The sequence below is a fragment of the Homarus americanus genome, unplaced genomic scaffold (genome assembly GCF_018991925.1).
Source record: "Homarus americanus isolate GMGI-L3 unplaced genomic scaffold, GMGI_Hamer_2.0 scaffold26351, whole genome shotgun sequence".
NCBI lineage: Eukaryota > Metazoa > Arthropoda > Malacostraca > Decapoda > Nephropidae > Homarus > Homarus americanus.
The window spans coordinates 3,422,990-3,495,078 of NW_024724368.1; the positions used below are offsets into that span (position 1 = coordinate 3,422,990).

A 72,089-nucleotide genomic window follows, 5' to 3' on the forward strand; every position below is an offset into this window, starting at 1 on the left:
GACCCCCCCAAAAAAAACAGTGAGATAGCCGACTAATGCGATGCGCCAATATTATTTACCTCGAAAGGTTGTAACAATTCTATCCTCAACATAAATAAAATATACCGGGTTTATAAATGAATCAATCTGCTAATGGCGTCACCCCCTCATAATTTCAGGACAACGCATGATGGTATGAGTCCGCTTTATACATGACAAATATGAATGTGTACAAAATGCCGGAAGTTCACAACTAATATAGACCACTGATGGCTTCATGTGACTCCTCCTGCCACGGCTGACCATAGCCTCTTGAAATATTTATCGATTCAAACTTTAAAATGGAATAAATGATTGTCCCAGGGCGTTTACAAAGGCGGGAGACCGGTAGTTACTGTTCGGTGGTAAACCTGGTCGTTTAGGCAGTAAAAGTTTAACTACAGTGCCGACCAACCACACAACCACACTATAAAACGTATACTTTCTTTTAAATTAACTTATAATTCGTTTACGGGAGAAAATAATATATACTCACTATTTTACGGTATAAACTTCCAACGGCTTTAAACGTCATACGGCCGAACATGATCACTGTCAAAATTTGCCCCGAACTGTCAATATTATTCATCAAAAGACATAAGTGAATACTGTATACTGCCTCACTCATCGCATTCCCTTATTATAATTATTCCAGAAGAAATCAATTAAAATACTGAAGGTTTATATAATGTTATCTCAACTTATCTGTGTATGTGAACATGTAAATTAGCATAACAAGTGGTAGTGTAAATAATGATAACGGCGCCAAGCAGTCACTCACGCGCGCCAAATTTAAAACCCACTTGGGCACTCAACTACGTAAGCTTCCTGGTACATAATGTTTCTGTAATTTTAGACAGAATGGAAGAATATTTTTTAACGTTAAATCGGTGTAGCTAGTTTATGGTATTGGACATTGACAAGGTTTTTTAAATGTTTTAAATCGGTGTAGCTAGTTTATGGTATTGGACATTGACAAGGTTAATGTTTCACTTGATAAACCTCTATGTAAGTTTCTCGATAATGTACTGTACTGTAAGTAGATAATGTTCACACACACACACAGAACAGTCAATAACGATTTAAAGCATAACGATTAGTTCATATGCATATATTAACTGTAGACGGATAATATCAAAACAAACCAACGAAATTTGTCTCACTGATCGATCTATCCTCACTCGTACGGAACCAGCCTAACTGAGAGGGACAAGGGGGGGGGGCGGGTACTCTGTTTTGTTCACTAGGGACGGTCGTTTAGCCTGTAAGACGTTTAAGCCACTACAAGAGCTGCCTAAACAACCATTTTTCGAGGTGTATGGCTGTTTTATACACTTGTCGCAATACCGTGTAGAATGAGAAACGTTCACACAAATAAAGGAATAAAGTATCCTCAACTAACGTAGCTAAAGTCTTCTACTGCCACAAACTTCACCTCACCTTCACACACGTACAGTACCTACCTTGTTGTTTGTTGGGAATGTGTTGGTGGTGGGGAATGGCGGAGGTGTTGGTGACTGCCAGAGCCGCCACCACCACCAGCGCCCACACGTTCATGGTGGTGCTGGTGAAGATCACACACACACACACACACGTCTCTCTGTACAACCAAGCTCACGATTTTCTGTTTAAACTGTCATTTTATTTCAAAGTTCGTAAGTTCGTAATCACCCTCAGAGAATGGTTACGGTATAAAGACTAATTTCCTCCGTAGGTGTTGTCTTCTTTGACCTGTCCCGAAATAACAGTTAGTGATGTTCCGTCTTCAAGTAACATAAATACCAGTTCACTATATCAACAAATTTCTTCCCTTAGTTTACTACACACAGTAAGTTTGTATAAAATGTTCAGTTTTTCTCACAAATTCATCGTAATTTTATTAAAAAACATTTGCTATTCATTTCCCCCCTTGTAAAAGTTTATCGAGTGTCTGTCTTGGTATCCTCCACCATCACCTCACAACAGTTTTAAAACCTTTGAGTCCTATTCACTGTCAGCTCTGAGGACTTGTTGAGTAGCGTCACTCTGGTCTTCTGAGTTACTCCACACACTGACTCGCCCTTGATACTTCTCATGTAATTTTTTCTAGTACCTTACGTCTCTTGATAATTCGCCTTCACGTCTTTTCAAAAACATTCACTAATCAGTTTTTACTACACAATATGTGGTTTAGAAACATGCCTCACTTTAAACTCGTCTTCTCAGGTTCATCACTACAGAGAAAATTTTCAGGTTGGTAAAATTCGGGGAGATGTCAGGTGGCGGCGTGACCCACCTGAGGCCACCAGTGAGCCAGCTGGTGGTTGACTGTTCTTGTCCGTCACGTGTTTACACCAACCCCTACTACCCTCACGTCGCTGTCTAAGTTTAGATCTCTTGTTTGTGCCCCTTTACGAGTTGCACTTTCCTTGAGTGGCTTTTTTCTTTTCGACGAAAAGGGCAAAATTCTAGCTTGTTTTAAATGTATTATTTTTATTTTTGTACTTATCAGTTTCTGATCATTTTTATCAAGAGAGAAACAAGGTTGAAGTTTAAACAGCCTAAGTAAGCGATGCAAACTATCGTTTCATCAATTTCTAAGGGGAAGGGAATTATGCAGCGTGTAAGCTCTCTGTGTTATTCTTAAAGCTTGAGAGCATGTTGGAATATCTTGTAGCATCAGAGGTGGGAGCAAGACAGTGAGGGTGTGGGTGCAGGACAGCGTGTGTTGTGGATGGAACCAAGAGTTCAGTCACGGCGCCTGACCAGCCTCGAAGCAGCGTTCCTTCTACCACCCTCGCCAATGAAACACTGACTCCACCAAAACACCAACTATTACTCACCCTGCTATGGTGGTGCAGAGTGCCAACACCTCACTTCTTCCTACCAGTTTATTTAATCGTATATTCTATCTAACTCTCTCACAATGCTTTATCTCTGTGAGTAATATGAATGTGTCTTATGCATTATGAAATATTCACTAGTTCAATATTGCATCGTTAAGAAAAATATCATTCTTGGGAACAAAATTTCGTCACGCGATTGCGTGCCCAACCACTCGCCAGACAGGAGGGAACCCCAGTCCAAGCAGCGACATCTATGGCCGGCGACCAGCAGCTGTGACGTCACCACAACGCCACGGATGAACAGTTCTCTGAGTGGTTAGTTAGAGAGGCCTCTTAGATGACGTCACAAAATAACAGGTATCACATTGGGTAAGTCGGGAGGCATCTTGGATGACGTACTGAATAACAGAGTTTCTGATTGGATATAAGATGAGGCATTCCTACGTCACAGATCACCCGATAATACAAACTTCCCGTGATCACACGTTAATCTTTATTGTCTGTAGTACACATTGGGGCCATCTTAGTGGTATCTTCCTGTAGTGTTAGTTCAAGTTACTGTCAATATTTATGTCTTCTAAGTTGTCTATATTACAGAAGGTGTTGGTTGAGTCTCGGGTACTCAAATTCGCCTGCCACACGCATTCAGACCATGCCACTGACACGCACCCACGCTGAGATACGCACACACACACTAACATAGGCATCATTAAGCATGAAGGTATCTGGAGATTTCCTTCTTCAAAACCACATTCAATATTCACTGGATAACTGTATATAGGAATGAGTTAATGAATGTGTGTTGACGGAGATAAATAATTAGAAGGCAGAGATGATGATTGAGAAGTGGATGGAGAGGAGAGGGTGTGATGGGGTTTAAGTGGTGAAAGGGTTAGATAGGTAGGTAGATGCTTATTCAGTGAAATTGTCACACAAGTTTTCATTGCTTCGCCATATACACCAGGCAGTGCTGGGTATACGTATAATGAACAGCTATGGTAAAAAAGAATTCGGCAGGCAGAGGTAGGTGGAGAATTGCAACGTAACAGAGAGATGGCGATTAAACGTCTGCGATTTTTCACACCACAAATTTACTGTTTTTAGTTGAATTAGAAGACAGGCGCTTACACCCCCTCTCTACCGAAGTCTTTGTGTCCATAACTGTACATAGATAAATAGACAGTGCTCGTATACAATGCAAACTTGGAAACAAAATTTCGCTCCCTCCCAAAATGAAGTAGTGACCCCAAATGAGATGCAAACCAGACGGTCGCGGCAGCAGGGTAAGTCATTTCAGAGACTCATTCCTGTGACTCACACGGGGGCAAACTTTTGCTCGCGACTAATGGTAAATCAGAATGGGTTGAACAATAAAATAAGATAATAGTTATGTAAGGAACCAGCGACTTGATGTAGACGTGAGGGATGGAGGAGAGGAATATGTGTTAGACTAATAAAGGTAAAGAAGATTTAGGTAAAGTGGAAGTAGAAAGATGGAGAGAGAGAGAGAGAGAGAGAGAGAGAGAGAGAGGGGGGGGGGGAAGACTGGTGTCGATGTGATGAGGGATCTGAAGTACACGTAGTTGAAGGCGAGGGCAGAGTTGAAAGTGTTTTGCCCTGTTCCCCTCTCTCCCCTCGAGGATGTTTACCCTGTGTAGTGCGCTGAAGAAGGGAAAGTACCAGGCAAGAAATTAAACTGCTCACCATCTCTCTCTCTTAATCCACCGTTATGACAGCCAGCCAGCGTTGTTCTCTCTACCTGCCTTTAGTGATATTATGTCTACGTTCCCTATAGCTCTCATGCTTATAGTTAAATATATTGTATTCCAGTGAACTCTTTTTTTCCACTCATCATTAAGATCTTTATAATAATATCATCTTCCCTTTTCGTCGTCTAGTACAGTTATACTATCTTGTTTTATAAGTGAAGCGCAAAATTCGGTATTAAGTTCACACTGATATGCTTCATCACGTTTGCAGTTATATAATGATTAATAAATATTCATCCTATTTGTGGAGTGCTTTCCCAGCCAATCATCTCGAACTACAATTCAATGTAGCACAGCCAGTCGATAACAAGCACATTAGGTATTCATTTCCCCGGCGTAGAACAGCTGCAAATGTATCAGGCGAGCCTCTCACACCGGTGTTTTCTCCGAGTAGTCAAGCGAGCGTCTGACGCCAGCCATCCCTCCAACCACCCTCACCATAAACAAATAGGTAAACAAGCAGAGCGGAAGAGGCTAATAAATACCTTAGCATTAAAAACAAATGATGATGACCTACTTGACCTCTACCTGATCCATGAGAGAGTCTGAGTCACGGGTGAAGGAAATTAGCAGATGGGAATCTTGACGTAAATAATGAAAAGGGTTCTTACCATCAGAATACCACGGAGACAAGGAACCATTGTTTTCTGGTCATATTTCTTGCACATTACTTTTCTTTATATTAGTTTTATATCGTTATCATTTTTTTCTCGTCTTTTCATTCCTTTCTTCTCGGACTTTCTTTGTGGTTACTGCCTGTCTGGCTGTGCACCTTCGTCCAGACACACTTAACAAAACTTCCTTGAATTTGGCCCAGCATCTCATACTGCAATGCCCCTCACACTGTCGCTGACCAATTCCACTTTTCTCAATTAAGCATAAAATACTTCCTTTACTTTCTGTTCCTTCAATTAACACTCTCCTTCTTGAAACATACACCTTCCTTTTCCTGTACACACAATTTATAACAAGTTTCCGATCATCTGATATGTAGTCAATCTGTGTTATTCCACAGAAACATAATAGTGACACGTCTACTGTATACTTAGTGGTCTCGGTAGGTCCTGTGCTTAAGGTCAATATTTACTCCTTCGCTGTTGTAGTTTACACGAAGGACTCAAGAGTTAACCCACATATATAATGTTTATGTGCGAGGGAATGGTGGCGCCAGGGTGGAGTCAGCCCACATTCTCAAAGGTTAGTATTGGTAGGGTAAATTTCACTCAATTGTGGAGACGTGAGAACACACGTAACCGAACTGCCTTAAGCTACGGTATAAAGACGGTAAGTAAAAATATATCCTGACATTAAAACAGTAAAGTAATTATACGCGAATATTTGAGAAACCAAACGGAGACTCCCGCCCAACCCGGCACACCCTAGCTAATTATTTACGCATTTACTGGGTAATAAAAATAATTAGCGTGACAAGAAGTTGCCCACCGTCTAAATTTATGCGTCTGTTTTCCCATCAAGCCAACACGACGTGGCTGGTCTCATATACACACAGTCAGATGAAACACTAAATTTCAGCCTCACACCAGCAAACTTCAGTGAGTAAATATAAATATACGAATTAAAGACGCCGATGTATTAATGACTGGGAGTTGACAGTACTGTATAAAGAGAACAGACCTACCAACTGTACATCCACAGTGACTGGATGTACCGCGCTACGCATCACTCCTGGTGACCCTAAGAGAAATCTCTTGCTATTTCCGTCTCGCGAAGAGTGAGACGACGGGGCCTGGGTGGGCAGACGGGACCAGAGCCATGTCCGGCCGTGACCAACACCACTCCTGTGTAACTCTCCCGTACTAGTGTTATTGTAATATATTCCTATGACTTCAATAAGCTAAGTAAGCTCGATTTTTACGAGCTTATATTTATCTGTCACTCGGAATTGAGACTGACTGGAATGCTAAACATTGATGTGTTTGAAGAGCTGAATGCCAAAGCTGTAACTAAACGTTAATTGTAATACTGAATACTAAATAGCAGTTTATGACACAAGATGTCAACCGAAAATTTGTATGAAAAATTGGACTTACGTTCGCATGAGTATTACAATGACAAAGCACTGCTGTCTGAAGAATTAGGCCCAGTGTTGTGACAAAATCAACTCTAATTTTCAGCAATTTGCTTTTAGCTGTACATTAACAAGGCAATGGATGGCAAAGCAAATATGTACTTAATATTGACTTGGCTTTTTTTGTATTACAGTATTAAAATTTGTACAACGTTCTCCCTGAGTTGCCTTATACAAGAGATCACCGAAGATGACATTAAAATAAACAAAAGGATTAAAGTGTCCTCATTACTCTGTCGATCTCATTACTCGGTGCTCATAGGTTGATCTGGTTACCTCTGGCCTTTACTATTTTGTTGTAGATTTGGAAACGCGAGACTTATAAACCTGTCAAGACGGCGAAATTGAGGAAGCCATGTATACGTATACTCTCGCACTCTGGCTTAGAAAGACTCCTTCAACTCCATCCCTTACCCACTCTCGCCACTCATCACCGATTCAACAAGAATTTCCTGTTGTCGGCATCAGGACAAACTTGCCTTTTACGAAACTTTGCAATTTGTGTTTGAGGAATAAATTTCAGTTAATTAAGTTGGCAGCAGCAGCAATGAGGCGCGGGTGTACCGACTTTGATGGCGCGGGAAACATGGGGTAGCGCTTAATGGGTCTTGGGAGTGGGGATCTCTTCACCGGTTACCAATCTCACCGAGTGATAATTTTTATCAGTGGACCTTTGATGGTCTCAATGTGACTTAATTCATCCAAACGGAAGTTGGTAATCTGGAGCAGAATAGCAGATGGCTAACACCAGAACCCGTTGTTCGATTTCGTTCATTTTTTCTAGTAATAAAAACGATGCACCAATGGACAGAACCTAATACAACATATTGATATTGACCTAACCAACCAAACCTTACTTAACTTCGTAGCCGGGGGCGGACCCCCGCCATATTAAACAGAAAGTACTTACTTTGGTATCTGGTACCAATAAAAGCAGCTTTCTTAAAGCACCGCGGTGTAACTTCACGATTTTTGTGGACGTGAGAGTAAGCTAGGACCGTGTGTAAACAAAGGGCAGACGACATGCGCCATCATGGCAGATTTTAGGCTTTTTTTTTTTAATAATTGCCCCTTTTCACGAACAAAACACGAATAGACATCATTTGTCACCTGATCAGTTTTTCACCGTGTTTTACCCCGCAATATCCCTCATCCTTGATACCATGCCCATTACAAGTGATTTATGATCGTAGATATAGAACTAAAAAAAAAAGTACTTATAATTAAAATTAAAAGTTGTATCGTTTTTATTATTCACTATCATCCAAAGAACACGTGAAAAAAGCGAAATCGACAAATCCTGGTGTTAGACATCTGCTCTAGTACTGTACAGTAATACCCGCAAATTATTTTTTCAGCGTGTATATAATTATCTGATAACGAGTACGCAAAATTAGTATGATAAAAATAATAGAAAACTTTTATACTGGAAGCTCCTCGCTCATATTTACTGGTTAACACAGTTCGAATGACATACGTACTTCAAAGTACATCGGTGACGTAACACTTAATTCATTAATACAGATAATACAGTGTCTTTCCTGGAATGCACAGTAATATTGACGGTGAAATCAAATGCAGGAAAAAGACGAAGTTCCACCCTTTTTTTGCTTCACATTCGCTCCTCGACCACCAAGAAATATGCTAATTAAAGGGGATTTGAAGTCGTGTCTCTATCTAAGTGACGTTCGTGTCTGTATACGCTCTTCATTCTCACCCCATCACTCGTATCACTGTCCCTGTTGCACGTTGTGGCCCTTTAAGTATCCTTTCCTGTAAGATTAAGTATTTCGTAGTCTGTTACTTTAGCTGTGCCCTATATCCTGTTATTGTTAATGTTCCTTGATCTAAAGTTCCTTATAATGTGTGTGACTTTCCTCTGGTCTAATGTCTTGTGAAATCTGAACCATAATAAAGAAAAGATAGTACAGTGAGTACTGTAGCTTCTTCTTGCGAACAAAAAGTGGAATTCACCCCCTCCCATTGCATGAATACTCTTAATAAATGTCATTAAACATTTATAAAAGTTAAGGGAAAATTCTATTTGTCTCTTCCCCCCTGCCCCCTCCCCGTGGGCGTGTTTCCCATGAGCTTCGGGCCTGGAGCAACCCTACAAAGTTGGTTGGTTTTCAAAAGCTCGGGCCAAGTGAAATTTCCAGAGGCAGATTTTTGTGAAAACAAAATTAATGGGGCATTTGCCCCCGACCCAAGATATTGACCGGCCCAAGAATATTGAGTGAATAATTTGTTTTTTATTCACTTTCTTTTTTACAAACGAAAATAGTTGCCGGACATAGAGTGAGGCCATTGGTATCCCCCTAGAAAATGAGATGGTCTTCTTTCCACAATCCTTGATCACAATATGTGCACATTACAAAATTTTAAGTGAACGGTTTGTTCCTTAATGTTCCCACAACAGACACTTGTGGTAAGCCAGTATACAGTACTTTTGACAATTCCTCTGGCAGCTTGGCCTGGCTGGTCAACTCAGGGAAGACCGTCATGATGTTGAAATCACAGAGGAACTGTGTATACCTGGTGATAGGTCATGATAAGTCACAACCACTTGTCATCAAAACTGACTTTGAATTATTTTAGTTAGTTAAATTAGCAATTACCAGAAATACTTCACAGATTATAAGTTCGTTTTTTTTTCGATAACTACCCTGTAGTATAGTATTTTGTTAACAACACAATTTGTCTAGTACAATACAAAACACAATTATAAACACTATGTAATATTTGTTATTATTCATAAATGAAAATACTGTAAGAGCAAAACAATATAGTGGAAACCTCTGAGCTCGGTACCGTAGCGTGGTTCAAATATCTGCTACAGTGAATTCATGTACGTACCTCTATACCAAGCATGTCACTTACAAAACCAAGTTGTGGTAGAAATGTGAGAGAAGATCCAGTGGTTGCTGAATGTAGGATAAAATGGCACAGTTAAATATCTACAACATCGATAATTTTGCTGAGGAGTCTTAGTCTTGGTTTGAAATGCAGACACAGCATCAACATTCCCAGAAAAACACTGCATCTGATGCAATCTTGTCCTTGATGGCTCTTCTAAAGCAGTGTGATATGTTTCCTGCTATTCGAGAAGTCCTACTGATCTCTTTGACAGTTCCAGCCTCCACTTGTGAAGGCCGAGACGTGTCAAGACATGGCTTCGATCAACACTGTCAAGTGAGTGCTTGTCTGGGCTGTGCCTGTTCAGTGTGCATCAACAGGTGTTAAATAGAGTCTTCACTGAATAGTCAAGATATGGAGTCACAAAGATAAGATGAAGATTATAATACTTGTACTGTATATCCTGATTTGTGGTAGCACTAAATAGACGCAATACCTTGGGATCAACATTTTAGTGATTGAACTTAAGATGACAGACTGTTAACTTGTGCTGTTATTACTGCACTTCAACAACTAAGGTCTTAAGAACAAAACAATGCTAATAATTACACTAATCCACCAAAAATTAAAACATCATGAGAGATAGAACTACAGTATCTGGAGTGTGGGTAATTAGTCAACAAAAGTACCAGTACAGTGACTCTCATAGGGCCAGCTGTTGGTTAGTCAAGATATTCCTGGATCTGTGCTTAAATAAAGGGTCCAAGAATCATAAGTACAAAATTAAAGGTGTGACACAGCAGAAACCAGATAAGTATGACATGTTGATGGAACAAGCTCGTGTAAAGATTCACCGTGTGAACTATCATAATTTTGTACTATGCATTCTAAGATCTTGACCTTTCACTAAAAGTATTAGGATTTGTTTGACAGGTCCAGTTGTCTGATATAAGCTGCATTCCAAAATATTGAGGTAAAAAATTGCAAGGATTTACCAGAAGCAAGTACAGTACAGTATTACAATAGTGTACCTCATCCAATCTGAGGGATACAGTATGCCCTCCAATATATTTCTAATAAATATACCTGTACAGGGGGTCCCTGGGTTACGAACGGGTCCGTTCCTGAGGAAGTTTTTAAGTCAGATTTGTACACAAGTCGAAATACATACTAGTATGTGCATACCGTTCTTGCAGAACAATGTTTAAAATCCCACTATATCATGACCTAAGTCCTTATGTACATCTAAAATCACTTGAGCCAAAAGAAGAAATAAAATGACAAAATACAGTAAATAAAAGTAACAAATAAATCTGGTAAATAAAATACTGTAAATTTCAAATTTAACCCATTTCGTATCGGCAGGTGTTCATAATTTTGGGACCCCGTGTTAATATATGCATTATTAAGCCATATTATTACTTTGTGGGAGGGAGGTGGACCCATTGGTGACAGGCCACTTGGGTCTTGCTGTGCACCAAATCTAAAATGGCAGCCATAAGGCATCTCCGGCATAGGTGGGATTGCCTTGTGTTGGATTGAAGTCACAAGTAATTTTGCTGTGAAATTACATAAGGATCAATGACAGGTGTATTGCATACATAAGAAATCATGATCATTGTACAGATATGTAGTTGGATATGGCAAAAACAAGCAATTAACTCCTAAGTGGACAGCCCAGAAGTTTTTAATTAGTACTGAATTTAATGGTATTACAGAGCGACCATTGGAGGCTTGTGGGAATAAGGTACAGTAGTGACAACAATGCTGAAATACTCTCATGATGATCTAATAATTTACAGACTACAGACCCCAAGAAAGGTTCTCACAGTATTGGATTTTCAAACCAGGTAAGTTCATAACACTCCCGATGGTAAATTATACATGCAAGTGTTGAATCCTAGCTTGCTTAGTTTTCACAGATTCAAAATAATACCTACAAATTGTTAAGTTATGCCAGCTAGATACTGAAAATATTTAAGCTATCATATTCTGAATTCGAGTTGCTTTTTCTGCAGTAAAATCGATTAACTAACAGAGCCAAAATTCATCATCGTTGTCAATGTGTTACAGCCATTTCCACGCTTGTGTGCATTAACCTCTATTACCAAATGGCAGCTCTCCACTAGAGGTATTCAATAAACAGTATATACATTATTGTACAGTGCTATAAAACAACCTGTTGTTCTTTAATCAACTTATTTTTCCAGACAGCACAAACCACTTGGCTGCCACACAACTATTAATGCAATAAAGATGGCCGTACAGTCATCACAAAACCTCAAGCATAAATGGAGGAAGGCAGTAACTGTATGGATACCAGGCGTGTGATAATCGTTACTGTCTGTGGCATAAGATAAATTTTTCCTTCCAATTATCAAACAATCTTGGCAAGGATCTGAAGAAGTGCAGAGATTCACCAAGTTTTGACTCTTGGCCTTGTGATTCACTAGTCATTAGATTCCACCACTACACCAGTGAATACCTTTCTCAGGTCAAGTCGTATCTACAGGTGCAGTAAGTGAAAAACTTATTTTAGCAGCAAAAACACTGTTTGGAAGAAAAAATTCTGCCACCATCCTCACACCATTAACGGATGTACTGTACTATCAAGATAGGCTTCGTGTGCTAAAATCATGTGTCCCTCATTGATGGCCTGTAACTATAAATATTATTATGGTAATTGCTGAAGAGTATTAAACACATTAAGTATTTCAAATAAAATAATCTTTAATATAAGGATCAAAATACAAGGAGTTATTCAGTCAAGTAAACCCCAATACAGTACTGTAATGTATCAGGTTGTATGACAACAAAATACAACTACTGTATTGTATCTTGCCATTCATGTCTCAACTGACATAACTGTACAGGTACTGCACTAATTTTGTAAACTGACGAGTGGCTATATGAAAATAACTGCCACTTGTAGGTTCAGAAAAATCTGAAACAAAATACGTTGCTCATTTCAAACCAAATAACAAATACATGAAGTATTACTCACTGTAAAATATCAAACAGTAACCTAAATACTTCAATTCATATCCATAGATAAAAAATTCATACTGATTAAACATCATACGGTAAATTTTATACTGTACAGTATAACTAATTACAGTATACGTAGTCTTATTCGTTTCAAAATTATTTTCCCCTCATGAATTGAATTCCAATAGCCAATAGTCTTATATTAGCATATATTTTCTTTTTATATCTCCACGTTAAGAAAAAATTCTTTTGTACAGTGAAGAATGTAGCTTTAAAAAAAATAAATAAACAAACAAACAAACAAATAAATTGAACATTAGAAAAACAACCATACAAATTAATATTTCTGGAGAGGGAAACTTAGGTAGTCTTTTATTACTGAATATTGTATTTTTCAGATACTGTTCCTACAGATCTGAGTACAGTACACAGATGACAGTCGAGACTATAAGCCTATTACAGCCTACCCTTCCAAAAATCTTTCATTACAAGCAGTTTTTCTTATGATGAAAAAAGAAGAAAAAATCATTAAACCTCATCATGCCAGTATTTACACAAGCTACAACCTACTTTTTGAGCTCGTTAATCTTTTCTAGTAACTTATCGGCATCTTCACCAGTCTTGACACGTATTAGCATCTTGACTGGCTCGGTCGATTTAGACTTTCCATCAAGAGGGGGATTGGGTATACAAGCAATGATCACACCATTCTTACCTGCTCTGATGGCAGGAATAGAAGCATTAAGAATAATATTGAGCAAGATATTACCTAGATTTGTAAGGGCTCTTATAACTAGCTGAGTCTTATCTCCAGCAGGCTTGAGGAACAATGTGCCTATCCCCTTCTCTACATATTCTTCATCTTTCATATAGAATAATTTACACTTCTTTTCATAGAGAGCATCCTCCTCTTTCACCTCATTTATTTCAACTTTGGGTGGCTCATCATTTGGTTCATCTAATCCTTCACTTCTAACACTGCCTCCAGTAGCTGCAGGAGTACTACTACCTTGAAAACTGAAACCGCTGGATGTTGATGAGCTTGTTTCTGAAGGAGTCAGACCACCAAATGAAAATCCCTTACCACTCTTACTAACTGAACCACCAAATATTGAACTTTCTACCTTTTTGTTACTAGTATCAAATCCCCCGTATGTTAAAGGTTTTGTCTCTAAATCCCCAGCTGTCTTCTCTGTTCCTGCTGTTGATGCCCTCGAGCCAAACGTGAAAAGCATTTTATTAGTGTCTGGACTTTTCCCATTAGAGGAGGTACTGGTAGTGGATCCACTGAAAGTAAAATTTTTCGGTGGAACACTCTCCTTGGTTGTCGGTTGTGAAATTAATGGCTTGTTTTCTTTTCCGCTGGCTTCATCCTTTTTGGAGCTATTTGCTGTTCCTACCTCTGAATCACTTTCCCCTCCAGATGCAGGAGGATATTTTCTAGAAAGTTCCTCAAAGTGCTTTTTGTAGTCGTCAAAGACTGGTGACAAATTAACATGTGAATTCTTATCGAGATGTTGTTTGACCCAAAGAAGTACACCTTCATTTAGGGCCTTCAGGTGGGCCAGAAAAATCTTACTACCACCTTTGCCAGATGAATCAGCAATTGTTTTAGTTGGTCCAACACCATTAACTTTACTAGAATCTACTGATATTGGAACAGTACGTGGTAAAATTGGCTGTATGGCTGTTTTGTTATCTTGAAAGGTGGTTGATTTTTGCTGGCAGAATTGGAATGGCTGTATGGGTGATTTGTTATCTGAGGAATTTATTCCAGACGTTGAAGTCAGAGACTTTGTATCAGAAAAAGATGAAGAAAAAACTTCTTTAGGTCGTGCTGGTGGCTCATTTGAAGGAATCTTACTTAGAAAACTAAAAGAGGGTTGACTAGATTCTTTGTTTGCACCAAATCCAGCGAATGAAGGAAATCCTTTAAACACTGAAGATGATGAAGAGTCTTCAACAACACCTCCTCGTCGGCGTGCCTTTTTTATTTGTCGTCCAACCATTTGCTCTGATGATGCTTTACGGAAGGTGCCCATCTCTTCCGGTTCTTCTTCCTCAGCCCAATTCTCATGGTTTAATTCTTTTGATGCACCTCGTTTGGCCATGTTTTCCTGTAAGAAAGAAAATATATTGAGCATGTTTACTTACAAAAAAAAAAAAAAAATCCAAACAGAGGATTGAGGAGTAAAACCCCATTTCATGGCTTGGTGGAGTATGCAATGCCTGACCAAGAGAATGAATGTACTTTACTATCCCTGTTGATAAAAGTTTGCCTCAATACTCTATTGGTAAAGACAATTATCTCATACATTTCTTGAAGTTTGGGAAATGACGGCCATGCAAGGCAGTGTTGACTACAGTTTCCTTGAGCACTTAAGGCAAAGCATTCAGTGTGTCATATATGTGCTATACACAAACTATTCCTTGTTAGCCATCAGACCTTTGGGACCCACTTTCAAATACAATCAGAAAAACTGAACTTATTCCAACAAAATTTAATCTCATACTATATACCGAGTATCCTAATTCTTCTGACCAGTGACCAAATTCACTTGGCAATTAGAAAACCGACCTAATTTCTATTAATGCAGTACGGTATAAGGATCATTCCATCGTGAGGTCCGTTACATGCGGAGACAACTCATTCGTGCATTTCCAGTTATACGGTATTATTATAGTAAAACAGTATAATCAAATGGCATATATTACCAACACTTAGAGTTATATCATGCTGCTAATCAAAATGTCATTGTTATAATATGATTTTATATTTAATTTCAAAGTTACTGTGAGGGTCATTACCACTATGCTATCCATCTAGTCAATCCCACTTGTCCATTTCAACATTTCTGTGAACTGACTGATTCAATTAAAGAGTGCTTCATATCAGTAGTACGTTAATGAATAATGTTCACAACCATACCTGGCAAATTAGATTATGCAATGTTGGTTTGAAATTACTGGGGAAAATGTGACTGAGGTTCGTGATAGGAAAACATGAGGATTGTTACCGTGTAATTACCATTTCTTTTACATGAATTTTAGCAGCAGTAGCAGGATATGATGGCTTCAGTTACGCCAAATCGCAGTCTATAAAAAAGAAAACAATGAACAGCAAAAAACGAAGAACAGAATATGAGTACAACAGAAAGAATGCAATGAAGACAAGAAAAAAGAAGTTCTTGACTGTAAAAACGTGTGACAATATTAAAGTTAAGATGAAAACTTGTTTCTTTGAAGACAATGTAACACCCCATGAGGGCATATTTCACCTTTTTTTTTAATCCAGTCAAAAACAGGTATTTCAGGCATAAAATTAGTGGTCACCCCAAGCGTATTGTTGTGACTGGCGGGCGTGTGGTCCCCTATGTCCACCACCTCGCTCAAGGGAGGGGGAGTGAGCTCCATTGTCTGGATCACTGTTCTCACCGCTAGCCGCCTCAACAATCTCTACATCATCTGGGTCTGTCTCCTCCCCTTTACTGTTTTTGTCACCCGATACTTTATCAGTGCCTCTCAAATAAAGGAACTCTTGATGCATAACACATCGAAGGACATGCACCCATCATGATAACTGGTGGGTAACTGGACTACTAGACTTGAGACAAACATTATGTGCGAGTTGAGTTTCCAAGTAAATAAATATCAGTCAAACTATTCCACAAAAATTAAGGACATGGAGGAACGTCATCCAGACTTTAAGGGGTAATATTGTCACACACGCTTTTACAGCAAAGGTCTTCTTTCTTTAGTGCCGAGACACTGAGCACAGAACACGATATAAATACCTGTAGTGTAAAAATTAGCAATGCCTGTGAGGGTCATTACTACTGCAGCGATAACGGCAACTCACTCTGAACATGTAACAAACCTCAGGGGTCTGTAGGATAGCAAAGCCCCAGAGAGAACATTCCAAGGTCACGTTAGTACAGGTATTGGGAAAAATGCAAAAAAAATTTAGGTTCATTACTTTGGATCTACTGTACTGTACTCGCATTTCAAGCACGTCAATAAAAATCTACACAAGATATTTAAACATTTTAGCAGTGTTTACAACCCAATGGGATCATTGTCATTCGGTACCATGTTATAAAAAGTCCAGACCTACAGATATTTCGCCAAATGATGGATTATAAGTTTTGGCTCTCAAGTTTACATTTTTCATGGAATGACCCATAACTTGAAATAACCTAAAACATAATATATTAACCAATCTTAACTAAACTAACCTTAAATTATGCAAGGTTAAGCCTAAGTTAGCTAGCCTATTAGGTGAAGTTGGGCTATATTATTCTAATTATATTGGGTTAGTTTTCATTTGATGTTTTGGCTTAGTTTTGGTTGTGATAGTGTAAGTTATATTACATACACTTGAGAGGGGTGTTCATGCATACAAGCAAGCATCTGTGGTTCTTCACTGCCTATTAAACTAACAAATATGCATATGTTATACACTAAACGAGGAAGAATGCGATATGGGAAGAGGGGTACAAAGATGTCCTTCACCACAACACACAACTCACTCTCCTCTGCATGTTATGGATGCTTAGGACTTCCCAAAATATTTCCTAAACATTCAAGGTCATTGGATATCCTATACTACACTCTTAGCAGCCTTCACACCCAGTTGAAACCATATTTACAACAGGATTCAGTTGCTGTCCTTGATCCGAAGAAATATTTAGTTAAAAGTCTTCAACTCGAAAGACCTGCTTCATCTTGCAACCAGGGCCCAAGCCTAGTGGATGCTCAAGGACCCAAGATATGATATTCGACACCCCAATGAACTTGGATGTCCGAAAACGGAACTATCTTTTCCTTCTTCTCAAAATCTACTTGTTTGTCAATGCATATGTTGCTTAAATTGCACACATGTAAATGAACTGTTATCTACATTTTTTTAACACTGCAAAATATTTCCTAAACATATTAATAAAAGACTCTTGACTACATGAGTAGCTTCCCATGTACTGTAGGCCTATACAGTACAGTATCCTATATTTGTGTAGGCCCACCAATATGGACTTAAGTATTATGTTGTTTTGATTTAAATTTCTATTGTACTGTACCATTATTATAAAAAATCACTCCTCAATCTTCTCCATTACAACTTCGTGATTCAATCAGTTCAGCTTTTCTATCTTACATACAGTAGTTGACCATAACAAGCTCCCTGCACTCAATACAATTATCAAAACATTATCCTAACCTTTCACATTATATATTTCAAAATTCCTGTTCACTCTCTACAAAGAGTACTGTATCATACACATACACAACTAAAGGCCACATCTCACCATCCAGTGTACTACCATCCTAGGCAAGGTATTAAGTACAGTACTGTATATGCAACAGAAAAATAAGAATAAACTCCAGCAACACATTAAAAAATTAATGTACTGTACACGTGTCTGAGCACGTCACAACACCACCTTTCAGTCATACAAATACAGACTCATAAGTCAGAAAGTAAATAAAAAATTGTAACAAATGAACAAAGCAGAATTTTGTGATACAACTTTTTCAAGCATTTGTGTAAAACGTTTAAAGATTAATACAAACAGCTGAAGAAAGACATCTGATATGATAAAAAAATGTGATGAAAACCTCTCACTGTTTATACTTTAGAATGATGGGAGAGAAGTGGTTAGTGATGGATATATCATGTCACAAGGGAAACGTGGATAAGATCAATCTTGATAAAACTACACTGGAGCCAAAGTTAAAAGTTGGAACTACTCCCTCTCCCTCTTCTTAATTTCTGAGGTTTTCCAGACACTTGAAATGGCATAATTTTGCACCTGAAGCTTGTGCACAGTGGTAAAAGGTGGGGCTGACTGTGAACTAAAATCTTCCATATTTTAGATACAGTAACTACTCAACTTTGATGTTCAGAAAAAGTCTCCCAGAACCTAACCAGCTGTAAACAAATGACCTCTCAGATTTATGAACAATATTTACTACGGTATAATGTATACCATAATGGAAACTATCATAATACAGTTAACACTTGTTATTCGTGGGGGTCAGTTTCCAAGGAATGGAGCAAATAGCCAAAACTGCAAATAACAACTTATACTGTACTACCTTAATGCACTACTGAGTACCTATACCAAACAACTGACCAGCCTCGGCAGCACTCTTCCTCTCTTTTAACTTTTCTAATAATTCAACTTTCTTTGTTAGGTTCATCACTGACTTCTGCCTTTTACATTTCACTCCACTAGCATCACTAGCACTGACACTAGGCAGCCTTTTAGGGGCCATTTCACACAGAAACACAATAGTCTTGACAGTACAACATGAGATGCTGCGTCACAGGCAATGGTTGAGCATGAACAGAGGAAGAGAAGACGCTGCGGGCGCGTGGGGCGACTCGTTACGCTGCAGGGAAAAGGCTTACAAGCTACCCACCATAGCCACCATCTGCTTGCTGCAAATCGCAAACCCGTGAATGGCAAGGGTCTACTGTAATCCTTTTCCATAATTAAATCATTATTTCTTTACCATAATGCATTTGGGAGAAATCCGAAGTAATTTTTGTAAATGTTCTATACATACATTATGCTGACTATAGACCTGATTATTGTGAAGCACAGTGATTCACCCCATATGACCTGATGTGTGTATAAAGCCTATGTGCGTTTAAGAATGTCTGTTGTTTCCTGGTACGTACCTGTGCATGTAGGACTAAACGGTACAATAAAATATATTTCTATACAATATATACATGACTTAGTAAAGTTGTAAGTGGTTCTCTGCTATATGTCATGCTTATCCCTGTACAGAACCTACCTTTGAGGGTGTACAATAAGTAATTGTAGATAAGAGTTTGCATGTGTGTTTATGTATGAAACTGTGTCTGCATGTTTATTTTTGTACATTATAACAAATCAATGCAGTACACACACAAAAAAACACCACACACACACACACACACACACATGTCTTTAAATAATATTCATTGTACTTTAGATCAAAGTTTCATTACCTGAGTATGAAGAGTTTTGAAGAACAAGGAAGAACCTAAGCCAGATTACCTAAAGGCTTAACTTCAAACATGGGTCATGAAACTGACTGACAGTTGGTCTGCAGCTCACACCTCACAGCTTCACCTAAAAAACAAATATCATACAGTTAAACCATGTAAATGACACCTTTGATATGATACAACTTAAACTACGATACAGAGGACTGTTAATGACTTGCTAACTTAAGATCCTCAACTGTCAAGATATAAACTAAATTTGGAATAATGGAAAGTAGCTACCAGCCAGAATAATACAGTATATCTAGTAGAGTACAGTACTGCATCTGTCATTTGTGAGTTGTTATGGACTTGGCAGGTCTAGAACACAGTTGGAACAAGATGGGTTATATATCTATATGGATTTGCTATTCATAAACTGGGTGAAGGGAAAAAGGAAGGTGGATGGAGGCAAACCATACACAGATAATGAAAAAGAAAAAAGGAGAGAGAATGACATAAGAAAAAGAGGGGAACAAAAGCTCATAGGTAATAAATCCTAGAAAATTAATCAATGTAAACTTATATCAACTGTGTAATGAGGTCAAAAGTGGGGATCAGCTGAATAATAATGGTAGTTATGTGTCCTATAAATAGATATAATTAAATTATAATAGATTGCCGATGATTATATATATAGTATAATATAAATTCTAAGTAGCATTGAACATAAGCTTACAAAAACATTCTGGTTCAAATATAGTTAACCCAAGCAAGTTTGGAAAAAGCCATAAAACAGTAAAGATGATGATAACTACAGTAAATGGTGTACATATACTGCATAGAATGTAGACATATGTAGCCCTATCTGCCTAAAATAATACAGTACACTTTAAATGTGGCTGTCACTCCTTGATCCAATGGCTAAAGCAAGGAAGTGGTGTTGGTCAGCATAAAAATTACATACTGTACTCAAATATTACTATGCAAGTCCTATATGAAAGTACATAGGATGACCTTGAAGTTATCAGTCAAGCCTTAAAACTAAGGTTCAGCATATCAATAGAAAATCCATCGCCACACAAAACGTCCACAAACCAGTTTTCAAAAGTTGCAGTTGTAATGACATCCAAGATTTTGCATTATACCACAGTTGATCATACAAACCAGACCACAAACAGGATATTTTAGCAAAGAATCTTAAAGGCTTTGGGATTTGGGGATTAGTACAGAAGTTATGTCATACTGTATTGTGATGGCATTCTTAAAGTACCAGATAGTACTGCTACATTACATTGCATATTTTATCAATTGTAAAATGAACCAAACTAACACCTACCTAAACACACTAAACCTACTTTACGACACCAAATCTAACCTAAACTATATAGTACTTATGGTAAAGGCTACTTATTACTGATGTTAAGTTGGAAAAGTCTTGTATTCTGATATTAGTCAATAGTTGTAGTTTCCAACCTAACTTAACATCCCGGCTACAATGCCTCCGGTCTACCCTGCCGGAAAATCCCAGCTCGGTTACCACTTCCTAACAATGTTGCCAACACCTTGAGGTTCCTCAGACCTACACAGGCAATGAAATTACCCTACATTGCCCTTATGAAGTTTGCACATAAAATCTTGCTTCTGATTACCCTACATTTTGCCCTCCTTGTAAAATTACCCTACAGCCCTACAAGCCAAGCAAATAAGCTGAATTGCCCTACAGTTAGCAAAATTACTTCCTGTAGTGTACTACTGTTTAGGTGAGGCTCAAGTTAACATAGGTTAGTTTGGTTCACTTTATGAGCAATAACTTGTATAACAATATACAACACTTTGTTCCAGTCTCGTCGGATGTCAACAACAGCACTCCTTATTTTACACCCTTTAAATATAAGATTACCCACATCTTCTATTGATAAAAGTGTAGGAGACGATTAGCACCCGAACGCATTTATTTATTTCGTTCATATTTTCCACAGTTGTTCTTTGGATGATATTAACTAATAAAATCTATGTGACAACTTTTTATTTTAATTATTTTTTCTCTATCTACCATCATAAATCACCTGTAGTGGGCAGGGCATGAAGGATGAGGGAACTGCAGGGTAAAAACAGTGAACTGATCATAGGACAATAAAATCAAATCTCAATGTGTTTTGCACGAGAAGAAATTTAATATTTACCATAAATATTTTGCCGAAAAAGCTGGCTTCCCGACGCGTATTGTCATCCAAGCATACACAAATAAATTTTGTTTCGGGTCTCGTTTAAATTGGCAATAAATGAAGTAACATCTCATCGAGGGTTTTAATTCCTTAAACATGGGCTTGAATGTCTTCTTTTTGTAGCACAAGAGGTTCTTATACCCATTCTATTTATAAATGCTGAGGATCATATTGTTTAAACTGACTCCCATATTACAGGCATGGAGTCATTTCCAACACCTTAAGCATTGCACTGGTTAATAAATGAACTGTATGTTTGTATACTTATTGTTATTTCTCAAGGAGGAAGACTGTCAGGTGTTTGGTATCATCACAAGTTATCTCTGCTTGTGAAGGATGAAGACCATCTCCAATTCATCTGTGAACAATGAGTCGTTGGCAAGATGTGCAAGTGTTCAAAATGCATCAGAGAACCAACAGTGAAGAAGAAATGTGTGTTTAAGTACAACCACCGAGCTTACTTTCATGTCCACAAAAAGTTTAAAATTACACTACGCCGGTTCAAGATACAGTAGTTGCTTTCATTAGTAACCAGATATCAGAGTAAGTTGTTTCTGCCTAATATGTCGGGGAATCTGGAAGTTAGCTAAGGTTAGATTGTTTTCTTTGTTTAGGGGTATATTTTTACTTTCAAACACGGGAATCTTTGGAATTTTATCTTTGACATGACAGCTTCGATAATTCTAAGAAACTTTTCATCTACGACATTTCCCTCACAAATGACCTGACCTAACATAACCACGTGGGACCCAGTGGCATATATACCATAGGTCATTTGCGAGGGAAACATCATAGAAGAAAGGTGTCTTAGAATTGCCAAAACTAACTATATTATGGATAAAATTCCTAAGATTCCCATGTTGTCCAAAGGTAATATAACTGGGTTAGGTTATTTAGTTCAGGTTGGGTTAGGTTATTTAGTTCAGGTTGGGTTAGGTTATTTAGTTCAGGTTGGGTTAGGTTATTTAGTTCAGGTTGGGTTAGGTTATTTAGTTCAGGTTGGGTTAGGTTATTTAGTTCAGGTTGGGTTAGGTTTTGTATATTCTCGTTTCAATTTTCGTGTCCGGTAACAGAGAAACAATACCTCCAGAAATTTTGGCTGACTTCCATAAATTCTATATGGTGATAACCGTCTCCTACACCCTTACCCTTCTATTAATGGCATAATATGTTGAAATCCGGCACAACTCTCTCATATAGTAACAAAATAATTATATTATTGTAAATTTACTCTTAATATTCAGGGGGGACATAATACTTAAAGGGTCACAGAGGTCATTTATGTTATGTAGATAATATGTCAGTTATGAGCATTAATTTCGTATAAAGGTATAATTGTTTCGTATTGTATTTTCACTTAACCTCTAAAACGAAGTACATATTATTATTATTATCCGGAGGCCTTTAGTTATGGACTACCGTAAATTATATTTCCCAAGACGGCCCGTGTCAGTTAATATAACACCAAAATCACTGTCAATTCTATCGAGTGGTATATTAGTGCACACATTATCGACGCTAGATTCTCGCCTTTCTGTTAATGTAAGAGAAATATAAAGATTTTTAAAATATCCCTCACTAACTTGACACGGTCTGTCCACTTCAGTTGACCTTCCCTCACACCATTTACCTTACTACAGACTACACAAAGTAATTGGTTAATCTACAACAATTCGACAGTTTACAGCCGTTGTTATCTAAACCAGGTAATTAATGTTAACTACTGCAGCAAGTAATAGAAGGATGCCTTACCAAATTCAACTAATAGCCCAATGGTGGCCTACACATGTGATGGTCTACTTCAGGGTTATGTACAAAAAAGGATTTAAGTAATTTCATAAGTGTTTTATAGAAATAAATCAAATGACTTCTAGATTTTAAAAACTTAATCTATATATTATCTCTTTCCTTTTTAGTACTCCTATTTTCTTAATACTGCCTAAATAACTAGACAACGGTGAAATTATTCGACCATTTGTAATACGGATCTACGACTCAAGCTGTCGTTGGTCAAAGGTGTTGGAATCTGTTTTAAAGGGTCTGAGAAGAGGATTGGAACCTAATATTATATTATTAAAAACACCAAACTATCATTGATAACAACAAATAAAACACTAATGAGAATTACAATCTTCATAAATGATGAATATTTTTCTTAAAGGTGTCCTAGTTCGAGAAGTTGAGATGTATATGTAAAATTCTAAGCCGAAGAGAAAGCTTCGCGCCATCCCATCCCGTAAGCCATTGTGTGGAATCTAAATATAATGATATTTTTTTATTTTCTATAACGTAATGAAACTTAATGTTGACATCCATTATGGATTATTAATGGCAAAGATATAAGCTCACCAATCCTGGGTGTGACATATCTTTACTATTCAATGTTAGAGATGTATACAAACTCTATAAAATGCATTTATTAATTTCAAATCATAATTGTTATGCAATTTCAAAATTATTATTATATGGGAGCTTTTGTGTAGTAACGCTCTTCAAAAAATATCATTAAAAATTAAAGTAATTGCTTTTTTCTAGAGTTTGTTCTACTCCCAAAAGCGCACGGAGTTGCGAGGTGTTCCAATAATAACTTCATTTCCGAAACCTGTGCAAGTTTATCTCCTCATTTAAGAGATTCTTACAAGTGTTTACAACTTATAACTGGGTGAAGAAGGGCTTTGACAGACCACTGAAATGGACCTTCAAACTCTACAATATCAGATGTGGCTGGCAGTTAAAAAACACCAGGTATGTTGTGTTTTCGACGTAAATAAAACTATACTTGTATAAAGTTCGCTACTCACGTTCACCAGAGTGTATTGATTGTTGAGGACTGTTGTTCTTTGAAGACTTTTATGTAGGGTAGAGTGTATGATATAGTTAAATAAGTATTATAATTAATATTCTAGTTATAAATTAGCCAAAATAATAGTGCAAAGCATTAAATAGAGCATGTTGTGTAAGGGTAAAGTGTGAGTGCGCCAGTAAGCCATGTGTTCGTGTGTGTTCGTGAGACCTACCGTGGGAGATGAACTTGACACCCAAAGAGATTATTTTAAACTGTATGATTAATATAGATCTAACAATATTTAAAATAAAAACTCAATAATGTGTAGGGGGCATTACACGATTAGGTGGTTTAAATTACAATTTATTTGATATAGTAAGAGATATTTTATTCATAAATCCCGTGTAGGAGTTGCAAGTTTGCAAGTTTGAATGATGAAAGGGTGCGTGCGCGAGAAGTCTTGGATTGTGTATTGATTTCGTCAAGATTACCAGATTACTGTTTAATAGGACACTTTGGCTTATATACATATAAGTTGGGTGAATTATATTAGTATATACGTAGTCGTAGCGTTCTTTAGAGTTACGTTAATTGTGTGTAGCTTATAGTTTGACAAGTAGGGTCCCCAAAGCAACTCAAGCATTAAAATGTTATCTCTGTTTACTCTTATCATGCACCATTAAACAGGGTAATTATAAAACACCATTTATACCTTTTTTATACGTGTGAACAATAATATACTTTTTTATTCACATCTATTATTTAAAATGTATCAGGAAACTAAAGACAATGGAGTTTTATTTGATTATAACGAAAAATAAAGTAAATTGATTTAGCATTAGATACTGTATAACTATTAAGTGTATTTTGTTAACAATGGCAATAATTCACCAAGGTTGATGACACACCGGGGAAAGCATTTCATTCCTTTACAAATTATGCTTGCAGAGTTTGAGGAATAATTTATTTTTGCCTCTTTAAATACGTTAGATTAATATTTCTGCTTTACCATTAATACATGAGCGTCATCTAAATAGTGGTGCAAAGGTAGGTAGAGACACTCATTCCTCAACACTTGGAGTGAGGAATATATGCAGCATACTGTGGCGGTATACTGTGGTGTGGCGGCCCGTGCGATGGCGGGCTAGCCCGGTCGCCAGATGCTTCCATTCACGTACCACAGTATCATTTACCTTTGGTTAATAACCCATCTTTATATTGTGTTTATTTATTCATCCTGATAACAAATTAGTTATATTTATTTTAAAATACTACATGATTGTAAAATATTAGGATAAAAGGTCTTGTTTAACAAAGGTCACAATAACGAGGTTGTTGGATGAAGGCTGGTCGACTCTGCCTCCGTACCATTCTGCAACCTACAAATATTTTCTGATTATTGACAAGTGTGTAGCAAACGGTATCATTTTCAAGGGTTAGAATTAGTTTAGATCATTGGAATTATTTAAAGTTGTGTAGTGGGTAGAATATGCTTAAATTTTGTTCATACTTTTTTTTTAAATGTCATATTCTACAAATAGTTTCCTACTAATCTTGCAACAGGATAGAAATTTGCCATCCTTTTACCTCTTAGTTGCAATAGCCACGTTGTTGTAATCATTGGTCATTTAATTGATTAGTGATTTTGTTTTTAGTTTTTAGGGTAAAGATTAACTGTGTTTCATGAAAATCGCAATTTTATTCTTTAATTCTGTACACCCCAGGGCAACAAATTTTGTGCAAGACCATGCGGTCAAGCGGAACTTGAATTTGGACGAGGCAAAAACCGTGGGTGTTAGCGCCCGCTAAATGTGGGCGTCGTACTAGAGGTATAACCTGATTATCGAGTGTCAGCCAGTAGTGACGTAGTTAATGATTAGTAGATGGTGTCTGACGGGATTATCGAGACAATGGTATTAATTGTGAGACTAAGGCAGAGTTAGGAGAAGAAGTTCGGAATAAGGTCTGTATCCTAAACTAATGCTGGCAGCAGGAACGTTAGGCTATACGTATCAACCGACCGCAAGTCCACGTCGACAGTACTTCTGCGGGAAGAAAGAGATGTTAGTAATGGTTCCTATGAGTAGAACGTGTACTATAGCGTGCGGTCTACAAGATATTTAGGTTAAGTTAGATTAGGTTAGGTCAGGTCAGGTAAAGATATTTTTGCAGACCGCATGTTATACTGTAGTAGCACTACGTATCCTTTTTCGGTAGCAGAGGCGGGATGTTAATATTAAGGATTGTTCAGCAATCTTTCAGGGTTTTTTCTACTCACCCAGTGTATGTTCTTGTAGAAAATCCGATCAAACTGACCTGCTTTTGTCGGAATTACTTCTCCGAGTTACAGTACATGTAAACATGAAATAAGTCAACGATTCTCTGATCTGGAGGTCGTCTGACGAACTTTTTAAATTAATAAAAGATAGGGGGGATGTTAGATTATTAACATATCTATAAAACATATAGTTCATCATATAACATAAGGAACACCGTGGCTAATCGTACGGATAAATCTTTTCAGATCTCAATAGGTTAGGTTAAGTTTCTCGAGAATCACTCATTTCTCGGCCATCGTGAGAGAAATCGTGACGATTTTTTGTCCGCATGATTACCTCGACCTATAAAGAACAGTACAAGTCACCGCTTACGCTACAGGTTAGTACTGTAGTGACGAGTGAGAGAACAACTTAAGGGAAATAAAGCAACAAAACAGTAGGATGAGTCTACAGGACAGCCCGTAGACACCCACAGTACTGCTTGACGCCTAACGACAAAGGCTTTTATGTAGATATCTATAGACACCAGAAATGCTCATCTTCCGGTGTTGTTGCTCGCGCTTTCGCACGACGGTCGATATGCAGCTGACCACAGGACAATATTACGAAGTTAACAACGTTAGGTGTTAACATGTCCTGCACTGTATTATTTGACAATGAAGGGCTTTTCTTTGATCTAGAGTTCGAGTATGTGTAAAGTCTGATATTTGTCACTTCAGGGGCAGGATAATACCTATAACTTTTAATCAGTGCTCTTACTCGAAGTTCCGACATATTAGTATCATGCTTAACTTAACCAAACCATGGAAAGGCAAATTATTTTAAATTTCCAATAACATAATTTTTATCGAAATCGAGATTGCAAAACAATAAAAAAAAGATGAGTAATCTTGACTAGATTCAGCGTGCGTGTTTACTTTTTCATTGTTTTATTGACAAGTGGCTCGCCATTTCTTAATGTAACTGGACATGAATGTTTTTACAGTTGCGTTTAGCCAGATGACGGCAGCGAGCATTTGTTGGCTGATGGGGAGGTGGGAGAAAGCGTTGAACATCTTTAGAGATGATGAGCTGTTACTGATCAGGAAGTGCCGTCCGTCGGTAGGTGTGGCCGTGGGGATGCGCCTTTATGGACACCCACAGTGTCGATGCAGGAGGCCCAGTTGTGGACTCGGATCTTCCGGGTATTCTCCCTGCGTGTTTGGTGCTCGGGATCCACACTTGTCCCGGCCTTTCCCAGTGTTAACAATACCCATGTAGTTGACAAGATTCAGATTTGTCCCATGTAGGGGGGGGGGGTTATAAATTATTGGGACAGCCCATTGTATCGTGAGAAAGGGGAAGCACATGTCCTCCCCTTATTTTCTGTGGTGGTATAAATGGTACGTCTAGTACAATGGTTCTCAACCTGGGGGCCATGGCCCCCAAGGGAGCCACGGCAAGAATTTAGGGGAGCCACGGCGAGCTGTTATAAATTGTACGTTTCCAAATAACGTTGGGAATCTGAATTAAACAAAACTTGTATTACTTATTTTGACTTGACAGAAGAGAATTTTCATTCTTTTTTGTCATTTTGTTTAATCATAACGACAATACAATTTTAATATTTGCATACTCTGATGCTAATTTATTTTTTATTTTTTTACGAATTATTTAAGATTTCACAGGTCCAGTCCCTGTCTGTGTGACAGGCGCTGGACCGAGCTGCTGAACTGACTTGATCAGTACGTGTCCGTGTGTCATCCCTTTGCAAGTGGTGATAGGACCGAATGATCTCAATCTGGCCTGGGATACCATCACGAAAACAGTGGAGTGTATTGTCTCTGAGCCATATATTGTGTTTGAGCTTGACTCAAGCATAATATGCACCGTAATTGGTGTTACTTATTTTGTTTCGTAATTCATGTGGTCGCTGCTTTACGTGGGTGAAATATTTGTACACTTCCTTTATTAATTTTTTCCTTATTTATTGGTGCCATTGTTGTTCATACTCATTCTTTACTTATATAATCCTACCATTTTTACTGCTAAATTGGTATGACTCACTATTCTCATTTTTCCAAGTTGGGCAGTGCTTGTCAAAGGAGGCGTGTTCTTGCTTACAGGAAGTACACTTCAGCTTGCTCGCTTGAGTGTGAATGTGTTTTTTTTTACGGGGGTTAGCCCACCCGGGCACAGGTCACTGACCCACATCAGGGCCTGGGGGGCGAAAATGTAATAATAATAATACTAATAATAATAATAATAATAATAATAATACAGTAATAATAAAGAACCATAAAGAAATACAAAAATGAAAAAAAAGATCAAAAGTGAGAAACAATACTGTATATGTATGTTGTGTTGTTAATAGTAAGTGAAACAATTGAGACCCTGCAATTGTGTGTAATTGAGGCAGAAAGTCAGATCAGCAACCTGAGACTTGGTCACAATTTTTGTGATGCCATACAGCAGCAGGGTCTACCATAGACAACACATTATGCTTCCAATATCTTCCCGGGCGGTAGTACCTCCCTGTTTGGTAGCTGCCTAATAATGTGAGTGTGCATGGGCGTGTATGTATGTGAATGTGTGTGTGTGTGTTTGCCATTCTAACTCTTGTCCTATTTATCTGTCCTTCTTTATCATTCTTTAGTCTTTATCACTTGTCTGTTTGTTCTGGGAGAAAAATGAAGGCGGCCACGAGGATGTTGAAAATTCCTCAAGGGGGGAATGGAGTGAAAAAGGTTGAGGACCACTGGTCTAGTAGATCACCCGGGTCTGGTGCATCAATACCATTACACTTGTCGATGATATATTTCGCGTTTATTGAAAACTTCCCACTAACAAAAAATAAATAAACTTTAGTGTACTTCTATTTAGAGTAGAATAAAAAAAATACAGCTAATAGTCATGAATACAGCTACCCTATGTGTGTTGACATAAAATCATTGTGCGTGTATCAATTATTCTAGTTAATGGATAAGCTGATTGATGTTTACACTCACATTGAAAACCTAGATTAACACACGAGCAGTATCTCGCTATACCAATAGAAGCACACAATCAGTGAAAAATACAGTGTTGTATGTCATATTACGCTCACACAGGTATATCCAAATGTTTCCTTATCACGCAATGCTGCCAAATCACAATACGTAAGAAATACTCAGGAGTAAATAAATTAAACAAAAATGACAGGAACCTCAGGAATGTCTTAAGCTATTTCTTCTCGACCGTGTTTACGTTAGAACCACGCTCAGAAGAACCAGTACTTTCGCAGAGGAACTTTAGGAAACTACTGCACGAATGTATTATTTATAATTTAGATAATGAGTTGAAGAAACGTAAGATTGTGGCTGACAAATCCACAGGCTCAGATACAATAAAGAATAGGACTTTAAAACCGGGATGTCACAGTGTAAACAAAACACGAGTAGTGTTGGGGTGAGGTTGTTGATATATATATATATATATATATATATATATATATATATATATATATATATATATATATATATATATATATATATATTTTTTTATATACAGGGATTAGCCCACCCGGGCACAGGTCACTGATCCACATCGGGGCCTGGGGGGCGAAAATGTAATAATAATAATAATTCATAGTAAATAAAAATAAAATTTATAATAAAAAATAAAATAATGATGCTAATAATGATGCTAATAATAATAATAATAATAATAATAATAATAATAATAATAAATACAAAAATGAAAAAAAAGATCAAAAGTGAGAAACAATACAGTATATGTATGTTGTGTTGTCAATTGTAAGAGAAACAATTGAGACCCTGCAATTGTGTGTAAATGGGGCAGAAAGTCAGATCAGCAACCTGGGACTTGGTCACAATTTTCGTGATGCCATATGGCAGCAGGGTCTACCATTAGACAACACATTATGCTTCCAATATCTTCCCTGGCGGTAGTACCTCTCTGTTTGGTAGCTGCCTACTAAATACGACTCGTATTTAGCGCCCAACCCTTTTTCAAGTTTTCAGTCTTCATAGTGGCAACAAGCGGTAGTTATATGTTGTACACTGGAGAGACATGAGAGAATGAGCGGGATTATTTTTATATCTTAATTGAGTATTTAAACATACTGTATGCTTTTAGTCTCTCCCCTACTAATAATCATCCTTCATGTTATTTTTGTGATTTTCTCCTCCGGGTCATGTAAATTTATTGTCTGCTCTGACCTACTGTACAGTATGATAAACCAGTCTGGTTCTTTAGGAGGAAATTAACATACTGGCTCTTAATCCTGCCCCCCCCCCTCCCCACCCGACTCAACCAAACTTTCATCGAAGTTTAGAACTATCCTTCAGAACCTGCCCCCGATTCTTTTCTCATTAACTAGGGGAAAGTACACATGAGGATGCGCTCTGACAGTATGGCCTGTACTCAAGTTTGTCTGACCCATTGGAATATACGAGTGTTCCTAGGGCGTCAAGTCATGCGGATCTGGCGTTATACACAGTTCACCAGAGTTAGGTTGAGTTAGGATTGATGCATCTGTCGCTGTTGTCAGGATATCTGTAAGCTAGTTAGGATTTTATGAAAGCTCTTGTGAATATTATACGACTATTATTACTTTTAAACACAGGCTAGCTGGCTCATATTGAGGAGGGTAATGGACTATATTGTCACGGGCGGGGTAATAAGAGGTTGAAGCAAAAGTGACAGAAGCAGGCTTGGTGAGCGGTGACACAGGATGCAAATGGAAGATTAGTAGTCAGCTGATCTATGTATAACACACTGGTCTAGTGAACGATTGCCAGAAAAAGATGTTAGTGACTGAGCTTGGAAGAATGTGTGCTATGAGAAAGTTGGTAATGAATGTGAATACAAATAGTGATAAAATGAGTAAAGAAGAGTCGTAAGGAGAATTCACTGTTAGTTCTAATGGAAATAGAATGACGTGGATATCCCCTTCAGTACCCAGGAATCACCATCATTCTTCTTGTATTATAACATTGAACCTCGAGACTTCTCACAAACCCACCCATATAGAATCTCTTTATCTCTTTGTCGGTGTCCTGGCGTCGTTGTCTTCCATCTGTGCTGCCATAAATCATTTCTAAGTAGTACCTCACTTAACATAAACATTATCCACTCGTATCTCCAGAGTCCAGACACCTTTACATCCCACACGTTTCCTCATTCCTTTCTTTATCATTTCTCCGAATTCCTGCTGCTCAGTCGTGATCTGTCGTTGCTGTGAAATAATAGCCTGTCAGAGTTGCACGTCCATTACACCTGAGTTGGGAAAAACACTTCATCTTTCACTTGAAGCACATAACCCTAACCCAATTTTAACTATACTGTACTTGTCAGCCCACACACAATACACCAACAGTTTCCACTCACCTTGTTTTTTTATATAATAGTTTCACAGTCACAAGTTATTGCTTTCATTTCACGTATTGATCCATGCATAGAGCCGACAAATAACCAGGGTGACATCGCAGAACTCAAACACGCTCCACTAGGTACAGTATTTCAAACAGTTTGCTCACAACACCGTAAATTTGGTCGCGTGTGTAAAATATTTCTAGCAACCTTCAGTTAACAAGGTCAATACTTCTCGTGAGCCCTCCTGCTTACATGCTCATGTTTCAAAATTCCTAACCTTATATTGAAATTGAAATGATTAAATACGTTGTTTACAGGTACAAAAATGAAGAAAACAAATAGATAAAAAATTACACCTTTACTTTTTATTGGTGATTTTTTAACCAACACACATACCAAGGGATAACTGAGTGTGTGTGGGGATGGTGGAAAATATAAATCATTGATGTAAAAAAAAATATGGACGTTTGAGATTATTTATATATTTTACTCTCCGAAGAAAATTGTATATTATTGTAGCATTATTTCCAGTGTTTGTGGTTAATGATATATGTAGCATGATATCATATTAATGAAATTATTACTTATTATTATTGCTGTGAACTGTACACGATTCATCTCTTTTTCATGAATATTTTTTACACGCCCCGTGATTTCTGCTGGACCACCAGAAGTTGTGTTCAGGTGGTCGTCATGTATGGCATCAGGTGCAAGAGTCTCTGTATCAGCAGCATTTCTTTACCAGGACAGGATGCCCCCTCTCTCTCTCTTTTATGTATCCTGTAACTGGTGATATAAACTGCTTTCTGAAAACTTAAATTACGTCGTAGTTTCAGTCCGACTGTACCGTAATTAAATGCCTTCTCTCATCCCGAGTTATAGAGAAAAAAAGTATTTAACCCAAGCGACGGACGAGTCAGGTTTAAAGAGGAGTGTGTCTTATGAGAGGCGTGTCTTACCAAACATCACTCCGGGTCGGCTCGCCCACTTTATTCCATTGTTGTCGTCACTTGGGTTCGCTACAGCCGTTCAGCTTTAGGTCTGCGTCAAACTCGTGTAAGCATCAAAGAATGTCTCCATCACATCTCTGTGTGTGTATGAATGTATGTATGTATGTATGTATGTTTATAATGGCTGCTTTGATAACTCAAAAATGCGAGTAGCACAGTCGATGCTCTTTTGTTTAAGCTGCGTAGGTTAAAATATTTTAAGTGAAATCCTGACTTACTAGAGCAGAGAGCAGATTCCCTCACTGAGAAAACTATTTGCTCAGTCCGTGCACCCAACCCAAGCCTTCCCACCGGTACAACCCGGTATCACAAAGGACTTCTCCCCTTAAAACCCGAGCAAGAATTCCGACTATTTATGATATTGAATTGTAGCCAACTCTTGCAGTATATTATTGTGTTGCATCATTTTCAAACAACCGGAGATTAACCAATGATAAGAGTTATACTGCTAAGTGACGTATATACTATATCCAGTACAGGGTGTCAAAAACTGTATACACACTGCCTTACAGATTTTTGTAGAGGATTCGTGAACGTTTGTATTACTGTACATCAACATTGTTCTCACTTGTGCATGCAGCATGGGAGACCTCACACATCAACAGAGAACAAGTTACATACAATCATGCCTTCACGAAAATATGCAAGGATGTATGTAGAACAAATTTTCCGAGATACCCTGTATGCTTTTACTTCTGGCATCTGAAATGTAATGCGCGAACATGTCCACCTTTTCTCGCGATATTATGTTACGTAAGAGCTACTGTACTTTCACCTAGTTGGCGAGGGTGATATGGCGGCCATATTGTACTTCATATTTATCATGTAAATAAACTCAAGTGCGTAGATTAAGGACAAGGGAAGTGCGGGTTTAAGAATATACTGTATTTGTTTTATTTCATGGCCAGTTAACCCTCCACTCAGAACATCAAAGGTAAATGTTTTAGCTCGGTTCTTATTAAAGGAAGGTTTTATTAAACTACTGTGGAGACATTCTCGTAGTGCCTTATTCACCGTACTGTATTAATATCGTCCGCTGTTCGCTCTTACTATATATAGACTTACAGTACATTCATGATTTCCGTTCAGTATATCTAGAATACGGCAATATCAAATATCTGTTTAAATACTAAATTATTTAAGGGTGTCATTTAACTCAATGAATCTACGTTGTGAATGTTCCATCAATAACGATTAACAAATGTTTCTGAAATTAGGATCTACATTTCAACAGTAATAGAAGTAAAGATGTATCTTCTCGCCCTTATTTAACTTTGTTATGGTAAGGACAGTAACGCAGGGACCAGATGGTAGAATATTGAACAGTGAAAGTAAATGACATTGACTTTGTGGTGCAGAATACGCGAAACAAGAAATTCCATGTTTTGAAAATCCAATACAGTACTTAAGATAGAAATGCATGGAGAAGAAATGACGAATAGATGGACTAGAACACCCAGCAGCCTATGATAAGTTACATGGATGAGTCGATTATGTGGCAAGAATGATCGAGACGAGAATACCGAAGATTGTTTCACCGGGTATTACATCTAGGGAATACGGTCCCTTGGGAGGCCGAGAAAGAGGTGGAGGGACTGTGGTGGGGAGGATGGGCAGCATTATGGAGGATAACGATGAAAATAGTCGGAAAAATGGCATAACTGATAAATGAATAGAGAAAACTTTAAAGAACGAGATTGTGTACTGCGTGACCCGATTACTAGAGATTGCGAGTAATAATAAGCCTTGTATTGTACTCGCTTTATATTATGCCTGCCTCACCCCACACGCGTGGATGAGACTAATTACGCTGTGTATTTTTTCGTCTTGCAAACAACTAATAATTGATTGTCTACCAATTATGGGTCAATTAGATTAAAGCTTTGCTCCGCGCCCCATAAATACTTTATACCCCCCCTGCCTTTTACAAATTCCCACGACCCCAACATTATACTTGTAGTTTACATGTATTATTTTTAACTTCTGTATTTTTTATTATTTAAGCGAAAGGTAACGTTGGTAAAATAATATACATCAACAGTAATATAAGTTTTTAAGTTTATATTTATAATGTGTAGAAGTAAGGTTAATTTTGTACCTTTACATCATCACCGCAGAACATAAGCTTGTATAATAATTAATATTTATGCACTGTAGTGATGGAGGACATCGTATGATAATCCACCCGCAGAGGTTAACACTCGATACTTTACTTTGACAGGCTCTGATAGGACGACGGCAGGAGGAACCCCACGTGAGTATTTGGGTAATTTTTCTTTGCTGATGTTTCTTAATGAGAGATTATGTCAACATCACATTTCCGTGGTAAGGAAGGTCGGTCTTGATGATGTGGTGTGGTAGTGATGGTTGGTGGTGGTGTAGTAGTGGCAGTGATGGTTGGTGGTATGGTGGTAGTGTTGGTTGGTGGTGTGGTGGTTGTGATGGTTGGTAGTGTGGTGGTAGTGATGGTTGGTGGTGTAGTGGAAGTGATGGTTGGTGTTGTGGTGGTAGTGATGGTTGGTGGTGTGGTGGAAGTGACGTTTGGTTTTGTGGTGGTAGTGATGGTTGGTGGTGGTGTAGTAGTGGCAGTGTTGGTTGGTGGTGTGGTGGTAGTGATGGTTGGTAGTGTGGTGGTAGTGATGGTTTTTAGTGTGGTGGTGGTGTGGTCGAAGTGATGGTTGGTGGTGTGGTGGTAGTGATGGTTGGTGTTGTGGTGGTAGTGATTGGTGGTGGTGTAGGCTTGGGTATGGTGCTCAAGTTTTTTATTTACTGTATCAGTATACAGTGTACTGTACAGTATATTTAGGCTCATGTAACAAACCTTTTTATCACCTTGGTATTATGTTAATACCTTGGATAATGAGTTATCTGTATTTCATTATGTAAATACAGTACAATATATTCAAGATACAGCACAAAAACTACTTTACTGACAAATACTCTTAGTTTTCTTCTTATCTCTCTTTGTAATCCAGCTTTGTAGAGTGAGGTAATCCAGATCACACCAGGTATAAATTTTATGAGACATCAATACTGTACTAGAAATATAGAGTAACAGTATAGCCAAGAACCATTAGTATCACTGTATTGTGTTATTTAGTTTTTCATGTTTTCATTAGTAATTGTTTCTTTACATTTTGTATGTACTGTATTAGAAATATTCACGCCTGTACTGTATCTAAATGTTAATGTGTTTCTCTTTTGATCTTTCAGAATTTATCAATACAAAAGGAGATCTTAGATGTTTTGTGTCAGCTTGTCTCTATTAATGAGAGCCAGGTAAATCTTAAATGTATTCTTGTCATACATTGGTAATCATGTCTGCATTTAAAGTCATAACACATTTCTTTGATTCTATGTTCAATGACAGCTACAGAATTCCTCAGTGGAGGATTGGGGAGGAGGGTTACTCACAGCTGGAAGTAGGGTGAGCAGAGCTAAAGAAAATATCCTGAATTAAATTAAAGTCATACTCTTATACCTGTACAGTTTAACAAAATATGTTAGGTCAGGGTTTTAGTAGCATATGTGAAAATTGCAGAAGCGTCTTTGGCTCAGGAATATATCTCAATTTCTTCCAGAAGTTAAGTTTAACAGAGAACAAAACTTCATACACTATTGATAGTTTACTGTGCCAGTGTTTACTCCTATGATGATGATAATACCAGTAGTACATATTCTTGATTTTACTTGTGATATCTCAGTAAATTTTATTGTAATTTGCACTTACCTCAACCCTCATGATCCAGAAACTAGTTGTTGGAAGACTTAGAGAAGAACGTGACAATGAACGGCCCAAGCATGAAAAGCAAAATGACTTGCACAAAGATGAAGGAAAGGAAGACATAGATCTGCTGTGTGACGAACAGCTGAATCATGACGCACAAGACCATGAAGGCAAAATTTCCAAGGAACCTCCACTAGAAGGTTTAACACAATCCTGTAAGAGTTCACCAAATGTCTTAGGTACTGGAGTGTCCACTCCGCCCTATTCCGACTACACTGAAGAAGGACAGGTTGCCAGTTTAGACGATTATTTTGAAGAACCTGCTGTTTGTGGGTGAGTTACAACCAGGTGTTTATGTTTTGTACCACACACTTGTCATCTGTCATAATAAAAATGGCATTATTAACGTGTTTTGTATAATTAATATTATTTTTTATAAAATTACCAAGCATTTTTAATTATTGTAAAAACAGTTGGAGTGTGTAAGAATACAGAATAGAACTTATAATACAGTATACCTGTACTTAGAATCTTATTAGATACTGTACACATATTAACCAGTGATTCACCTGGCGAGCATTATTTTAGGCACTTTTTACTGTAATGATCCATGCTGGCCAATAGGAGTTCTGAGAAGGATATCTCACAAATCACTTAATTCCTCCTTTTTCTCAAAGAGTGTAATTTTCAAGTTAAATCCTTTATTTTTTTAATGATCAATAATATCCCAGATGAATATTTCTAGTTAAATATTAATTTTAGTTTATGACAGTGTTGCAGAGGAAGCAAATGACTCAAGTGGACCAGTCAGTCCCACCGGCTTCTGGTACTCTCCGGAAAAGCGATTACATAACTTTCAACCACCAACTGCGGACTATACTCAGGAGGACATACATGATCTCGTGACAGAGGATGAATTCATGCATGCTCTTGGTATGTACCACATCATTTCTTTCATGGGTTTAGCACTAAAACTGTGTAAGAGAACTTTTACTTACTGCCCAGTATCCATCTACACAACTACCCAACTTCTGATTTACAAGAATACCATCATTGCCTCTCTCATGCTTTTCACCTACTGAAAATTTAAGATACGATTTTAAGGTGTGATATACAGTACTGTATATTGCATTAACATTATCATCAGTAGCTGAAGAGTCTGGACCATTGTTTACCTTAGTTCAGTACCCTTTTTTTTCACTTCAGGTTTACTGACAGTGCGAGAATGTGAGGAGGTTCTGGCCAAACGTTATGAAAGAAGGAAGCGTAATGCATATTCTCACATTTTCTCAAGTACAATATGGGAAAAGCCGGAGACAGTAAGTACAAGCCAAATACTGTACACGAATGTTGTAATTGTGATGTTTTTCATATTCTCAAGCAGTTATGGTATATTCTTTAGTACTTTTTCTTTGTTTCACTTTTCTCTTTTATTATTTTTTATTTTTTCCTAATTCTGTTGAAGCTGACTCCTATAACTTTTCACTTATTGTATGCCCCCACTCTATTGCATCAATTTGTCCTGATATTGATATTAAGTAGGCATTTGTGGTGTCCTTATGAAGGGTCAGCTTTCACCTTTACTTGAATGCCTTAGTTGAGATAGGCTTTAAGGGGCTAACCTTCTACTGTACATGAAATATTTTAAATTTAGCTCTCAGGTGATACAAACTTACAGGTCTGTCTCCTCTCATTCAGCCTGACAACTGTTTGACTGCAAGCAAAAGAGTTGAAGGGTTGGAAAATTAGGCTGCTCCAGTTAGCCCTATGTTTAGGTCTCAGGAGTCTGTGGACACAGTCTGGGGATGCAGTATATTTCCTAACCATGGAATTCTTTAGTGCCAGGCCATGTGGCACATTGTTTTAATCAAAAATAAGAGGCAGGGCAAGAGCATCATTGACCTACGTACTTCCTGAAGTGGGAGCCAGTTATTGGTTTAATGGAGTTACACAAAAACTACCATAGACCACTGATATTCTGAAGAAACTTGAATAACCTGATAGGATTAGATTTTCCAGGCTGTTTGATTGGGTTTTGCAACAGTAGGAGCATACTGTACTGCATGATGATGGCAATAAGACACAATTTTAACATCTTCCCTTATGTTCATGATTCTGAATATGCCTATGGCATGTAATTTACCACATAACTTTATCCCGTAGCGTCGAAAACGTCGAGCTTGGCTCACCTCGGGTGCTGGATCACCTCCTACATTGCGACGTAAAGTGCGACCACCGTCCCAACCCCCATCACAACCACAGTCTCGTCCAGTTTCCCCAACACAGTCCTCTTGTTCACCTCTGACCACCTGCCCACCTTCACAACCCGCCTCACCACAATCTTTAGAGGATGAATTTTCTGCATCATCTCAGCCATCAGAAGAGATATGCCCAATGTGCAAAATAAAAGGTAAATAGCCAAGTTTGCCATAAATAAATCTTATGATCTAAGAATCACATCCCAATCTCTTCAACACTTATATTTTACTTAAACTTCTGAAATACATGGCTACAGAATCTTGTGCTTCCTCTGATACCAAGATTTTAGCAAAACTCGACTCCGGTGGAATGCTTCCTCTAGTTAAGAAGAAAAACATAATACAAATAATTAGCCCGCACTCTATCATAAGCTTTTCAGACAACACTCTTTAATTACTCTTGTAACTATTTGTTCAGAACTTTGCTCTTCCTTCAGGTGCTGATGTTCAGTGTGATGGGTGTGGTGTTATATATCATGGTCAGTGTGTTGATTTAGGAGATGCTGACCCTCCCCCATGCTGGCTTTGTCTTACCTGTGAACAGCTGGGACTGAGGGCCTCTACCAACAATGACCCTCAGCACCATAGCAGGCGTAGAGGTAAGTCCAGGTAATGGCTGAAAGTCTTTGTCTTTTCCTAATATTAGTTAATAGTGTTAAGGACTATTGCATATTGATGGCCTGTGGAGCCTCATCAATGACTGCAAGACATAACCACTGCCAAGCACCTCCAGGACAGAATGCAAAGACACTGTACTTTGCTTTATCCACTTCGCCATTGATCAGCCTCTTAGCTGCTTGAGTGGTCGGTCATGTTTCTGTAACACACACTTGACATGTACTGGCTCCAGTTGCACTATGCTACAGCATATCAGCAAGAAATGTTAAATCTAGAACCCACCCAGGATTTGTATTGCTCAGTGTACAGTATTGTGTGCATTTATTACATTAATACTATAGTTTCATTGGTTCCTGCAGCTTTAAAAAACAAAAATTCTCAAGAACCATCTATTGTACAGTATAGTCTGGATTTACGGGGTTTTTGTTTACGCGTTGGGTCATTTACGCGGTACCTTGCCAGAATGAAATGTTTTAATTACGCGGTAAATTTCATCATTTACGCGGCGAGCGGCTGGAGAGGTCCAGACTGCCGCGCCATTTTTAACTCACGCTGTCCATTCTTGACCATACGTGGTAAGTGGCGCGCATTAGGCCGCTCTTACGTTATCGCTGACATCATATGACATATTGGACTGTGATTGGGCCACGCATCCTTACCACCCATGCATTCCCTTCGTCGCTAGCTGTGATTGGTCTAATGTATCATGACGTGCCCTGCCACCAGAGGGTAGAAGTCGCTGACCTAGCCGGGCCTGTCTCATTGTTCTCAGTTCGCGTATACAGTTCTCTTGTGCCCGCTATTCCCCTCACAATGGCTTCCGCTGGACCCCCACCACCCGAGAAAAACCTTGAATTACCTGGACCAAGCCATGATAATGTGAAGGAAATCATTGCGTTGGGGGAGAAAATTAAGCTCATCCTTGACAATGACCCAGACAAGCATCGGTATGAAGTGTCTAATAACCATCTGACGAAAGTTATGGAGCCGTATATCAAGATCTATCTCGACAACATCAATGCTAGTCGTCAACGTAGTATTGAGGACTTCCTCGCCCGCAACCCACCACAACCACAGCCAGCCCAAGTCAGTGATAGTGATAGTGACAGTGAGGATATGGACTTTGAGGGGTTTGTCTGGGAGGCCCTGCAAACCTCTGCGAGTATTGAAAGTGATTCCCCGGGGGGCAACTAATCTGCCCTCTGCCTCGGAACCAGCCGCCATCCACGTGTGCCGACCCAGCTTTTCTACTAACGTAAGTGTTAAAAAACCTAATATTATTGATATTTCTCTTAATTATTAATTGTGTGTGCATACCATCATAAAATTAAGATGTTATTTTTACTACAACGTATGTATTGTGTCGGAAAAAGTGGAGTTTGGGGGTCGGCCCAGTCTCTATTTCAATTAATCCCATATGTTCTGTTATTTCGTTTACACGTTTCTCGCTTTACGCGGACCTCCACGGGTTCAATTGACCGCATAAATGCAGACTATACTGTACCTGCAAAGTGGGCAAATCAGCAGGGAGTTGTCTTTTTTTTTTTTATAGTTTTTGCCGCTCATCAGCCATTTGGGCAATTTAATGTTAGTACAGGAGGACACTGAGGACTGGGAAACCTGTGATGTTTGGTAGGGTCACACACTCCTCACGTGTGTCTGGGCCGAGGAGCGAACACTTGACATATTGGTGAGATTTACCCATTTACGTGAATAAATTTTACAGTGTCTAAGATAGGCTCCAAAACATGATCTAATTTGAGACTTTTAAATATAATTTTCTCCTGATGAATGATTGACTGATTGATTGTGGTGATAACATCCCTGGCGGTGCAACAGCTTAGGTCGTGGGAATTCCATGTTTGTTCAGTATACAGTATGTTGAGGATGCTTACTTACATGCTTTTGTGTATATATGCTTTTTTCGAATACAAATTTGTAGATTATTATGCACAAATATATATCAACCCAACAGCTCCATAGCTCACTGTGACCCCATATCTCAGTTGGTAGAGTTTTCTCCCTGCAAACAAATGTTCATGAGTTTGATGCCTGACCAAAGCAGAAGAATGAGTTACCCCCTTGTCTACTAACCCTTATGCTCTGACCAAGAATATAAATAAGTACTGTACACTATTGGTTGCACTTGTTATTGTGAAACATCCCTTCAGTGGACTAGCATCTCGCCAAGGGGGCAGAATTACCCACCAGCTTCTAAAGGCTAAGAATCAGGGGATGAGCACCTCTCCAGCCACCTAAATTTATTATAGGAAGGACATTGTAGGAATTGAAAAAGTGTAAGTATCTTTTTTTCAGGTTATCTTTTTATCATCATGGAATATATATATATATATATCTCCAGGACCCAGGTAGACTCTTATGATTTATTTGTATCTGCCCTTGATGTTTGTACAGTTTGTGTAGAATATGAATGTTTATGCTTCTTAGTCTAATCAGTGGCCAGTTGGAAATGTACATGGTTGATTTTTTTCTGTACAGCTGCAATAGTATGAGCATCCAAGTCATATATTAATATGATAAGATATTATTTTATAATTTTGTCATTGCTCATTCAGAGGCTCTGGCAGTGCGGGAACAGCTGCTTCGTCAGCGGGCAGAGCTCACCATCGCTAAGCTACAGCTGGAAGAAAGGAAACAGCACCTAGCCAATGCCCTAGAAGTAGGCCAATCATCTTTTTTTTTTATTATTTCAAGATGAATAATTATTTATCCTTATTATTCTGTGTTATGACCTAATACCCTGTTTTAGTCACACTTGTATAACTAAGTCTGTGGGTTGGAGACCCAGGAAACCCTCAACATTAGTGGCACAGATTATTCTTTGATTAGTTATACTCTTTCATTGGAACTACCTGTATAACCTTTAAACAATGGGTTAAAAAAATTACCACTCACAAGCCACATGTGACTGCTGTACAGATGCCTCCCAGTCAGCAGTGTCTTTTACAGGAAGCTACCAATAGCTTCAGCTTCAGCCATTTCATACTTAAAAAGTTTTTAAGCAGAGTTGCTCAGTTCTTATTGTTTGGTTTAGTAATGTAAGCTTGGCCTTAATTTACATGATGTTGCAAGTGTTGGTTATTTGGGTCCCACTGGCAGGTCAGGTCAGTATGTGTGGAGCTAACATAACCCACACTGTCAGGGGGAACTGAGTTTTATAGTAAGTAACTCACTCTCTTAAAAGATGGTTTTTATAACCTGATGCCTGGCTTCAGTGGTTCAGATATAGTCAGACAACTATAGATTGAAGAACCAAGGTTTCCAGGACTCCAACACTAGTGACTGGAAATAATCTGGAAATTAGATTTATGCGATGAATACAACAATTACTTCTAAAAGCTGCAAGTATTGGCCACCTCTCTAACACATCCGCTCTACAATGCTCATTTGACTCGGCTGCAAAGTACCATTCCCAGATCAGATCACCTCAATCCCAGTCACATGAATGAAATTCAGCAGATGCTCCATGCTTAGCTTCATTCATGTTGAAACTCAGGTACTTATCCCTATACTGTATATTTATAGTACTTTTCTCAAGATGTGACTTTGGCCATGCGGTCATCAATATTTTCATGTTAATTGTATTTCCCAACATTGTGAGAGTGTATTTAGCTCAGCTTATTGAATGAAGTTGTCTGATCTATGGTTCTAAAGGAAATACAGTGGTGGGATTCAAAATAGGAGGAAACTTCCATTATAAATTCAGTTGATGTCATACAGAATATCTCTCCTTAGGCATAATGATTTCTGTATATCCAGTATCATTCACTTTAAAAACGGTCTTAATCCTTCATTTTTGTCTCTATTAATTGGGAGTGGGGCAAAGATATGCATACCTTTCTTATGTTGACCTGGGAGCCATGGACCATAAAACTGACAAATAACACTGGGTTTTAACCAAATGTGGTTCATAGATTTAAAGTATTACAACAAGATCTCGAGATAAATTTGATTATTAGCTTTATCATTTGTCATTAGTTGCCAAAATTGTGGTTCTTTGGAGTTTGATCTGGTATATTAGATGTTGTAGCAATCAAAAGTAATAATGTTGCTATACTTGGGGTGTGGGAGGTCATGCTTGTTACTCTACCTGATACTTTTAAAGTACCAAAGGCTAACTATCAGTACCTGTACAAAGGGCTTATTAGGTAAAACCAATTTATGATTAGAACCCTTGAAAGTTAATTGACAGCATTTTATGTTTACTTCACAGGCACAATGCTCAGAGAGATCAAAATTGCAAAATAAGGAGGATGGAGTCCGCAGTGCAATCCACCAACTTCAGGACTTCATCTTCACCTTCCAGAAATCAGGATCTCCACAAGCCAGCTCTCCCAATGTCCCCACTCATTGGAATGAGTCAGCTTCAGTCACCACCTCACCAGCCAGCACTAGCTCTCGCCCATTCATGCCCGGACTCACAATATCCCGATCATCATCCCCAAGCCAGACGTCTCAAGCATCTTCTCCAGGGCAAGCTTCAACCAAAATATTTATGCCAAATTTAACTATATCCTGTGCCACTTCTCCTAGCCAGGCTTCATCCCCTCGCATCATGCCAAGTCTGACGATTTCTCGATCTTCCTCACCCTGTCAGGCGTCACCTCGACCCCTTACTCTAAGCCAAACCATTTCCCGATCTTCTTCGCCCAGTCAAATATCTTCACATGCTTCTTCTCCAAGCCAAGTTTTTCCTCAAACCTTCTTACCTGGACTTGGTATTTCTCCATCGTCTTCTCCCAACCCAAGTTATTATTCTCGCCACAAATTAGAAAAGAAACATCAGGTTGAGGCAAAAGGACACTGTCAGAATGTACAGAACATACTGAAACTCCACTCCAAGAACCAAAAGAGAGAGGCTAAATTACACACCTTGACTCATCAAAGTGAATCTGATTTGAACTCTCAGCCAACAGACTTGTCAACGTCCACACATTCCAGACAGAATGGTATACCAGGCTTTAGGAAAGGGGATGGTGAAGCAATGGCTGCCTCCTTGTAAATTGTATTGAAGCCTTTTATATTGTTGTACAGATTTGTTAAAAGTATGTCTTTCAATTATCTTCCAACAGAACAGTATGTCACCTGATGTACAAGAAGGTTTATTTTTTATTTTCAGTAGCCAAATATGAAGGATAGAAATTGTGTAAAAACATTTCCTCAGTGACTTGAATATTGGAATGTGTAAGACAGTACATGTGATTAAAACTTCTTTTGTGTAAGAAAAAAAATCAGTATTGATAATGTTTACAATGAAAATTGCTTTGAGCATTGTTTAAGCCGGCAAAAGATTTAATGTGTGGTGATACTGGAGTTGACTTGGAAACTGTTGCAAATGAATATTTTGATGGGGCACGGAGAGAAGCTTAATATCTTGTGAAGTGAGACTAGTAACCCAAACTACTGTATTGTTGTAGTAAATTTATATAAGTTTTGGGCGTAAGATTTTACATAACGCTTAAAAATTGTGAGGGGGGAAAGAGATATTGATTTTGTTATATAATCAGTAAAGTGATAGATTGTTATATAAAATAAATAAATATATATATATATAATATATATATATATATATATATATATATATATATATATATATATATATATATATATATATATATATATATATATATATATATATATATATATATATATATATATTATATATTATATATTATATATTACAGATATATATTATACGAGAACCATACCCGGATGTTCTTCAGGATTCATTTCAATAAAAACATGTAGATTTTTTCTGTGGTTAGAAAATCTCCCAGTAACCGGATTAAATACGACAATGTGGCTTAAATATTTGTTTTTTCTTGTAACACAGGTATGCATATGATGTTAACAAGAACATAATGCAGCTGTTCCACCCCATTATGTTGAAGTAGTAGTATCATTGGTCAATAGTTATATAGAGTGTTTTTTTTTTTTTGCAGAGCAGGTTGTTGTCATGTAGAAGTATTGGAATAAACAATTGCAAGCCAAAGGATCTTCCAAACAATATCATGTCATTGTAACTCACAATACAGTACAGTATTAAGAACTGTAATATGGTGACAGATGTTGTATACTTTATTGTAAATACAATTATTAATTTTATATCTGTGCTCAACAGATGTAATAAGATAATACAATATTTGTTTCATTGTCTGATTTTGTGTAAAAAGAAAAATAAGAACTTGGAGAAAAGATGGAAAAACTCAGTGTATGTTGGTGAAAGATTCAGGTGTAATGAAAGATGATGAAATGCAAATTGGTTGGTATGTTTGTTTGTACATGTGTAGTAAAATCTGGTGAGCACAGCAGTCAAGTGGATACAGTGCACCTTTCCTGTTCAGGGGGTCGGTGCCTTGATTCCCAGGCGCTCCCAGTTCACCCAGCTGTAAATGGGTACCTATGTTTATGACTTGTGGAAGCGAAGGCAGTCGAGTGCACTACCGGCCATACAGCCTCCTTGTGAACCAAAGGTTTAGTATTCAGTTTGCTGTATCCACACTGTATCCACTAATGGGCAGTCATGCCAATGGGACCCAATTTCACAGTAAAATATCACTATTGAGGCAAATATGGGTTGAATTTTCTGATTATTTGAATTATTGGACTAAAACTTAAACATGGTTTCCAGCAATAAATTAGGACTACCCTACCTGCTTGAGCTTCTGGACCAGTGACATGAAAATAATGGCAACCTCATACTTAAGTCGCCCAATAAAGTACTAATTTTTGTTACAGTGAATCACTTTCTTTCTAAACAGAATTCCATGTCATTTTACCTCTTAAACCAAGATCAACTGGTAGCCCTGGTAAGGAATATCCATTACCTAGACTCAACAATACTCCAACAAAAGCATTAGTTCACTCAGGCATCAAAGGGTGGAATGGGCTCAAGAAAACAGTAAACAACTAGAGACATGATAGCATTACACAGTTAAGTTAAACAAAAGTACTGTACCTGTACCATTAACCACTAATTTACAGTACAGTAAAGATGCATTATGAGGTGTAAATTAACAAATGGCCTGCCACAGCATTTGAATAATGCTCATTATTTTCCTACATCATTTAGAATGTAGAATGACTATAGTATATTGATTATTCTTAAAGACTAGTCCAGTATAATTTGAGTAACCTGCCAAATTTTTCGTTCATATACAATAAGTATTATTATTTTGCTACTACAGGTACTATTATCATTTAATACTTATAATGCATTACTGTTAATACTAATACAGAGACTATTAAAATTTTATCATTTATATTATATTTACTGGTAAAGTACTATTGTTCCTTTGAAAATTTAGTAGTTTAGGCCATTTCCAAAATAAAAATAAAATCGTTCTTCACTTTTTTCTGTTGTTAGTTCACCCGTGTAGCTGAGAGAGGCGGGTGTTTAGTATACAGTACAGTGTGTTTTGTATTGTAACCAAATACATCTTTATACCTACAATACTATGAATGAAAAGAGGAGTGAAATTAAAATCGGTACTGCTGCGTCTGGTGACATTAAGAAGAAGAAAAGACGCGATATTGTGATGATGAGGGTAACACTTTAAGGACGACTCACAACTGTTCCCCTTGGATTTTTCCTGACATTTGAATGGGTTGGCGCGATTTTATGGCAACTCAAAGGTAAGTCTAAGCTTTATAGTTTTGTTCATTTTAAAATGTTAAACAAATACAGTTCTGTGAGTAATAATTTATCAGCGGAAGTATGCCTAAGATAATACTGTCATAGTTACCCATTCATATATGTCTTCTCGCCCCCAAATATATTTTCTACGATAAATATGGTTAACTGCTAAAGAATCCGGCTCAAGAAGGAGGCGATTTTTAATATAAAGATATTAAACTCAGAACACGTTTACATAAGAATGAAGTTTGAATACACATTGCATCAAATGATCGTCGCCCCAAACATTAAAATATTGTAAACTCCCGATAAAAATATGGAATCTAATTTGGGTACTAATGGTTTATGCACTTCAAATTTATGCATTTATTTATTTTGTATACAGTATATTTTCCCTCGTTAGTCTTCCGTGTGGGATCTTATCACTATCATCAGGGTCGGAAGTAGGGTGATGGTGAGAGGAATATTACAGTATATTAGTATTAGTTCAAGTCATCAGGTCATAAGGTCAGCGCGAGTACTTCTTACCTGTGTCGACTTCGGTGACCGGGAGACTTAGGTGAACAAGACTCGGGTAATATTTACATTATAATCCAAACTCTTTACTCACCTGTCCCACTGATTTAATTAACAAAATAAAAGGATAAATAACTCCCGCTAATGAGAATATCGTTAATAAAGGTAATTATTAAACATGGATATTATACAAACTTCTATGAGTAATATCCTTCATAACAAAAGTATTTCTTCAATGAGCTCAAGTGTTCAACCTATCACTCATCTCTGAATTATTTGGTTATCTGTAAATATTTCCTGTACAAGGCGGTGTTGTCTAGGTGGGGTAAATGATGTGAGGATGAGGGAGGGAGAGGAGACGGAGGAGGGGGAGAATACTTAAGAGACGTAATCAAGACCACTTCAAGATTACCAAAGTACCGTCGGTGTGCCTTCGGATGTTGTTATATAGAGCTTGTGCTTAGACGACCGACCCGACCGACGACGCAAGGTGACCCGTGTCTCATATTGCACCAGCGAATGTGTCCATATCGGCATTACTAAGTCACTATCACGAGTATCGGAGCATCATTAAGTCACTACCATATATGGGAGTTATCATTAAGTCACCACAACAACCACGGGAGTATGATTAAGTCACTTTCCCAACCATAAATATTATTTAAAGCTGCTGTTCTGGAGAGTTGCAGGGCCGTGCTTGTGTGGCGTAATGTTTCTAAGCACCTCCCTGTTCTCACTCTATACCTTTGCTGTTGTAGTCGATACAACTGTACTACGCTTCTACCTAATTCTAATCCCTCACTCATAATCGATAAATAATAAAGTTGTTGGATAGTAATGGTTTCTGATGTACTTTTCAACATCTTGTGCCTCATCAACCAGCGAAGACATTGGCTAATAAACCTACGCATGGTTAAATAATGACAAGGCGGATGTGTACAGGTTGAAGTACTCAGTGGTCGTTCGTCTAATCCCGTTATCTGCCGAGATAAACCAGAGATTTTGTTAAGAGTTTCGATGTTCACATCTCCAGATAAGCTGAGTGGGTTTTATATCTTGTAATAATGACATATGTCTTCATATACTTATCAGCTGCTGTTGGTATAATGAGCGCCACGAATAACATAACAATCAGCATCTGTGTATCGTAAGTTGCTCTCCAATTAGCGAACCTTCTTGTGTCACAAATCCTGTCTGATGAATATAGAGGTGTGAGGCCCATTTGGGTGTAGGAAGACGATGGCGTCACAAATCAGAGGTTAGTCCAGATTGCTATCGTCAGCCAGAGTACATACAGGTTATCCTAATGAGGTTGGGTACAAGACAAGGAGGTTCTGGTGGTTGGAAGGACGACAAGGGTGATGATGAAAGTATCATGAAGGTTATTTTGAACAATAAACAACAAGTGAACCACCAAAACTCCGCTCTCATGCTTCTCAAACTGACCCCAATGAACGATGCTGGTGGCCGTTGGTATCATGTATGATATTACCGACTAGATTGTCCTGGTTGTATCGTGGTTCTAACAAGTAATGATGTGGTATTTACTGGTCCATCTTGACCACCTGATAGTCTACAGAACTGGACCATCTTACTATATCTTGTAACCTGGGAGTCATGCCCTGTTTATAAAGCCTTTCACTGATATCTAAGTCAAAGTTTATTTCTACAAAGATAATTTTATCAATGAGCACTAATGTCATTTTAATTTTTTTTTAATTTTTATTATTGTTACTTTTCAAATCAGATACTTGATATTTGTACTTAAATACTTTTGAAAGATGTTCAATTGTCTTCTATAGGTAGCACCTTTTTTTACTTATACTTTCGAATATATTATCAATTACTACATAACGCTGGTGAGGTAAACACTGCCTGTTAGATATAAAGGGATCTTGTGGATAAATTGACTGATAGACTTAAATAATATTGAATATCTGAAGCTCACTATCATATCATTATATTAAATATACCAGTGCTAAATGTACTGTACTCGACCCAAACAAAGTAGTGTCTTATCGATCTTAAACCAGCGTCTTTAAAAATTTTAAGATATCTATAAAATGTGGTATCATAGAAGCACTTTTCATTGTTTCCACGTATAAATAACGTTAAGATTATAATTATCCTTATTGATTGCTAAATATAACTCACTTTTAATGTAAACAGGAGATTTACCTTGTATTTTCGACTTACCAATACAAATGGGTGACCTAATTGTCCACTTGCAACCCTCCTTCACTACGCTACAGTGTTCAGCAAATATGAAAATGTACACATACTTACGTTCGTTACTGTACTGCGCACATCATTGTCATTCCTAAAAACCCCATTTAATTCATATTACGCTATATATCATTCAAATCCACCGTGCGTGTAGAATCTCAGAAAACGGGAAACACTGTTAAAGGATAACTCACCTACTCAATGTTACTAGACCATGTGTTGTATTGTACCCAGGTACAGTTATATAATGTTAATTGTATGTATTCATAGCGTTAAGGAGAATTCAGGGTATCCATAAGATGATTGGGAAAGTCCAGTTGAGCCGGGCTAGTGTACTGTAGGACTAAGTGTGGATCATGGTTTGAAGGTCATACTATTTACGTCTGTGAACGTGTAGCGAACATAACTTCCACAGATATATGAAAATACATGAGAACATTGATCTGGAAAAAGGATAAAGGTATCAGAACTCTGTGAAGTGTTGGAAGTGATCTAGAAACTATGCTTCAAAAAGAATATCTTGTATACCCACGCCATGAAAATACGATGCTAGGCTTTGTTTGGGTTGGCGCCTAGGCCGCCTCGGGTGTGCCGCGTTGATGATATAACCCAATGAATTTACCCAGGAACTAGCAAACCAGACCCTTACCTTAGTGTGTAATTTAGGATTAAGATATGTATTTATAAAGCATGAGGTCACAATAGATAGGAAAATGGAGATGTGGGAACCATAGGAATCCAAAGTGAAAATTGAAGATTGGAAACTGTAGGCCTAAACAGAGAGGGGGGTGGGAGTCGGGACTTCACCCTCAGTGATGCCTTGACTTCTCCCAATACAGGTCAGTGTCCTTTATCATGCTTTATTCAGCCCGAAAAAGGACTTATCTAGCAGTTTTTACATCTGAAAACCTTGCCTGATGTCATAGAGTGAAGTCATAGTGTACTAATGTGTGGTGACGAAAGCCCCTCCGGCAGTATTCTCAGTGATGCCTCGACTTCTCCCAATACAGGACGACGCGTTCTTTTACTTTTACTTTTATCCTCTTCGCCACTGATCGGCTTGTTAGCCGCTTGGGCGATCGGTCACGTCTCTTTTCCTTTATATTCTTCACCAAAGGGTCGGCTCGCTAGCCGCCCGGGCGATCGGTCACGTCTCTGTCACGCACTGTGTGGCTGAGCGCCTACCGGGGTCAGCCATGACCACACTGTGAAGGCCACACCACAGTGGTCATGCACTTCCACTGTGAACCTGTGGATCCCCAGCACACCACCCCAAATGAGTAGTACAAATAAGGAAACGCTTGAGAAACTCCGCGGTTGTCTCTTGGAGCGACTTATAATACCAGGCGTAGAAATAGTGCTGGTATGTCTCTTGGTGTAGCCCTCGTCTCTACCCACCGAGGGCGGTGTGCGAACGAGGTGCATCATCCCGGCTGTACCGCCATGTCAATACACCTCAATCCGTCACTAGGCCTCGCTGCTCCACCACGTCCCGCCACGCCTCCATGCACCGCTACTGCTTAAGTCCGGTCTTTATCATATCTGGAGCAATAAAATTGTAATGTAACACATGAACATCACATGCATCCTCGCCCCCTCGCCTGGCTACGTGTTGTAAGATGCGGGTCGTCGGGAGCTAAGTGGATGCGCTACCCAGCGGCCCAAAGACATCCTGGATTATATTCATCTTTAAAAACAACATTGTGGGTAGAGGAACAAACACGAGTGAAAGAGGAGTTACAGGTACAGATACAGGTACATATCCAGGTTACATATCAAGTGTAGATATTAGTGTTGTAACGGGCCGAGTTTTCTCTTTTCAATAATTTACCATCCAGCTACTCTTTTCTGTTAGTATTCTATTTATTCATATACTTATAGGTTGTGTGTAGCACTCTTTCCAATGAGTACCCTGTTTTATATACTTATCCTTCAATTCTTTACATATATATATATACTTATTCTTATATATTCTTGTTTATATTCTTATATGTTCTTTATCTCTATATACCTTATATTCTTATATATTCTTGTATAAGTAACTCTTATGCTTCTCTGCTTATGTTTTCCAAGTCAATGTTCTTTCTTTTCATTTCCTTTCATATATATTGTATTCTCAGTTTCAATGTTCTTACCTTTCGGAAGTATACTTTGTTATATGTCTATTCTTATACATGGGTTAGTCTGGGGAACTATGTTATTCTTTGTACAACACTTTTTATACTTACAAAGGGTAGCTGCCACCACCCAGACTTTTCATTCTATAACATAACTCCTGGAAAGTTGTTGGGTAGTGTGGTAGATGTCTAGGCACGTGAGTAAGTATTATTTTCTGGGAACCAATGTTTAGAAGGAGTAGAGTGGTGATACTCAGATTACTAATTCAATATTTATTAACACAGTGAGTGGAGAAGATGCATCTTAAATTCACTCAGGCTAAACAGAACCGCAATTAACTTATTAAATCATCAAACACTTCAAGAACTTATTACCTCATTCAACACCTCCAAATACTCATTACTTTAGTAGACAACTGTGGTATTACTACCTTGACACATGAGATTCTGTAACTATTATTCACAAGCCATCACTGGACCCTCAGGTCTTACTTTAACAAGTAACAAATTACCCCTCCAATTCTTGGTTAGAACATTATATTCTCAGGTATCCTTTCGTGGTAAACGATAGCCCATAAGCGTCTCGAATACAGAGGGTCGTGATGGACTAACTCTCAGACAGGAGAGTGGCACCATGAATGATTGATTGATTGTTAAGTGTCAATGTGGTAATGGTGTGTGGGGTAGTGTGTAATGGTAGTGTTGTGGTGGTGTGGGTAGTGTGGTGGTGTGTGTAGTAGTGTTTGGTAGCGTAGTGACAGTAACAGACAGACAGATATAATTATTCCAGTACTATATCTCGCAAATCCAGTCAGGGACGAGGTAAAAATAATAGTGTTTACAATATAAAAGATTTAAAAAATATTAATTGACCTAAACCCAAGTCTGGCTAAACACAGAGAATTATATGCAGCTGGAGTTTAATAAAGAAATAATAATATAAGGGAGGCAAACTGCTTGAGACGGAATTACTATAATTTGTCACATCCCCGTGTGTCTCAAGGCGTCCTGGCGGTAAGCAGGTCTCAAGAGCTCTTGTGAATTTTAGGGATAATTGTTCTCTTCCTTGTGCAAGTGTATTAAATTTAAGGCCCGTTAATGTGATAGCCTCTTGGGTACCAGCTGTCAGCCTGGCGCGGCGTGACACACTGAAATTCTGAATACCAATATTCTGATATTGGTCGGGTGTAACTGACGTAGGTTTTCACAAATTGTTCAAGTGGTGTTGTGATCTTGTTGAGGCCGCAGTTATAATAATTGTTTGTAATGAAGGATTGTGTGTCTAATTATAAGATTATAAAATGAACCCATCTAAAATTTAATTTTTTTTCTTCATAAAGTTCGTTGTATTATGGTATCGGTATAAGTATATGATTGGTGTAAGTTGGTGTTGTTCCCACCCTCTTAGGCAGAGAGATAAGGACGACGTACACTAAGTCACGGCCGAGGCGTCACCTTCACGTGATTTATATTCTGTTGACTAGTTTGATGTCCGTAAGACCAACACTTGAGTGCTGGAAATAGCAACGATAGAGATTTTAGTCCTGTTTATGTCTAGTGATGGTGACTGAACTTTAGTGGTTATAGAGATCCTTTACAATGAATACATTATAAATAATGGTGGTGACTGTACAGTGAATTATAGTGTTGACAATTATTTTTTCCCCGGTGAGGTATGGTGTTTGGTCAATGGTTTGTGACACCAATTCTCACGATGGGTTCAATGTCTTTCGTATCATGTTTCACTGAAGATGTCTGTCTCCCTTGATATGTACTCTATGTGTGTGATGCAATTGGCTTGTGTGTCATCACTGCTATCTCCATCTTGTGATAAATGACGATAATATTTTGTGCATCTGAGTTAAAAAAAAAAGTAGCCAGAGATGGTAATATAAATAATTTTCAGCTTAGAATTTGAGTAGCCTAGTGATCGCGTAGCCTAGTGATCGCGTAGCCTAGTGCTTGCGTCATAACACCAATTAATGATTGGTTTAAAATACATCAATACACCGCTGCCACACACAGAAAGATTCACAACAGACACGTATAGATGCCTTAAACACACACACACACACACACACACCTACGTCACACCAGATAACTAGAAATATAGAACATAACTTATCTCGTGTCCGCCTCTCAGGTCACTGACACATTACCAGAACACAAGATCGTCTGGTCAAAGGTCATTACTGGTCAGCTCCTTCAAACTCACACCTTCCCATGACTATCAAAATATTACACTAGACAATGCATTCCTTCCCTTGTGACTACCGCATGTTAGGTTACTGCAAGCATCACCATGGCAACTAATGAACCCAGATGACACACTTAACATACTGACAATCTCCTGCGACCTCAGAGAAACACTGATATTGATGGACGATGAACTTGTGCGTGTAAAATGGACATCAGAAAGGTGTTTGGTGAGGGTTTTTTTCTTTCTTAAGTAGTGTTTATGTGAATGGTTTCTTGTTTAATTAACTTTCAGGTTGTGTTCTCTCATGCCTCGAGTTTATTAATGAAGTATTGTCCAGAAGATTACTCTCTCTCTCTCTCTCTCTCTCTCTCTCCTGTGAAATTCAACAGTTTCAGGGTCACCTTTTTTTGGTAAATGGTCTTTGACTTCCACAATACAATCTCGCTTCTTGTGTTACGGCGATTGTTAGCAAGCCGAGGGTGTGCATGATAGCTCCTTGGTTTAAAAAAATAATAGCGGTATGTTTTGTGTAAATGAAAAACAAATTACAGTAGTCTATCTAGCCTATGCACTTATTTGATTCGTTTTTTTTTATTTACAATTTATTTTAGATATAACTGTTTGGAAGAATATTACACTGCACACACATTGTTTTTGGTTTTTTAGGGGGGGGGAGTCTCAGACGCGGCTGGGCAACTCTCTTAAGCACTGTATCCACAACACCCCCTATCCCTGAAGCACATCCTCCTGTTTTTTTTTTTTTTTTTTTTTTTTTATACGAGGATTAGCCCACCCGAGCACAGGTCACTGACCCACATCAGGGCCCGGGGGGCGAAAATTTAATAATAATAATAATTCATAGTAAATAAAATTTATAATAAAAAGTAAAATAAAATATTAATGGTAATAATAATAATAACACTGTGATAATAATAAATACAAAGAAATGCAAGAATGAAAAAAAATCAACAGTGAGGAACGCTATATATGTATGTTGTTTTATCATGTAATAGAAACAATTGAGACCCTACAATTGTGTGTAAATGAGGCAGAAAGTCAGATCAGCAACCTGGGACTTGGTCACAATTTTCGTGATGCCATATGGCAGCAGGGTCTACCATTAGACAACACATTATGCTGCCAATATCTTCCCAGGCGGTAGTACCTCCCTGTTCGGTAGCTGCCTACTACCAAGAATAGGATAGTTACGTTGACTGCAGTAAATCTCCGGAGTGGTAGCTGGTGCATTGACTTGAGCAATTGGTGATCGCGCTGAGGAGGGGTACGGGAGCTCAGTGACGAACAACACACCGGAGATGAAGTAAACATTGGAAGGTGACTTAAGCCGCCTGTACTGAAACTCCTTCCCGACCCAGAACGGGGACCTGAGACACGAACGGTGGTCTTATACTTCCTGCATGGTTATAACAGTATTTTTGGGGGCTAACACTGAACTCGTATGGCAAGTTTAATGAGAATTTCTCTGTCCAACTCTGAGATACTTGTTTACTCCATCAGATACACTCACAGACGAAGCAAAATTAATAATCGTATTGTCTTTCTGTCAGATATTAGCAACAGGAGAGTAAGAGCATTTGTCTTTAACAGGTGATTGTGCAAATACAGTAAGTTATTTCACACTAAACTGAAGAGATCCAGAACAAGTGAAACATTCAAAGGACAGAATTCTCCTTTTATGTTGACTAGAAAGACGGAGAAGAAACAAACTAATTTGACAGTCGTCACAGAAAGTGCCGCTTGCAGTTAAGCGCCCGCATGCCCGTAACGTGCCGCGCAGCTGCCTCTACAGCAACAGTTGCTTGAAATACAACTGTATAAACTCCCCCTTGTGCGGGATAATCAAGAGGAGTGGCAGGAGGCAATGGACAACCACCCTCAACTGAGTTACACTTCGTTTCATTTTATATTTTAAGAAACAACAACACATGTACAGACACAAATACACATACTTACACATGGAAGCAAAGATACAGAGATACAGGTATTATAATGTTAACTCCCCATCAATGTTGTCTCACCACTGCAGGCCGTCAGCCACACGTGTTGGCTCAAATGCTCAGCTCGATCAACAAACTCTGATCCACAACTCTCATGTTTATAACAACTTAATATATTATTATGGCTTGGTTGGTGTGTTAGACTCTTCCCCATCACGGTTGAGGCGAAGCTTAAAAATATCAGTAGTTCTTGTTGGTTACTGTATAATACACTACAACTGGCCAAGTGCTTCTGACCGCCCACACCTACAAGTATGGTCTCATCTACTGGCCGCCGACACCCACACTCCAGCTCACTGGCCGCCCATATCCACAGTCCACCTCACTGGCCGCCCACACCCACAGCCCACCTCACTGGCCGCCCACCTCACTGGCCGCCCACACCCACAGTCCACCTCACTAGCCGCCCACACCCACGACATTGCAAATCTGAACTTAAAGGACCTCACAGTTTGACCTGTTAAAATATTCTCTATTGGGTGATACTCACCTTTCTCAGATGTTATTCACCTCTCCCAACTGATTAACAAGACTGAACTTTTGTGATTAATATTTATGATCCCTTCATCAGTTATGCTCAATTAATTCCCTCAACTTCCTGGATTATAAGTGACATGATCGGGAAATCGTGTACAGTATTATTTTGTTCTGTTTGTGTTGCACATTGTGTACTGTAGTGGCAATGCTACTTATTTTGCGGTTATGCTATATTAGGTTTGGTTTGGTTTGGTTTGGTTTGGTTTGGTTTGGCTGCTTTTAAGTCGAATACATGGTGTCTAAAGGGAAGATGATGACAGATGCGCCTCGTGGACTTTGATGACGTATTTTAAGTTATGTGATGGGCCACTTAATACTTCTCTATACACACTCGTGGAGGCAGCACGTCTAAGTAACAACACCGTATTCAGGGGACGTGTTCAAACGATGAAATTTAGAGTGTAAATGCAAATATCGCGTTAAGGTTAGCTAAATTTAGCGCAGTTAGCGGACTGGTGTTGACATGTGTGTAAATATATGAGCGGCGAGTGTTTGTGTATGCTATATGTTAGTGTGTGTATGTGTGTGTGAAGGCTCTCCATTTACTTTATGTTGCCTCGTCTGGCCACAATTCAGATGCACCGCTATGCTCACTGGTTAATACGTTGTCGCTCCATCTTTTCCCCCGTCCCCTAATCGACGTCGTTCCCTCAACTCGGGACATTGTTGTTCACTTTGGTATTCTGCGATTTTATCAGTGGCTGGTCTGTTATTTCACAAATTTTAACGTCTCTTCCTCCATCCATCTATCTGCCTGTATGTGTTCAAGTATAGTTTTGTAGTTCATTTTGTTTTTCCTTTCCATCGTCTTCTTCAATTATTATCTAAGTTTCTGCGTGAAATTTATCTATTGCTTCAAACTTCTGTAATTATCTCTGAATTCTCTTCATATTTGTGTTTATTAATCGTATCCAATTTTTCATTAATCACTTCTTTCTTGTTCCTTCTTTTTATTCTCTTTACATTATCTCGTTTTACGAAAAATATCTCCAAATATTTTTCATAATTTCTATTTAATTTTGTTGTTCTTGTACTGTACTAACAATACTCTTTTCTTCGTCATGCCATTATAGTTACTGTTCCCTCACCACACACTCCACCGCTGACACTACAATTATACGTAGCAGTCAGTTACTGTTCCCTCGTCACACACCCGACCGCTGTCTCCTCTCAACGCCCGTAACACACAGGATATGCCTTGCGAGTTGCGTCTCCATTGGGTATTCTTCGTTCATGTCTGAGTTTTTAAATTTCCCAACAACTGTTATTATTATTATTATTATTATTTCAAGGAACTTTATTTGTATCATAAGAGGACAGACCTCATTCGGCTTCACTATCAACAATGAAAACTGTTTGAAGTACAGTACTAGAATAACAAAAAACGTTATAAAGGATAGATATTTTTAACTTTTGATTATTACATAGGCCAAGTGAGATTATATATATATATATATATATATATATATATATATATATATATATATATATATATATATATATATATATATATATATATATATATATAATAGGCACTACAGGTCGCGGCAGATCTGGTTACGTTCACCCTCATCCATGGTAACTGGCCTGACTTTATGTAACTGTGTTTGGGTGGGCTCTGAACCTCATTAGATTGGAGCGTACTGATGAGACAGCCGATAACATGACATGGTTAAGTGTTATCTCTCTAAACATCCTTAAAATGTGTACCTTTTTTATATTTAGTCGTATTTGTATGCCTATATATTGTGTTCATAACGTAAAGAAATTATTATTATTATTGTTATGGATTTATTATTTATTTTTCGTGTGTAAATCCTTGGATACACAGGAGCTGATCTGACCCTCAGTATCCAAGAGTTAGTGACTTAGTGGGTTACCTTGGCAGGATATTGGTCCATGAAGGGTTGTTCCACCATCATAAACACGCTATAGAATACATACATATCACCGAGTGCAGAAGGGCTGGTGCATTTCATTCTAGATTTGGCTAAGGCGGCGGACTTTTGTTAGTTGAACTCAATAAACGCTTTTGTTCCTATTACAATGTGTATGATTTTATACGAAGAATCTTTGAAAATTCATTGGTTTTGACGAAATTTTCAAAGATTGTGAAATTGTTGTTTTCTTAGTCAGGGGAAGTACTTTATGGTAAGCTCCACTTTCTTTTTTGTTGATGTTCAGTGTCTTCGTGGAGTACATGTGTGTGTGTGTGTGTGTGTGTGTATGTAGTAACGGCTCAGCAAACGTTGTGTGAGAGGCCATCACCGCAAGTAGTGGACAAGTGTGTGGTAGGTTAGGTTAGGTTAGGTGGTCGCCTGGTTTGGGAGTCGAGAAGGATGACTGAAGGCGAAACGCTTTAGCCAAGCGGGTTTGTGTCCTCGCTGTTAAAGGGAGTCGCGGAACAATACATTCTTGTGTTGATTTGGTAAAGCCGGTTTTGACAAGGTCATCTGGTCCCTCATTCCTCGTGATACCAATAGAACAAGTTATCGTATTTAGAGATTGTGGTACTTATTTTCCCTTAATATTAATAACAGTTGTGAAAGAACAGTTGTATTCCTGTCAGGAACACACCTTGGTATAATCCGTCAGCCTCAATACGTATAGTTACATTGTTGTCTTGAGTTTTTAAGTTCCTTACTGATCATGTCCCTTAAATCTTTCCCGTTATCATATTTTTTCTCTATATAAACTTTAATGAGGTGATAGCTAGTTTCCCAATTCTCTTTTCCTAAATTTAAAACTCTTAATTTCTCTATATTGTTTTGTATTTGCCATTTTTATCCAATCTAATGCTTATCTGAGTCTTCCTTTCATCTCTTTTAAGTCTTTATCTGAATTAATGATGCGGTAAATTTTTTTGTGTCGTCAGCAAATTTATTTATGTTTCTGTCTAGTATCTACGTGTTTATAATAAAGACCAACGGGCCGAGAACTAAGCCTTGAGGTACACCACTTAAAACGTGTTCCCAATCGGATGTCTTATACCGTAAACACCGACTCTTTGTTTCCTCTCCGTTAACCGTATCTTTATCCAATTTTTCCGGTCTTCATAGATTAGATACTGGGTTATGCAGCTCATTAATTACGGGTTTGGTTGTGGTGTTGGCGATAGCTTCTACACCTTAAACAACTTCACGCCTTGGTCGCCCTAGTGCCGGCCAGCCTTCAACTCCAGACAACAATCATTACTAATCCAATTCAGAATTTCACCATCATTATCGCCTGCCTTTATTTTCCCTCGTTAGTCTTCCGTGTGGGATCTTATCACTATCATCAAGGTCGGAAGTGATGGAGTATATGAAGAAGTAGGGTGATGGTGAGAGGAATATTTTATCAGTATTAGGTCAAGTCATAAGGTCAGCGCGAGTACTTCTTACCTGTGTCGACTTCGGTGACCGGGAGACTTAGGTGAACAAGACTCAGGTGATATTTACATTATAATCCAAACTCTTTACTCACCTGTCCCACTGATTTAATTAACAAAATAAAAGGATAAATAACTCCCGCTAATGAGAATATCGTTAATAAAGGTAATTATTAAACAGATATTATACAAACTTCTATGAGTAATATCCTTCATAACAATGGTATTTCTTCAATGAGCTCAAGTGTTCAACCTATCACTGAATTATTTGGTTATCTGTAAATATTTCCTGTACAAGGCGGTGTTGTCTAGGTGGGGTAAATGAGGTGAGGATAAGGGAGGGAGAGGAGGGTGGAGGGGGAGGAGGGGGAGAATACTTAAGACACGTAATCAAGACCACTTCAAGATTACCAAAGTACCGTCGGTGTGCCTTCGGATGTTGTTATATAGAGCTTGTGCTTAGACGTCCGACCCGACCGACGACGCAAGGTGACCCGTGGCTCATATTGCACCAGCGAATGTGTCCATATCGGCATTACTAAGTCACTATCACGAGTATCGGAGCATCATTAAGTCACTACCATTTATGGGAGTTATCATTAAGTCACCACAACAACCACGGGAGTATGATTAAGTCACTTTCCCAACCATAAATCTTATATAAAGCTGCTGTTACGGAGAGAGTTACAGGGCCGTGTTTGTTAGGAGTTTCGATGTTCACATCTCCAGATAAGCTGAGTGGGTTTTATATCTTGTAATAATGACATATGTCTTCATATACTTATCAGCTGCTATTGGTATAATGAGCGCCACGAATAACATAACAATCAGCATCTGTGTATCGTAAGTTGCTCTCCAATTAGCGAACCTTCTTGTGTCACAAATCCTGTCTGATGAATATTGAGGTGTGAGGCCCATTTGGGTGTAGGGAGACGATGGCGTCACAAATCAGAGGTTAGTCCAGATTGCTATCGTCAGCCAGAGTACATACAGGTTATCCTAATGAGGTTGGGTACAAGACAAGGAGGTTCTGGTGGTTGGAAGGACGACAAGGGTGATGATGAAAGTATCATGAAGGTTATTTTGAACAATAAACAACAAGTGAACCACCGAAACTCCGCTCTCATGCTTCTCAAACTGACCCCAATGAACGATGCTGGTGGCCGTTGTTATCATGCATGATATTACCGACTAGATTGTCCTGGTTGTATCGTGGTTCTAACTAGTAATGATGTGGTATTTACTGGTCCATCTTGACCACCTGATAGTCTACAGAACTGGACCATCTTACTATATCTTGTATCCTGGGAGTCCTGCCTTGTTTATAAAGCTTTTCAGCGATATAAGAGCAAAAGAATGGAGGAAACTGCAGCGGGCCTATTGGCCCATATTGGGCAGTTCCGTTTACACCCAACCCCTATTGCTCATATAAGCATCCAACCTATGTTTGAAGCTATTCAGCGTATTCGAGTTAATGATGATATTTGGTAACTTGTTCCATTCATCCACTACTCTGTTTCCAAACCAGTGTTTACCTATTTCACGCCTAAATCTAAATTTGTCTAATTTAAAACCATTGTTACGAGTTCGCTCCTGGTTGGATAGTTTGAGTACCTTTGTAATGTCCCCTATGTTTAACTCTGACTTCCATTTATACACCTCTATCATGTCGCCCCTCACTCTACGTCTCTCGAGGGAGTGCAAATTAAGATGCTTTATCCTGTCTCTATACTCAAGGCTCCTAATGCCCGGGATTAGTCTTGTCATTCTCCTTTGAATTCTTTCCAAGGATTCTATATCCATTCTGTAATACGGTGACCAGAACTGAACTGCGTAATACAGGTGTGGTCTGACAAGCGCAACATACAGTTTTAGGATGACCTCGCTAGTCTCGTAACTAGCACTCCTTTGTATGAACCCAAGTACTTTATTAGCCTTGTTACGAGCAAAAACACATTGTTTGCTTGGCTTAAGGTTCCTACTTATCATTACTCCTAAATCTTTCTCGCAGTCGGATTTCTCTATGGCATCGTTGTTCATCTGGTATCTGGTTTCCCTGTTTAAGTCTCCTATACTGAGTACTTTACATTTGTCCACATTGAATTTCATTTGCCATTTTTCAGACAATTCGAAAAATTTGTTTAGATCTTCCTGTAGTTTTGCGGAATCCTCGTCAGATTTAATAACACGTCCTATTTTAGTGTCATCAGCAAATTTACTTATGTTGCTGTCTATGCCGATATCTATGTCGTTTATGTATATAATAAATAATAATGGTCCAAGTACTGAGCCTTGGGGAACTCCACTAGTGACGTTGCTCCAATGGGACTTAGTGCCGTTAATGCTCACTAGCTGTTTCATGTCCTGTAACCACGCCCTAATCCATTTAAGGATATTACCTTTGATGCCATGTGCTTCTACCTTTCAAATTAGTCTTTCGTGGGGACTCTGTCGAAGGCTTTGCTAAAGTCGAGATATACCACATCATAATTGTGCCCTTCGTCCACCGATTCGAAAACTGATGAAAAGAATGTTAATAGATTAGTTAGACATGAATGCCCGCTTGTGAAGCCATGTTGGGAATCATTGATCAATTTGTGCTTCTCCAGGTGGTTTCGAGTAGAGTTTTAAATGATTGATTCTAGAAATTTGCCTACTATTGATGTTAGACTGATTGGGCGGTAGTTAGAGGATAGTGATCTATCCTCCTTCTTAAAAATCGGTATTACATTCGCTATCCTCCAGGATTCTGGTACTACACCTGTTTTTAATGACATAGTAAACAACTTTGCTAAAGGCATACTAAGCTACATTCCTTTAATACTCTGGCAAATATCTCATCGGGACCAGGTGACTTATTAGGCTTCAGTTTGTGTATTTGCTTATTAACATCTTTACTAGTCACTACTATCTCTCTTAATTTGTTTTCTTCACTATCTCTGAATAGAGTCGGTGCCTCGGGTGTCATGTTTAAATTTTCGGTGGTGAAAACTGTTGAAAAATATTTATTCAGATTATTGCTCATTTCTCCGTCGTTATCAGTTAGCTCGCCGGTATCTGAACGTATTGGTCCAATCTTATCTCGTGTTTTAGTTTGATACATTTGGTAGAGTCCTTTGGGGTTTGTCTTCGCCTCCCGTGCTATCTTCAGTTCATTATTTCTCTTTGCTTTTCTTATCTCGGTCTTAACCCTACCGGCCAATACCTTGTAATACTCCCGGAGGTAAATTTTGCCACGATTTATCCTTCTACCTTTAGCCTTCCTTTGGCCAATAATGTTCTTTAAATAATTTTTTATTCATTTAGGGTCATTGTTGTCTGATCTGAGTTTTTTTGTATGGTATGTTCTGCCTTTGTGCATTAAGTAACTCATTATTTAAATTGTCGTGGAACTCGGCAATCTCAGATCTCATTATCAGGTCCGTGTCATTTGTCAGGTTCACGGCAAAGAGCGACACCCCCTCTCTCAGCTGCCTCTTTAAACTGTCAAAGTTTGCCCTTCTTAAATCTGGTACTTTAGTGGAATTTTCCTTACGTCTGCCCTGAAAATCTAACTGGAATCTAATTTCTTTGTGATCGCTGTTTGCAAGTTCGTTTCCTACCTCGACATTGCTAATGAGGTTTTTTATCTTCGACAGAACTAAATCGAGTATATTATTACCCCGGGTGGGTTCGGTTATATGTTGACTTAGGAAACAGTCCTGGATCGTCTCGAGAAAATCCTCTGCTTCTGAGTTACCCGTAAGGTCAGTCCAATCTATTTGGCCAAGGTTAAAGTCGCCTACTATACAGACTTTGTTGTGTATGGAAGCCCTGTGCATTTCATCCCAGATAAGTCTCTCATTGACTCTATCAAGATTAAGAGGTCTATATATTACTCCTGTGATTAATTTTTCTAAGTCAAAGTTTATTTCTACAAAGATAATTTTATCAATGAGCAGTAATGTCATTTTAATATTTTTTTTTTTACTTTTTATTATTGTTACTTTTCAAATCAGATACTTGATATTTGTACTTAAATACTTTTGAAAGATGTTCAATTGTCTTCTATAGGTAGCACCTTTTTTACTTATACTTTCGAATATATTATCAATTACTACATAACGCTGGTGAGGTAAACACTGCCTGTTAGATATAAAGGGATCTTGTGGATAAATTGACTGATAGACTTAAAATAATATTGAATATCTGAAGCTCAATATCATATCATTATATTAAATATACCAGTGCTAAATGTACTGTACTCGACCCAAACAAAGTAGTGTCTTATCGATCTTAAACCAGCGTCTTTAAAAATTTTAAGATATCTATAAAATGTGGTATCATAGAAGCACTTTTCATTGTTTCCACGTATAAATAACGTTAAGATTATAATTATCCGTATTGATTGATAAATATAACTCACTTTTAATATAAACAGGAGATTTACCTTGGATTTTCGACCTATCGATACAAATGGGTGACCTAATTGTCCACTTGCAACCCTCCTTCACTACGCTACATTGTTCAGCAAATATGAAAATGTACACATACTTACGTTCGTTACTATGTACAAAAAACTGTTCATACTAAAGAGAAAACTACACACAACAAGGTACAGAAGTATTAAGCCTAACCTAACCTTATCTTGTCTTTACTTGTCCCCCCAAAAGTTACCCATATTTTGTAAACTATGTTGTTGCTGTACCAGGAGAAAGGTTTTATTTACTATTGAAAGATATCACGGAGTATGTTTACAACGATAGCAGTATGTGTGTGCGAGTTGAATTTATTTATAACATTACCACAACAACAGTGTGAAAATTCAGGCCAGATATATTGTCAATAGTGTGTTGTGGGAGGGGGGAGGACTGACAGGCTTACATGAAATCTCTGTGATATAAACAGATTTTGGTGGATTTATTTTGATATTGTGGAAGAAATCTTGAGTGATATGTAAAAAATAACTCGCCTCACATACATACAGACGCGTTGTACCTCACTCATGAATAAAACAAAATACATACGGAATTGGTATGTCTCATCTCATGAACAATACACTGAGCCAGATGTCAACACACGAGCGAGTCGGAGGCAGGGACAGTTGAGGTATTGGCGCGAAGGAAACATGAGAGGAATCGACCTTTCGTCTACCTCACGAATACCGCCTTACACCTCGTCCATCACATGAGGTCTGGAGGTCTATCATACAGTAACCTCTCTTACCTTACGTTAATGCACTAATTCCCTTTATTTTGCTATTTGTTATTTCTTCCGTTCAACTAATTCTTATTTTTTTACTTCCATCTTCTGTTGTTGCTCTTGATGTAGGTCAATGGCTCTTGGTATAGTAAGTGTTGGTGTTCAAGGATCAAGGTTCAAAACGTAGCGCTGAGCCATGACCCCAAAAAAAGGTTGCTCTTCTTCACAGTACGAAAGAAACGTAACGAACTTAATACAAATCCTTACAATACAAGCATCATAATAACAAACACATGTGGCTTATCTTACAGGTGTATTGCTACTTCAACTGTTCCACCATTGAAGCTTCGACGGAACTCACAAATATTGATAAGTTAGAGTAAATAAACTTAAAAAAATATAACCGACCTGAGGAATTTGATAGTGCCCGTCTCCTACCCGCCAACGCTACCACACCTCAGGAATGACGACGCGGGGTGAAGCGGAGATAATATTTGCCATGTGAGGAGCAAGTCCTTCTCTAAAACATTAAGCTGTATTGATCTCTACAATCCAGAGGGCGTGGCACAACAAGCTCCGTGAATGTTGTTGTTGTTGGGATGTTTTCCTGTTTTTGTGTGGTTGTGTTGGTGTAGGAATTATTGCTGATGTCTTGTTTTTATTATTATTATTATTATTTTATTATATCCCAAGTTAGTTCATGCTATGTTAAGAAATTACCAGCATCGCGTTATGTTTTGTCCCTTCGCTCTAGTTCTCTGCGCCACGTGACTACTGTACAAGTCTTGTGGAGGAGTTTTTGTGCGTGTCCTTGAAGCTTGACCAGAACGTTGATTTCCTTTAAGTGGTTGATTACTGGTATGATAGGATTAAAAGTGGCGGTTTGATGACATTTTTGTTATTGAAATTTATATACAAAGCATCATTAGGTGGTGTAGCGTTATGACATCTTGGCGTCAGTCTTGATTATTTTTACAATGGTGATTCGTGAGTACTAGATGACCTGGGGGAAGGTACGGCGTCTAGTTTGATCCTGACCTTCTAGTGCTCTAATCTTGTACCACTGTGGTGAACACCATCAAGTGCTCTTTGCTATTAAAGAACTACAGCAACAAAGATAAACAAGAGGCACAGCAACTGTAAACGCCTTAGTTAAGGACGTTCAGGTTACGGGCAAGTCGAAGGGAATGATTGAAACCCGTCTTTTGACGCATTCAATATTTATTGATGTGGTCAAAACCTGCAGGAGAAGGCGTTCATAATATGGTGATCCATCTGATACATAATTAGTTAGTCTGACACAATTTTATCTTGATTACAATTTATTAAACATACTGACATAACACAAAGTTCATAACTCTATTAATCTTAGCTTCGCTTCATTTTACATTGTCTTATTACTCCAGGTTAGGCAGAAACGAGTAGGCGCAATTAGTCAACAATATTTCAGTACCAAGGGGTATGTCATCACTTAGGCTGTACTTACAAGTGCGGGTCAATGCAGATCAGTATGGTGTCCCAAGAGAAAACAGTATTGCGTAAATCGTCCCAGCACAAATTCTCGGACAGGAGAAGGCTGGTCTTCACAGCATCACTAGAGAGGGCGATCTGTCGCATGGAGGGGCGGGCAGCCACCGCCACCAGTCTAAGACAGTCCACTCAGCAGAACCAGGACTCGTCTGTAAACACTTCTGGCGAGGTCACAGGTCGAAAGATTTAATGGCATCACACGCCAGCACTGTAGCTGAAGCCAGTGGCGATAACAGCAACAGTAAGTATACGGATCAGAGTCTACTTCCGTCAGGTCAATAAACACTATTGGGTGTAATGTGACAAGGCTGAAATTTGTACGAGTTGAGTGTCTGACTGTATGGCCGTGAAGTGGAGCAGCAGTAGCTTTGTAATGGAGGTCACCAAGTCGAGGCTAGGATGAAGTACTGTAGTGGATTCCTCCCCTACAAACGCCTTTTTCTCTGAGTAGCCGACCCCGCGAATTCCCCAGTGTATGCCTCCTGGTCTAGGTCAACCAGCGCCGCCTTACATGATGGAGGTCAACTATTAAGCCACGCTTACTTCCTCTATATAAGATCTCACCTCGTGGTGACCTATCTCTTTCTACCTACAGCCAGTCTTCAAGTAACACCACCGACTCCACTCCTGCCTGGCGGCTCCCGCTCCAGCCGGCGACCATGGCGACCCACAAGCTGGTCCTCCTCTGAGCACCCTCGCCAACCAGCTCTCTCTACATCACGCTTGTAACCACGCTGCCACTTCCCAGCACCAAGCTGCACTGTACAACCAATACAATATGTATACAGAGAGCACATTGTGAGTTTCCTTTCTCCATCCCATCCTGAGTGTGAACCAGATATCTCGTACCCCACAGTACCACCATCAGGACAAGTTCCACCTCGAGTCCTGCTGCCCTTACTCCTCCCTGCTCCCCACACGTCACACTCCTCCTCCATCTTGCCTCACACTCCGTCAAATTCCTCTTGTGGGAGCAGTAAATTCCAGGTTGACACACGGTAGTCGGTAGTCTCACTGCGTAACAGCCCCAGATAAGCGACTTACTCCATGGCGCGTTTCCCATGTTATTAATACGCCTCGGATAATGTAAGGAGATAGTACAGTACATATCCCGCCGGGCATTAAGACTTAACTCTTTGATAAACAAACCGTTATCTTAACCAGTAGTACTCCACTTTCCCAGCCCTCAGTGATCACCAGGGCAGGGGAGTGTGGTTCTCATTGTTGTTGTGACAACTTGGACAGTTCATATGTGATGTTTTCCTGATTTGCCACCTTGCCTCTATATACAGTAATGGTGGCTGACAAGAGTTTTTTCCCAGAATGTTGTCTCCTTTTTTGTGTTTCGTTGGTTGTATGAGGGATTGTGTTTGCGGTCAAGGATGTCCTCTGCAGTATGTGAAGCAGAAGTCACCCAGTTTATCGTCTCGTGATCAAAACTTTCCACCATGATCGCTTATGATTCCAATCCTGCCTTAATGACTGTGAAGCTCTGATGGTTCTTCCTCGAGTTAGTCCTGTAGTACACTTCTGTCAGTTCATGATTATTTTATGCTATCAAATAACATCAAATTAGAGGATTCCATGACATTTAGCCCATTATTAGTGGTTAAGGTCAGATGTTCCTTGGCCTACAGTAGTACACCCACCCCCCACCCCGTCCTTTCCAAATGGCGACTAATATCCCAGTAAAATATAATTCACGAGCCGTCACATTTTCTTTGCTCCATTTCTTATTAATCCCAATGACATCTGATTGTTGTGTAAACTATATTAAGCTTCTGGCCTTTATGTACCAACGATATAAAGTTCCGGCTGTGAGCTTATGGGAAAGTATAACTGCAATTATTATTTGTCCTTTAAGGTATAGTGACAAACCTCGTAGTATATTAAATGTATAGCAGGTTTTCCCCTTTTTACGTCACTTCATTGTTATATTTTTTTTACAATGAGTTGTAGACCAGGAAAGGGAATGTCACCATACTAAACGATTTTACTTAAGTACCATTAGGAAAAGTTTGACGTTCTCGCAGCACACATAAGAATGGAGGAAACAGTAACTATTAGCCCATACTAGGCAAGTCCCGTTTACACCCAACCCCTATCGCTCATATATCCATCCAACCTAGTATATATTTGAAGCTACCCAGTGAGTTATTGATGTTTGGTATCTTGTTCCACGTTTGTCCAGCCAAGTACTACTACTACTGTTATCACGTGTCGTTTGGCGCCTCGCAGCCCTTATCACTATTAGGCAAACTACAATCTAATGCTATTTGATTCATTAAAACATCATTCGTCTCTTCTTCCTTACCTCCCCTTCATATTAATTCTGTTTCATTACTTTTTTCTTTTTTATCATTATTGCCATCGTCAGTGTGGTAATGAAATCTAGGACTTATCATCCCTCGTGTTTACAAAAGAGTTTAAAATATCACTTTTAGATTAATTTAAAACTACCAAGTTAATATATGTTTAGATAAGAATTCGTTAATAAAGTATTAGAAGTGATGTTTTGATTCAGCATAGAGGCATGACAATGAGAGTGGCAGAAGCTGTTATAAAGGTTGGTTAGGTTAGGTTAGGTTAGTGGTAAGAACACACTGGTAAACCGTAGTATTAATGGAGGAATAGTGAGGTAATTGGAAAACGTATAATAGCAGTTTCTAAAGGGACAAAGTCAGTGTAGTGGAAATGAAGCCATCCACAAGAGAATAGGAAGAAACGAACAGCAAAGATAGGTGATGACTTTAAATAGTTCAGATAATGAGAAATGATTTACTAAAGAATGTGTGAATGTTGTTAAAATTGTAAGATGAGAAAGAAAATTTAGTTGGGATTTTTTTTCATGTAACTTTAGGAGTGAGTGAAGAAAGGTTTGTGGATAGCTGATGGGGAAAATTGACCTCTCGTGTGTGTGTGTGTGTGTGTGTGTGTGTAATAAGAGTTACATGCTCAGATATACACATTACGGAAGTCAAAATCTTATGTAATCATTATAAAAAAACCCAGAAATGACACTCTCAGACTTCGACAATAATCAGTATACAATCTTGTACATTGCAGGAGGTGGGTGTTTTTTGTGGCAATTAAAACGACTCCCCGACCTAGAATATTATCTGGAGACTCCGAGTTATCGATGTATTATCTAACGATCACTTGGCCTAGAGTAAGCTGGGTGGGTAAGTGCCTCGTGTGATCCTCTGGCTAGGACTTAAGTGTCCCACCTCCTCTCAACTAACAGATAACGTAATCATAAAATTTTAGGACTAAAGGATAATTAGAAAAGTCCCTGCTGCCAATCTCTCCCGTACTTAGTTAATTGATCATGAGAAAAGGTTCCAAGTTTCATCACAAACCACAACAATTTTCTTTAATATTATAAACTTTACTACGAATTTACATATGAATATAATTATCAAGGTGGAATTGCCAACGTGTTCATTATCATTCGTCATTTATCTTCATTGTAAACAAACCTTAATAAACGATGTAAACTTACGATAAAAAAAAATACAATTAACAGCTGAGTTAGGTGACTTCACTCTGGACTTCTAAGCTATAAAGACTGCCAGTGGTCGCCTAAAGTGTATTGTTTTGATGTACCGTATGTTTGGCGTGGATTAATTTTAGTCTCGTAGTCAACAATTCCAGGGATTTTGCTGCTGTCTAGGTTCATCGCTATTTTGATATTTTGTTGTTCATCATTAACTTTCATGATATATTGTAGCTAGACGCGGGTAGTTGTCTCCGTGCACCAGTTAGTATTATCTCACCACCTGTTGCTCTATCTCTGAGGGTACCGACGACGCCGAGGTAAACAGTCCTTATGTTGTTTTCAGGCTCCATTTACGACACAGATGACGATGTTCAGAGAATTTCCCGACTTGATGGTTGAGAATAAAACTTCAGATGATAAGTGGCGAAGATGATAGAATAAAGCCATATAAAATAAACTTAGATCGCAGTGAAAATTATTATGAATATTTATTTACTAGTGAGTGAAGCAATTCCTGTCTCAATTGTAGCCTTTTTTTTTTTTTTGTTAAGGAAGAGGCAGTGAAAGTGTACAATAATACCCCTTTGTTTACGGTATTCTTGTTTTGTTTTGTTGTGAAATGGTACCTGACGATATGGTTGGGGTACTTCATATCATTATTGTAACGATTGATTTATAACATAACAAACAAACACGAGACACCGTAAAAGATCCTGTAGGGTTTCGTGATATTATGTTGTCTAGCACTCAGGTGGTGGTTTTCTTATATAATATAAGTTATATGGTTGACAGTCTGGTGCTGGAGATGCCGTGTGGTGAGGAGCTGCTCAGTAGACACGTTCGGTGAGTAGCGTGCTGAAGGAGGTAGATGTGCAGGAGCTTCGTTAGAGAAGATGTTGCCTGTTGCTGGCCTCCAGGTTGAATGAGAGCTGGACAGCGAGGAGCTTGCTTGGAGGTGTTGCGTGTTCAGGAACGTAGAGTAGAATAAGAGAGCTGGTTGGTGAGGACGCTCAGAGAAGGACAGCTGGTGGGTCGCCATGCTCACCGGCGGGAGCGAGGACCGCCAGGCAGGCGGAGAAGCGAGGGCCGCCAGGCAGCGGGGGAGGAGGAGGTGTTGCGTGTTCAGGAACCGAGGCCAGAATGAATCTCAATGGAGAGACAGAGCTTATATACACAGCAGCCGGAAGTAAATCCGTGGGAACTCGCCGGTTTCTTGACTCCGTTGCTAGGGAAGACGTAGCAGGTGGCTGGTTGCTAGGATACTGTGGCATCTGGTGACGCCCCCCCCCCCCTGGGCCGCTCGTTTGGTTGCTAGGATACTGTCGCATTGGAATGCCGATACGCAGTTGTAGGGGAGACGTCCACTACAATCCATCTCTTATAATTTTTAGTTGGTGATAGTTTAGTCCTTTTGCGCTACCGCTCACAGGATGAGTGTGGGGTGCACAATAAAGTAGCCG

At 38.6% G+C, this 72,089-nt stretch overlaps 3 protein-coding genes across 7 annotated transcripts in view; 1 reads left to right on the plus strand and 2 right to left on the minus strand.

The window, feature by feature from the left end:
* Nucleotides 1-2,795, minus strand: part of LOC121864164 (A disintegrin and metalloproteinase with thrombospondin motifs 7-like) — a 99,572-nt gene extending 96,777 nt beyond the window's left edge. Inside the window, exon 1 of the mRNA XM_042363147.1 lies at nt 1,482-2,795. Coding sequence (XP_042219081.1) covers nt 1,482-1,575 — 94 coding nt within the window. The 5' untranslated portion in view covers nt 1,576-2,795. The remainder of the gene's footprint in view (nt 1-1,481) is intronic.
* A 9,472-nt stretch (nt 2,796-12,267) lies between these two features.
* On the minus strand, nt 12,268-24,569 carry LOC121864167 (nuclear pore complex protein Nup50-like). 5 transcript variants are annotated; one of them, XM_042363154.1, is made up of 5 exons: nt 23,499-23,538; nt 22,011-22,104; nt 19,543-19,666; nt 15,574-15,641; nt 12,268-14,662 (listed from the first exon to the last, which is right to left on the minus strand). In XM_042363154.1, exons 4-5 carry the CDS (start codon nt 15,574-15,576, stop codon nt 13,112-13,114), a joined length of 1,554 nt encoding a protein of 517 aa, XP_042219088.1. In that variant the 5' UTR covers nt 15,577-15,641; nt 19,543-19,666; nt 22,011-22,104; nt 23,499-23,538; the 3' UTR covers nt 12,268-13,111. The 5 variants fall into 5 exon arrangements, with proteins under 5 accessions (XP_042219088.1, XP_042219090.1, XP_042219089.1 ...); XM_042363156.1 differs by lacking the exons at nt 22,011-22,104; nt 23,499-23,538 and adding an exon at nt 24,548-24,569; XM_042363155.1 differs by lacking the exon at nt 22,011-22,104 and having other exon boundaries at nt 23,499-23,559.
* Nucleotides 24,309-45,339, plus strand: LOC121864166. Its single transcript, XM_042363153.1, has 10 exons — nt 24,309-24,491; nt 35,397-35,429; nt 36,389-36,454; nt 36,925-37,235; nt 37,675-37,835; nt 38,109-38,221; nt 39,066-39,312; nt 39,598-39,759; nt 42,355-42,458; nt 44,013-45,339. Exons 1-10 carry the CDS (start codon nt 24,438-24,440, stop codon nt 44,799-44,801), a joined length of 2,040 nt encoding a protein of 679 aa, XP_042219087.1. The 5' UTR covers nt 24,309-24,437; the 3' UTR covers nt 44,802-45,339.
* The last annotated feature ends 26,750 nt before the right edge of the window (nt 45,340-72,089 follow it).

Coding starts and splice junctions, on each gene's coding strand:
- LOC121864166 (XM_042363153.1), top strand. CDS start 24,438: ATGGACCTTCAAACTCTACAATATCAGATGTGGCTGGCAGTTAAAAAA. Junction 35,430..36,388: donor GACGGCAGGAGGAACCCCAC/GTGAGTATTTGG, acceptor TTGATCTTTCAG/AATTTATCAATACAAAAGGA. Junction 39,313..39,597: donor CCCAATGTGCAAAATAAAAG/GTAAATAGCCAA, acceptor CTCTTCCTTCAG/GTGCTGATGTTCAGTGTGAT.